Consider the following 53,756-nt stretch of genomic DNA (forward strand, 5'->3'; position numbering starts at 1 on the left):
TCTTCAAATGGGAAACAAGTGCAGATTGGAATGGGTGTAAAATACCATTCGGGGCATGATTCTTATTCAGCCCGCCGTGTCAACGCGCGTGCACCCATTCACGGATTCGCCCAATTACAAACTAACTGCCAACGGAAGTTTCCCAAAATGCGTCACTTGACACATCTTTGGGAATGACTTTCTTCTATTTTTTTCAAAATGACAGCATCCCAGAAGGAACAATTTTACAGGCTGTTTACTATCTTTAAACCAAGCATGCATTTTAACATTAATTTGATCGGTAACTTTTTGGATAGACTCAAATGATCTCTCTGTATGTTAAATAACTAATGAGTGGATGATACCACAGAAACCACGCCCTCAGTTTCCCCGCAGAAGTAGCACCAACAATGTAACAGTGACAGAAAAATAACTTATGGACAAAATCAAGCAAACAGAGGCGTCCAAAGTTTTCTCAATCATTGGTTCAAACGTATAGATACTTGCCTTTTTTTAAGTCGCAAGTTCATCTTAATATATTTATTTTTAACTTCAACGAAAAGAAATGAAGTCAGACATCAAGCCTCATTTGGCAATCTCTTACGTTTGATTTATTCACAAATAACACATCATTCGCCTCGGCTTAAAAGCCCCACTTGGTTTCATCTATAGAGGATATAACAACAATTCGCTTGGTGTATTTTGATGAATAAATAAAGCGGGAACGAAGTTTATATTTATCAATTTGCTGGACACAATAATTTGTCAATAAATAGCTTTACGTTTTGACGGTTCAATAATTTATGTGACAAATTAATGCCCTTTAGATGCACCAGACCGTACTAATGTTAGAAACATACACGTCTTCGAAATAAATTACAAACAAAATGTGAATGGTTCAGGTTCTTCCTCTTTTTAACAGTGTTATATACTGCGGGTGTGCACAGCATGGCTTATGTACAAAGCATAAAATAACTATGAAGAAACCGAGCTATCTATCAATTAACACACTGTGCTTAATATCATCTATGTCTACATTCTCTCGCTATGTTACAAATATAGGTGGATAGTAATCATTTTACTCTTCAGGTTTTTTTTTATTAATGCCATAGCTGTTTTTTTAATTATTATTATCGTGTTATAGCGTCATGATGAATCCACGTTAGTACTGGCAATGGTCCAACTATTCTATTAGAATATTTGATATCAAATTAAGACTATTATTTCGAACAGCTTGGTTTATTTTGATCATTCATAATAATTAATTGTTCAATTAATCGTGACTTTTTAATTTACCACTGCCACGTCGGGTTACCCATTTCTGTATCGCGCCTAAACAAACAGTTTAATACAAATTAATATACCATGGTTTGAGGGTGGATAGTTGGTATTAGCTCCCCTCGGTATTGGAAGTTGACAAACTAGTTCCTAGGGCGAAGCCAAGGGAACTAGTTTGTCAACTTCCAATTCCGAGTCCAGCAGTCGATCTTTCGCGTGTAGTCGCTCCTAATCGTTTCAAACGTCAATTTGTTGGCGGACTGAATTCAAATCTTTTGAATTATTTAGTTCGGCACGAGTGTAAAAGGTCCTTACAAAAATGACACTTTACATGCAGTTTTTGTGTGCATTTAATCCCAGAAAACTTATTCTTTCCTACAAAACTATACCTTTCAAAGAAGACTTTAAATTACAACAAATGCAAATATACAAGCAGAAAGAATGTGTGGACATAATTATTCCATTTCAGACGCAATTTGTGCCAGCGGAATAATGGTTAGCTTACGTTGAGCAGTAGTCCCGTCATAAACTACACGATAAGACTCTTACTTTGTTGTCCTTAAATGTCAAGTTAAACTCGTCTCAGTCCAGTTGGATGCAATTATATGCCAACAATTAAAACTGACATACTTTAACAATCTAAACGTTTAACCCGGTCGTGAATAAACAATTGTCTTTTTTTTCTTCTTAACACTTTTCATTTTGCAAGCTCAAACATTTCGATAAATTTAAAGGAAACCATACTGAATGTGTTCAAATGTGATTCTTAAACATTATCAAAATGACCGTCCATGCTTCAAAGTAATTCCTTTTTAGTCCAATACATGATGTTTATATTTTGCGCAAGAGCTGTAATGCTGTGTGAATTTTGAATTTGTTTTTATGCAAGACTTTGCAAACTGGATTGCCTGCAAATAATAAATCAAAGAAAGCCAGACATGGGATGCGAGTCCTGACAGTGCGGACATCGTGGTCTAGTACCAAGACCTCGAGCCAGACTTCGTGCCTTGCTCAAAAAATATTTGGTGAGGTGTATCATTATTGGGCTAAGCCACGTAAACGGCTTATTATGCAATGCACATGCGCCGTACTATCGGCAATGAAGAAAAAACAGTAACAGCTGTATTTTCACTTCTCTTATCTACACAAAGTTACACGTTGAACCGGTTTTAATTGAAGTGTCTCCATATCAGTTTAAAGAGCCAGAAAAAAAGGTTGAAAAGTATTGACATCATCATGTGTCTTTACGGAAAATCAAGATGGATGGTCGCCATAAGACAGGACACAAAGAAGTTATAGCATGAAACGCAGAACCAAAAACAAAATCTTGATATGCCCCCTCAATACTCGTGATTATTTCCATTGTTGACTCGGTATCCTAGCAACGTCCAAATCATTCCGTCTCGTTGTCAAGGGGTGAATTTCGTGACGTCATGCCGCCCGACAGGAGTCTCTCCACTAAGCGGAGCATATTGAGATTCCTTTGCCTTTGCTGTTGGTATTCCTTGGATGTTAGGTAATCCGTGGCTGGTTCAGCTGAAAGAGAAACAGAAAGAAAACATCTGGTAATGAGGCTATCAAAAAAGATTGGGCATTAGGAGACTCTTGGTGGCAGTATACTTAATGGCCTGTTGTTCTTGAAATTTTGACAATCACTCCGTCTTAGACTTCTCTATCTGGTTTCGAAGTAAAAAGCTCAGCGCAAAAACCAATTCCGACAAAACCCTCCAAAGGTCAAGAATTTTCATCGGGTCGAATTTTAGCCTGCGGTGCATGGAGTGAGGAGTAACGTCTTAAATCACGTGACATGTGAAGAACTTTCATTGAAAAGCACACGCAGTTTGGTTACCGAATACACATAAATAATTTGCATTACAGTTTTCATGCCTTTGTTTTGAGTGACGTGGTATTGTAAAATATGGAACAATAAAACTCCACAACGGTGACTGCTCTATGTTCCGACACCCCTATGTTCCGACAACCTAGATTGTGTTACTCCCGGTTAGGGTTCGGATTAGGGTTAGGGTTAGGGTTAGGGTTAGGGTTAGGGTTAGGAATAGGAATATATGCAGTCGGAACATAGAGGTGTAACCCTCCACAACAGTATTGGGTCTAACTACTTAAGGTTTTTACTGTGAGATTAATACTTGGGCGCGAGACGAAAGCGGCTCGGCAATTTTTTTCTAGTCGGCTATAGAGTGGATACAACAATTTTTTTGGAAAATGACTCTTTCTAGTCATGATTTAAACGCCATTTTCTTTACGGGTTTTATGTTCTCACAATGGAATATAACATGAAGTCAGTAAATGAATTTATCCCTTAAAATCTCCAAAACAGAAAGCCAAACTCCATCTATTAATTACTTAAGCATTAAGAGTTAATTTCCCAATGTTGGAGTTATTATCATCGATGCCAATGCGGGTTTAATTACCGTGCGACAAGCCAAGGCGGCGCCAATGATAATAAGACGGCAGCCGTATAGTCACATTAATAATTAAAAGATTTATATCATACTGTGTGCCTCACAATAGCAGCGCTCGGTAAACAGAAAGGAAGAAAGGTTAGCTGTACTCTCGCCGTACGTGTATTGCGACTTTTGAGAACACAGCCCTGTAATTAATCGCTTGACTGAATACGTACTATTAGCTCAACCATGATCAATGTCATAATCCTTCGGCTTCGCTACGCACGACGGAGCGCATTTAACACGTTGTCATCGGTACATTTTGTTTCGACGAATTCCAAACGGACCCTTTTTAGCAGTTTTTGTTCTTCACAAGCCATGATAAATAGTTAAATTTCGTTTGTATCCGCAACACAATTTTGAATAGAAAGGCCTTCATTTCAAATGGGAGGTGTTCATTTCGGTACATTAAAAATGTAAAAGCAAGTGAATAGTAAATCTTAATCTTTTTATATAAAAGAACTAATAGAAATGTATAAACAAAAACCCAGGAGTTCCACCAACGCATGTTCCCACCCACCCTTTCACAACCTTTACGGATGATATTTTGTTATTGCCCTTTTTTGCGAATTAAGGGTCCCCATGCAGTTTCGCAAGAACAAAAGACGGAAGTGGGCGTGCAGACAAGAATCCAATCTTACGACGGCATTAAATGCGCGTGCTGGCTTTTACACCTGCAATGTATCTTATGTATGTCGCTGATTTTTCACTTGACTGTTTTTTGGTAAAAGTATCGAATTGAGAGAGAAACAAAGCTCAGTTCCGGGACGAGCGTCGGCTGTCTGGGAGTCAGACGGAAACCTGGCATTTCATAGCAACGCGGACAATGGAAGCTGTCATTTTGACACAAAGGCCATTACTTTCCTTTTCAACTGCCCGGTCTATTTGAGTGACACACCAGAAAAGATCGATGCCACACTCGATAAAGAACCTAACAAACAGGTGGCGTAATTACCTTTGGTTATTGATATTGGCCTATGCCCGCAAGAAACACTGAGGAGTGGAGTTGTCGGTCATCAAATATCCCCCGAAAATAGTACCTTTCAACCCATGGGCATTTTTGGCGGGCGTGTAAAGACCAACCAGGCACCACCTGTATGGCGCCTTAGGACATATTTCTCTTTGGACAATACCCAAGGCGCCCACTTGAAACAAGCAGGTTCGTGGCGGCCCTGGATTGGCCTACTGTGTTTGTTGTTTCCGAACTACTGGTGAGACATTTCTACCGCGTCATATTGCCTTTAAGACGTCTGTGACTTTCAGAGTATATAATAGAACCGGATGATAAAAAGGACCACCTCCAGCTACCGCTAGCAATCTTCCTCTCCCTCCTTTGCATCCACTTTACGATCAGCTAAATTTCATCTTCGGCCTGCTTACTTCGCAATACAGTGTCTTAAAACTTAGTTGTAGATTTCAAGATGCAGTTTCAGTCTTTTCGGAATAGACTTCACTCAAATGTTAAGGCTATTGCGCATGTCCGAACAAATTAATTGGATTCATAGTGCAAAGCGCCATCATAAGCGTTAGACACGAAGAAGCCACTTTTCAACTTCACATACCTCTCCCAACATAATTATATCATCCGTTCTCTATCGTTGTATAAGTGCGGTACCGTACAGTCACAACGTATGCCACAAAATGTCCGGCGCGTCAGATGTAATGAACTAGGGGGGGGGGGTATCTTTTCTCAAGAACAGTTAAGTTAGTTTCCTTTCAATCAGACCTTGGAAAAAGGATAAATAAAAAATCTTTAAAAATGTCCACGATTTCAGGACGGTGCGTCCCTTCAAACAATGTGAGTCCAATTAAAAGAGTATCATGCAGCGAATATCAACAATAACACTCGTATTGAGGGCGCTATACACCACATGTCCCAAATCATTTTGGCGGTAGAATACATGCACAACCGGGTGCTACGCCAGAAGATGATCTTTCCCAATTACCGATTCTACGAAGCCGGTACTTCTTGTATCCCGCTCCTGTTTTCAAACGGAAATCCCCGCAGGAGTCTGTTCTCTTTACAGAAACATTCATTACTTGCTCTCGACTACCAAATCCACGAATACCATGCAGACCTATATCGGCTGTAGTTACACAGTTAAACCTCCACTGGAGTGCTCTCCAAATACATGGGAGGAGAGATTGTGTCGTTATCAAATCCGCTCCTTTCCGGTTGCAGTGTAAATGGTGTCAAACGTTAACGATCCGTCCAAATGTGTGCTGAGTTTTCCGTTACATAGTGCCTGATGCTCAACAGGCCTAAGCGTGAATTTAAATAGTCTGGTCTGGTTTTTCCTCATTTTTGTTTGGCGAATTGCGTATCTCGCAGTAATATTGGTCTTGATACTTTGAAAGCAGCTATTTTACTGACTTAGAATTGAAAACCAGGTTTACGTTCCATGATTTCAGTGCAGTTGATATTCGCCTTTCGCAAAAAATCGTAATATTGGGTCAAAAACGAAACTATACCCTTGCCAAGAAAATACTATAATTGGCGTCGTTGCCAAAAAGGATTTCATTAGCTATTTCATAAATGACCGAAACTTGCTAAGAGGCTTTCCCTTTTGACTAGACCGTGCATTGATCCCGCTTATCTCACGGCAAATTAAAAAAAATGTCTCTTTACCATCTTCCTCCAATAGCGGGGCTATTCTTTTGCCGAAGTGTATCATGCAGCCTTTGACTGAACATTTTCTGTTCGCGTGACACGGCTGTAGACACACTGCTGTAACCACCAGGAAAAGTAACAGCCACACCAACCCTGTGAAGAAAATAACCATTGGAATCGGTATTAAGAAGGGTACGGTTTCTGTGGTCATTTTGGACATTGTTTAACCACCACCCCGTCACTAACTTTTAGGCAGTGGCGTAACTAAGGTTAAACCTCTGAGGGGCAGGGGTGCATACATTTTTCAAGTGGGGGCAATGAAGGTATAAGTGATTGTTTGTTCCATTCAAGATTTTAAAAGTTGAAATGCTACGCCACTGCTTTTAGGTAGCTATTTCTTTTGTGTTTCCACGTTGTGACAAGAAGTTATATTTTGCTGGTCCCAGAGGGCCAGCCTAATCTCACAGACTGACTGACAGACTACTCCCCGACTGACTGACTGACTTGTTAGCCAGGCTACACAGGGTGATCCCGTAACGGCAATGAATGGGTTCAATACGGCACATTGTCACGATATAGAACAGATGCATATATTGTTCCTCATCATCGATCTTTTGTTCATACTTATATAACTTTTTGACAACAGGTCCCATTGTGTTTGTACACGTTTTTCTAATCGAGGACTTCCTCGATTTGACTCCTGTCCTCATTACACAAGGACGTTTCACATGTGTCCTCGGTTTACACCATAAACAAACCCACATGTACACTCACACAAGGCTATTAGTGTGGACATTTCTCCTTTTTCCTTTATCTTCGTGTATTTAAGAGACACCGGAGAATTTTTTTTAAATTTTACTCACACTGTGAATACTCTTTCAACCCCATTTTTATCAGATTTCATTAAGTGTTCCTCTTCATTTTGCGACGGATAACCCTAACCCCAAAATGCCTCTAAACCTGTTTTCTAGAGAGGGGGAAGCCTTGTGTGGACCTGGCTTAGTCCACAGAAGGTCCACACAAAGATGGCAAGGTTGGCACACACTCCCCGAACCACCGGTTTCATTAGCCAATCTAAACAAGAAGCAGAGTATCTAGTAAGACACTATAATTATAGAAAAACCACTTCAACACTCCTTCACCAGTGCGGCTTATTAGTATTTCACATCAGAAACAATGCATGAATATGTCGAGCCGGTTCTCTTTTGGTGTGGGGTTCTCAGAGTCTCCTTGACAGGTATTAAACGCAACTGTTATACGAATCTCGATGAGCTAGAAACCATAAGAATACGCCTAATAATATCGCGGAAGATGTAACAGACAAAGACCTTTTCGCTTGCCGTCATGCGCTCCTGACCTGGCCTAGTACTCATTATCACTTTTCACCGATCGATTTTGCGCACCAAAATAGCCGGCACGGTCGATTTGGGAATTCTTTCACCAGTGTAATTTCGTTTCATTTTTCTACCTTGACTATAATCTGCACGCTCGTCAAACGGCAGACACTTCTGGGTTGGCGCTACCGTTTTGAGTTGGGGTTTTGCAGTCGTTTTCGTTATAAAATTTGCAGTTTGTTACATTTTCAGGTGGGACCTATGCTGGACATAGGTGGTAAACGAACTTACTATTTGAAAAGACAGCGCCCATTATTTATATATATATTCATCCCAAAAAGAGAGAAATTTAGAATGTCTTGAATTGAAGGAAGGCCACACGAAAATTCGTCTTATGTTTCATAAAAAAATGTGATTTTAATATTGGTGTCAAAATATATATATAGTGGCAAATAACTTGTGGCTTTGACTTGCTCTTAAAAGAGCTGAAATTATCAAATATTAAAGTGCGTCAATAACAAGGCCATCACCATGGTTTCCCCACAACATCATTCAGGCTAAAGCAGTCGATCGTGGCCCGTTAATCATGTGAAATTAAATTTTTAACGGAAGCGTTGGCATTGAAAAGACATGCACACCTCAGTGATTATTGAATGCCAGCAAACGCCTCGAAATAGGTTAAAAGCGATGAAATATAGGCCTATCCAAAATATCATCCAGCATTCCATCATAGATATTGAAGTTGAAAATAAAGACTTAAAACAAGTTCACCCCAACCTTTTCACGACTTTTTCCAAATTTGAGAGCGAAATTAGAGGAATATTTATGCGCCGCTTCTCGTTTGTATTAAAACGAGTGTATTTCAGTATGCTTATACCGTCAAACATACAAGTAATTTAAATACGAGAATTCGATATGATCGAGCGTGAATACAATTTGTCAATTAAATAGATCAACATCTCCATAGCTATAGAATGTTAAGTCCGTTTTGCTTTTCCATTCAAAGTGGCCTACGTCTACACTCGGACGGAAGTATTCACAGGCGAAATGACAAACAACCTATAATGTAAAATCTTTTGTTAAAGATTTAATTTTGAATGGAATGTGCGAATACTTCCTTTTGTCCAGGCCATTTAAGTTTCAAGATACTGCATGAAAAAAAATAAACGCGATTTAAAATGCCAGTAGAAACACCGATCAAAATACTTGACTTGCCCTTTCTATCAAAAAGCTCCAAAAAGGAGAAATGGCAGTGACTAAGTGTAACACTCAGAACATTTGTGTTTGTCTGGATTCTGGAGCTAACTCGCTATAAAAAAAAAAAGGAAATTCAGATAAGATAAATGGCGACAAAAATGTGGCGAAAGTGAGGAACCATTGCGCAAGATTGTCACTATTCGCTAAATAAGCAGGTGCTTTTTCGATTCATCGACAAATCGCGGAGTTTGGAGAAACAGTAAATCAAACAAAGGCATGTAAACAACCCGGGACACTATGCAGTCAACACGTGGATGATTGACGTAGAGAGGACGAGGCATCGGTTTCATTTTGAACTTCTTTTAGACCTCATAATTGGCCCAGGGGAGCAGAGATCCGAGGAGTAAATTGACATGCCTAAAGCGGACTTGACGAATCAACAGAACCGTGATTACACAGTACCGCTTGCGCACCTGCACGGCTGGCAACCAACAAACTTGCCGGCCGGAACTCGGGCGTTGAGCCCCGTGTACTGGGCCGGCCTCTCCTGGTAGGATATGTCTCCCGGGTTGTGCCTAGTTCCTTCAAATACCTTTATGTATAGTCACTTTAGTTATCAAGGTGAGTTTTTTAACAGCACCGTTTTTGCAAAGACTTCCCTAAGAGACTGAGAGAGTCGTATACTTAACAGCATTGTTCCCTAAGCTTACCATTGGTATCCATTGATCAATTTACCATTGATGGTCCTAATTCTAAAGATTGTCAGAGCGATCGGGTTGTTAAAAAATAACATAAAATAAAATCTAAGAGTACCTTTCAAATCAGTCGACTTTGGGGTAATGACCACTTTGTTTTTAATTTTTTTAGTCATCTGTTTCTATTTCCACCATATTGTGTATTTTATTGTTCCCGAAGGTTCAGCCTAACTTCCAAAGTAAGTAAGTTTAACTGACCTATAACGATAAAACAATGTTACAAAGTTTATGCGTGAAAGTCGCGTAACTTCCTAGAGTTTTCATCAACGTTTAGATAAATTAATATTCACACTCAAAAAATCCAGTCCTATTTAATAACTATGAGGCTAAATGGTGCATTAAAAAAAATCCAGCTCCGAACTTTCAAGGGCTTGTTCCTCAAAACACCCTCTCGGAACCTCCAAAATCTAGACCCTCCAAGTTTATTCTGTCCCCTTTCTCCCCTCAAAGTACGAAGCCCTCGGGGCTTATGATCCAAGCGTGACTCGGTCAATATTTATACATTCTCGAAAATGTACGACTTGTAATTTAAGATCGCGATATTTGCGGTCGCTCCGATGCCAAATTTACAACATCATGAATCACCGTTACGACAAAAACCTCACCGGAATGGGCTCCCTTTACAGCCGTGGCCAATTTCTCTCACAAGTGTCCGATTCATCCTTTTTATGCAACTCTCTTCAGTTCGGTTGTTAGGGAAATGGGGACAAATACATTGTGCAATGGTGTTGCGGAACATTGCTCAGTTTTATCATATGAATCAACGACGGGATCTGTTACTGGAAACTCAATACACGTATAAACAGGCCATTTTTTGAGGATCCTTTGTCGTTTTTATTCAAGCGCGATTCAATGACTTCACAGAGACGGATCTGTTTCACTTCGATGTCGTCTAAGAGTAGAATTCTTACAGGTGACGTGGTGCTGTCGAAAATGAGCTAAAAAAGGAGTATTTCCCTCGAAACATTAGCATCGGATGTCCTAGGAAAACCGGATTGCAGAATTTGTATAGTCATGTTTTCTTCTGTTTCAATGATCGTCTATTTTTAAACAAGATCGCATTACGTTAACGATTTCCTGAAGAAACAGATTAAAGGGTGATGGCAGTATTGGCATCTTTTTTTTAACCAAAATTACCTTTTCATAATACAAAGGCAATCGACAATTTGGTAAGAATATCTCTCCCATTGTCATGGGTAAAACATTTGTGCCAAATCATGCCAGTGTCTGGCTAATTTCAAATTTTCAAAGGAGATCAATTTCCGTGAGTTTTCGTCCGATGTCGTTCTCAATGAAGACTTCTGATTTCTGCTTGGGTTGGCTCATACACAACGTCCAAGCAAAGGGTGCTGTTGACACTTGATCTCTTTCCGAAAAATATCGGGACGTAAACGATTCTTACCATCATCAATGCACAGACATTCCGTGCGTACGCGTGTTGCGCATGCGAGACATTTGACCCCAGGTCAAAATATTATAGGTATTCCACCTGCGCATGTTCACATCAAGATTTGAAGATGTTCCTTTCGGGATAAACAACTCGCCTTAAGCGTGCAAAATCATAGCGGGTACCAGCAAAATTAAAGAAACTGTCTTGCTCTGAAGTAAACACATAATTTCAAAAATAGTGCGCAGCAAAGTGTTTTTCGGTGTTTGTATGCCCCCTACTTTAGTGCTAACGAAACATCAAAGAGTGCAGACTCGGTTAGCACGTGTTCTGTGTATTTTTATCTGTCGTGTTTATCCTACAGTAAAATCCGTGGAATCTTGCAATGCACAAAGTTGGAATACCGATTGGGCTTATTTGGCAATGGCTATGCAAGGGGATTAACGGAGGAGGCGAGCCTATCGAACACCCCCTTGTAATCCTGGCGTAATGTGACGGTACGGCCGTCAGGTTTAATTTCGCTTTTATCGAATGAACGTTGGTCGTAGGAGGAAAATATGAATTTCAGGCAAAAAAGAATCGCAGTACAAAGCAAAGCTAAACGAATCGGTATCGATTTCTGCAGGCGTTTGAAGTTCGGGTACGTGACTCCTATTATTGGCTTTTGTACTGACGAAGAATCGATACCGATTCAGCCGGCCTTCAATACTCAGGAAGTCATTTGATCGCCACTTTTGCGTCACCACGCTGAACACTACAGTTAACATGGATAATGTCATTCTGCGCTGAATGAATCGTTATCCAATCTCTCATGTCTATGGCAGAGCAGGGTGCTTTATTATCACAATTCAGAGCTTAAACTTACTAGTTTAGCAAGAAATACTGTAAACTGGAAAGTGTGTGTGTTCAGGGGAGGAGTTCTAAGTTATAGAAGGAGGAAAAAACAAGTTCGATACCATACCACGGTATACAGAAGCTCCGTTGCACGGTCACACTAGTTACCAACTTATTCAAACGTTGTAAAAAACAAAATATTGAATGTTTCACATCATGCAACGGTGAGAATAATTTCATTTGGTGACAGCTGAAATGGCTTCGCCTCGTGCAAATATTCGATCTTTCACCACATGAAATTAATCATACCATTGCATCCATAAGCAATCATTAGTTGTACACTACCTAATGGGTATGATAATTATAGGCATGTTAGGAAATCTGTCTTTTTCATGAGAGACTTCCACACTCAAGTCCGTGTGTCTTATTACCAGAGAGATAATATTATGATCTTTATCACGATTTCATATAACCTTGATTTTTTGTTTCGGCGGTCGATGGCATTTGCCCCAAGGAGCAGTTCTGATTCATTGCTGGATAGCAGATGTCTCGGAGAAGTCCCCTAACCATATCCATTAAAGGAAAACCTTTGACTGTGACCTCTCACTTTGTTACATAGAGCCATAATAAAAGTGAGAGCCTTAATGAAGCAACATGGGGTGAAACTCTGAGAAGAATCCAAAAGCGATGTCACAGATTCAGCACAGTCTAGTTAGATACAAAACACATAAGGACAATTTACCCCCCAAAAAATGTATTCCCAAATGTAAATTTAAATATATGCAAATTCATGCATAATATTTATGGTTCTAAAACAAAACGCCTGTCCAGATAAATAATGTATGAACGCAACTCATGGCTATTGTCTTATTAGTTAAGGAATCCCAGAAAAAAATGCATACTCGTCTAATTAAGACTTTCCGCATTACCAGACTATTTTATTCATTCATTATGTTACGTCATATGCATAGATTTGCATAAATACATGTCATTAAGGCTCGGCACATTACTAACATGATTTGCTTTTGTTATAGAGACATCTTGTATTGTAAATAAAGAACAATACATCGCCACCCAAATCCTTCTCACATGTTGCAACATATTATAATCTTCTGTCCATAAAGCAATGCCCTTAATTACTTAAAGGTTTTTGTGCATTTTTGTTTTCGTTTAAAACAACACAATTGCTCAAATATTAAGAAGGGTGCATAACAACTAACTGGTTGAGTTTTAACTCAGTGGATGCTATACATTTTGAGAAAACTGAGAAACGTATGCACAGTCTTTGGGGTTTTGTAACTGGGGTTTACGTCGCTAACGCACGTAAAAAAAAACTGTGCCCGCGGTGACATTTTCTTAAACCACCTTAAATGATTGTTTTCTTCCGAATGGTACCATTTCATCCGGAATAATTTCACAGGGTATTTGGTACAAGTCCTATCTTCACTTTGAGCAAAGATATGTGCATTTCCAGGTATTGCAAATGTCCTGAAGTGCCTTTAAAAAACCTTCGAGAACGTCCAACCACAGAGAGGGAAATCAAGGGAATTGACGGATTCCAAACATCTATTTTCGCTCTTTCTGAAAGTGTATTATAAAAACACACTCACGAAAATATTAGAATCTCTAAATCAAAAAACAAACAAAAAACTGAGAAGCACAAGAATTCATAATCTTATCTGTTTATAAATTCTGCGAAAAAAGTGATTCCTAAACACGGATCAGTTTACAATAATGACGTATATATTTTTTTATTCGAATAATTGGACCCCTTATAATTTCATTTCAATTGCCCATTGCCGTCCAAATTAGGTTATGCCCCCTCGTTCGGTGCATTACTACTCAATGTCAATCTATAGGAATCCATCTTTGGTATATTTCTAAACTAAAATTGCATAGGCGTGTAGGGGCATGGTAATATTCCCGAGCGGTATCCCCTTGATTAATTGGAAAAGCCAGAATCCAATAATATACCTAAGCCCAAATTTACAATGCGGGTAAAACCACCGCTAATCCTGCTTGGTTGGTTGAGCCTGTGCCGGCTGTGATATGAGCGAGTTGGCAAGGTATAGATATCTTGCCATGACGCCAAAGTGAATGCCCTCGGGGCTCAAAGGTGCGGCAAAAAGCTTAGCACATTCGTGAAAAAAAAGAAACGCGCAAGTAAAAGGGTTGGACACGAACATGAATTTCGGCTCAGAGATCTCTGCACAGTCCTATAATGTATTGTTTGGAATGATAACTTTCAACCGTTTTGAATTCCCTGCATCAAAACGATTGATTGGAAATTTACTCATTTCAAAACTTCCGAGAATCTAAGACGGTTTTTTTGGCCTTGATAGCATGATTAGCTTTGATTTCAATAGGGCCTACTTAATTATTTTGACCAATATATTTTGAGGTATGTAATTTTGTTCACTCAACAACTTCACTGACAACATGTCTTGCAATACTCTTATTATTTGCTACAAATTCAAACAAAACTAATTACTGCTTCTGCTGAAACTTCTTATAAATACGATTTTAAGTAAAGTCCCTTTTCTTATTTTCCATTGACCTTAATTAATAAACTGACTGAAAAAAAGTACAGTGACGGATCATTTGAGAATCAATCAATTACTGTGCATTGCTTAGCACACAGCCACCCTCCACAATAACATTTTGGTGTGAGTGAAAATCTAAAACCAGACATAAAAACAGATACTTTGCAAACAAAAACAACCCTTCCATAGTCATTATATTTTGGGGTCCACTTTTTTCCTGTCTCTGTTACATCTGACATCTTTGATTTTATAATTCTGATACATTCCTTGAGGGAGTCGTCTTCCAAGATTGATTATGAATAGCAACTTACCCAACAAATAAAAATCGTTTGAAGTCATTCAAAAAGATACTTGAATGGCAAATGAGAAAGTACAGGGTGAGTCAAAAAAACAAACCCAAATGTTGGGACCATTGTTTTAGTGAAGTTCTGCATGTAGCACTTTCAAAATCAAGAATATGAAAGCCCAATTCCTAAGCTTTCTTTTAGTACAAGAATCATTCAATTCACTGATGTACTTTTTAAGTTACGGACTTTTAAACACAACCACTGTTTTAATGTTCTGTCCACGGATCACAAAAAAAGTTCAATGTTTTTTCAGCAAAATGAACACAAATCACAAAGATATGTGTGTTCAACAATATGAATTGTTTTCGTTTTGCTGAAAGAACACACATTTTTTTTGTGGTCCGTGGACAGAACTTTAAAACGGTGGTTGTGTTTAAAATTCCGTAACTTAAAAAATACATAGGTGATTTGAATGATTCTTGTACTAAGAAATAGCTTAGGAATTGGGCTTTTATATCCTAGATTTTGAAAGTGCTACATGCAGAACTTCAATAAAACATTAGTCCCGACATTCGGGTTTCTTTTTTTTTTACTCACCCTGTATAAAAAGGTAACAAGGACAAGAAAAATATCACACTTCGGACCCTTAATGTAAACCCATATCCGCCTAGAAATCATTTGATATTTCGGGGGCATTTCAGTTCTAGACATCTACATCTACCCAATTTAAGATAATTCAGGCAGCCCGTTCCTATTATTATTAATTCGTCCTGATCAGCTGATAACAAGCAAAATCGAAGACTCAACATTAAAATAAGAAAGAAAGGAGAAACTTCAAGTTGAGGTTATGCAACTAAATGCCTGATCGTAATTTAAAAACGAATGGCAATCGGGAAGGATACAAAATCTCGATAGTCAATCGACTTTCAACTTTGGAAATACCAATAAAATGATTCTTAAGGTAACTCACCACGACTCGTCTTTCCAGGCACCACAGCCATGTCTTCGAAGCCACCGACTAGTCTTGCACAAGCCGTTACAATATAGCCCCTTTGCGTTGCTCCGTTAGCAGTTTCGCCTGTCGTATCTTGTTCGCTTTTCACCGTGTTTGGTTACCTACTGTAGGCCAGTGATGAAGTTGCTGCAAACGCTAGATATCTGTGGCAACAAGAAGAAGAACAAAAGCCGTCTTTTACACCTGAACATACGTCACTGGGGGCGATCTAAGATGAATGTGGGCTGGCGGTAAACAAGGCTTCTGGGAAACAGTCGAGTTGCCAAGTGTCGTTAAGAATCCACATAGTGATGACAGCACACATAGGAAGGGGCGGGGGAATACACGGCCGTAATTAAGTATTGCGGGGAATTGGGATACAGCGTAAACACAGCAGTGATCTAGTATCGCGGGAAGACTCGGCGGTCGTTATGCAATCCTCAGGACTAGCTCTTATGCATTTAAATAGAGGGCGCCATTCCTCCTGGGTACTATCCTGTAGTTAAAGTCAGTTATTGGATATGCGGTCCTTTTTTAATACAGGCATTTTAATGTATCCCGTGCATTGCGTCATGTCGATAAAGGAAATCAGCATAATGCAACGGTCCATCAGATAGCACCATATCAGTCGAAGTATCAAAGTAAACATGACGTACAATGCCTAAGGGGAGTGTTTAACTGGTGTTCACGATCAAAGACATCAAAGGTATGAAATTAAATATAGTTTTTAAAGATAAAATCGTTTGCCAGAGAGAGTCCTCGGGAAATCTGATGTTAGTATCTGATTGGTTTTTTTTCTGGCTGATGCCTTTACAGATTCACAAGGATATGCAAGTTCTGTAACGACCTTTTCTTTTAAACAGAACTTGGTCATTTCTGATTTTTTTGGCAGGTTCGTTGATTTATAAATGACTCCGTTCTAGGCTAAGGATTAACCAAAATGACGATGAGAAGATTTGTAACGAAAAGACTAATTTCATTTATTTAAACTCAAAGATGACCAGAAGTGTATATTCGAATTCCTCTATGCAGCGATAATAAAATGTTGAGACAATGTTTACGCTCAATTTGCAATTTCAAAGCCAATATCGAAATGGATCTCGCAGTTTGTCTCAGCAAGACCTTTCAACGGGATCAAAATTTCGGTATCGGAGCTGACATGCATGCAGATTCGCTACCAACAACCACAGCGATCGAATATATATGGGCCCACCACTTTGTCGTTTTAAATTAATCTTAATTCGGCTGGACTATATCGCCATCATCATCTTCAAGGTTCAACTTCTTCCGCAGTTCTGACGGTTCGACCGGTGGAGTGGTAAGGCAAGTGATTATAGGCGGCGACCGGGCCGGCAGATGGTGCGGAGAGAAGTGGTGTTCAGGCGACAGATAAAGATCAAACCCTCTTACCAAGTTAATATCATTATGTTCCAAGACCATGGCCAGGGGAACACCAATTATTACGCCGTAATTATGGCCTCCTGAAATTGAATGTTTCCCGCTCCCAACATTCGAACATTGTCATCAAGATCTCTGAAAGGATTCTTTACATTTCGCGGTTTTTTTCAGTGCTCGTAGGACTGTTCACTGTAATGTCTGAATTCAATTACCGATGGTAACTCACTCGAGAACCTGCGTAATCAAATACAATCTAATTATCCAAGCAATGGTTCATTGGGCTATGGTATAAGGTGAACCTGCAGTCTTCGATTCAATTAGAAATATTTATTTCCAAAAATATCGGTATCGGTAATTAATAGCTGTATAAACTATGGAGGTAGAGCAGCATCCCAAAGGATGAAGCTTGTGGCGGAGGCGCCCAAACACAAATCAAACAAGCAGTTCTGAATGTGTTTCACTTCACATTCCTAAAATTTACCCAATCGGCTTTTAGCTTTGTAATGAACGGATTTCAATTAAGGTTACAATTTCCGCTGTTTGGGTCCTATATTTTCTTTTGCCTTTATGGCTTCGAATGCTTCCATCATATTGTCAAAACATGCAGAGAGACGCAATTAGCATAATAGTATAAATACATGAACGTCATTCTGAGGGGGTCTTGACTGACTAGGCACGTGCCAAGCTTCAACCAAAAGGCTATCGTTATTTTCTTTCAAAAGAGTCAAATGCTTCCTTCAGTTTGAGAAAAAAAACACAATTGTTCTCACGAGAAATGTTTGCACATTGTCTGGCTGACGCATTGTACGTACAGTCTGTGTGCTAATAAAGAACAATCAAGACTCGACGTCATTAATTTAACCAATTAGGATGGCAGGTACTAGACAAAAACATGTAATAGCTTTTCACGTCCCACTTATTTGCATTCAGTCGACAATTGCATTGACTTACACGTGTCATAGGCCTATTCATTGTCTTGTGGCGATTTATTGTTTCAAGAAAACGTTCTACCTCTACATTTAATTTTGGTGAAGTTGATTTATCAAAAATGTATAAAACCCATACTATTTAAATTAATTAAAATTATATGTTTAAACTGCCAAATAAATTTCCTTACGCGATACCTGTAGTCAGAAACAGACGTTTTGGGAACTTGAAGGATTATATACTGCTGCCAACCCATTTTTGGTTAATTGTGGTTATCACTGGAAGGTTGAATATTAAGTTCCCCTTGTGCCTCGAATATTGTAAGTTTGGGTACCATAGTGACCCTTTCTTTGCCCATTCTGGGTCTTGAGACTATACCAGGATGCGTTCGTAATAATTAGAATCTTGAGGTAACTTTAATCAACCACAATAATTACTTGTGGTTGACCTGTGACCTATCAGTGGTTGACCTGTGACCTATCAATTAGTTGACTCGTGACGTAACTCACGCAGGGCAAGCCAATAGTTCGAACCATTGATCTCCATATACACAGACTGGATAGGACATCGCGTACGAACGTGCGTCCGCGCGCGCGTATTTTGAAAAGGGTAAAGAACACAAATTCGCATTTCGAATTGTGTACACTTTCGAATGGAGGATTAAGAAATGAAGTTGGGTTTTCTTCGCTTTCTTTGTCATTTTTGAAAGAATAAAAGAAACAGAGATCTAAATTGATCAAAATCGACGAGGAGTATAGTCAAGGTGTGCTCAGCATTAGATTGCTGGAGTCGGGAAGTAAGGAGCGTTGAAGAATAGGACAATTATTCGCAAGTAAGTTTTTTTTTTTAACGAGGCCTATACAACATGGCATGGAGAAATATGAAAATGGGAATGACAAAGCAAATTATGTCGCTCTGAGTTTGAGGGGGACGGGCCTGTGTGGTAGCTAGCGAGATATTCTGTTCAAATTCCATGCGATCTAGGCCTGTCATGCTCAGTGGTCGGCATTATTTTTCTTTAAAAGACATACCTAGGCCTAAACGTGCATGATTGACCCGGCAATGGCAATGAACAAAAGTTGACTTGTTTAAGATAGTTTATTCGAATAACTTTTATATGCAAAATCTGATTGAATTATGTCTGCCTTGGCTTAACGCCTACCGGAATGTTTCTATTCTTTTCTTTATAAAGAGAAACCGAGGAGATGGTTTATGCTAACTTACTGCACAACTGGCCGATTGACCTTCATATCAAACAAAGAACTTCAGCAAAGCCATATAGCAAAAACCACCAGCTGCAGGACCGAGCCGGACGAAAATGGAGAACTTCACGGAGGGATGGAATCGACTGTATCATCCACTGAATGGAACATGCGATGTGATATGCATCTGCGCGTTTGACTTAATCAATTTTTACGATGTGGAACTGTTAACATTGATTGATTTTGGTTTTGGAAAGAAGTTGTGGAGTTCAACGCAAGTATTTTTATAAGCTCCCAAGATGACTGTCACATTATTGACAGTTTGTATGGTGAAGAAAGCAATGAGCACTTTAACGGTTTGAAATTATGTTGTGTACGTCGTTATATAAGATTACTAGCTATAGCCATAAACACCGTCATATTCGCTCACAAAAACGATTCCCATTACACTTACAAGTAATTATATTTATTTTCAGAAGTATAGCTAAACATTTAATTGCAAGACCGTGCGTAGCTTGAATGTATTCTTTGACAAAATTATATAGTACTATTTTGGTTTGTGATTCATCTCCTTTCACAAAATATCACAAAGAGGTAAACGATGTCATTCCCTGATCAATCTAGGGACGGGAAGAAATTTTTACTGATTACTTTGTAAAATTAAGGTTTTTTTACCTTTTAGATTGTAATTGGTTTATGTTCAGGTTTTTTAATAAATATATATCAATCATTTTGAATGAATCTCCATACAATTTCTCGTGTGAGTGTTCAGTTAAAAAAATATGATGTCATTTCGGCATATTATTAATACAATTATTCATTTCATTGATGGAGTAATTCAGTGTGCTCTAATGACCAATGTGCCAAAAATGAAATGGCAATTTACTTACAATCATTTTTGAGAGGCGAAGGGATTTTAAAAAAAATAAGGGAAAAGGAAATGGGGGGTTCTTGAATTTTGAAAATGCATAATAAGAAAGTGTATATCAAGAAAGTGTGGAAAAGCTGTTTGGAGGGTAACTCTTCATCGTTCAGGGTTTTTTTAAGATTGTTTTGGAGGAGCGCTTGAACTCCCTCCTGTAAGAAAAATTACACTAAACAATCCATTTTCCAAAGTAAACAAAGTGAAAGCACAATGCGCGTTTACCCGTCTGACAGTAAACGCGCCGCCATTGTTCGGCCGCGCATTCGTACACAAACACGGCGCGATGTCCTATCCAGTCTGTGTATATGGAGATCAATGGTTCGAACGAACTCCCGCAGGATCGTTCCTGGTTCCCTGCTCTATCTACACTACAACACATACGGCTGTTGATTACCAGCGATGCGCCCAATCATGACAGGTTCCTTCCAAACACTCGACTCAATCACAAATGTCTAATGGTATTTAGACTATGTCAATGAAAGCCAGCATTAATTAGTGTGGATTCAGTAGGGAAACATTCGGGATACCAAAGAGTTCACTGATGAATGTTAGCTCAGTATTACTACTCATGGGTTCTTGTTCCTTTGGTTTCCTGACACACGGCGACACCGTGGCTGCACTTTGAGCTCATCGTCAATAAAGGAGAATTTTCTATTAAATGCTGGAGATATGGCGCCCCTCTATCTCTAGAGGGCCGTTCAAACACACACACACATGCCAACCTCCGGAAATCGGTCTGCTCCTACATTGATTGCTGACACGCAATGAAGGTGGACATCATTTCAAAAAGAAGAAGTAGTTGATTTATTAAAGATTAACTGTCCGGCCGTAATAAGGAACGTCTTATAGAAGACGGAAGATAGGAACACATTCCCGAGAAGGAGGGAACCATATTTTTTTTAAATTTAATTATTTTGGTGAAGTAAGCAGACGAGAATTATTTTTTCATGGTGTAACTGTCAAATACGATCTGTTTGAAGGGGGTTTACCCGATGTTACCCAATTGGCCTACCTATGTTCCCCAAAATCCTTAGGGTTATAGGGTTAGGGTGAGGGTGAGGGTTAGGGTTGGGTAACATAGGTATTGGGGAACATAGGTATGCACCCGTTTGAAGTAAAGGTAGAGGGGATTCTGCTGGTCGTGAATTTGCTTGTGTTCTTGAGTCAGGCATTCTACCGCTGTTGATTATGGGTTAGAATATTGGTAAGCAACTCTTTAGTTTACGAATTTGAACGCACCGTGAACCGTTTAAAACTAATATTGGTGCTACCATTTGATGCCACCAGCGCGTAAAGTGTCAACCAAAACTCCTATCATCTTCAAACAATGACGCTTCTCCAAATGTCAATACCCGAAATTAAAATTGTGCTTTGACCAATAAAACGTCCAGTCATCAATGACACACGAAATGAAATTGGGACTTGACAAATACAAAAACTCAAAGGGAGCGCAAGGAAAGTACTTCACAAAATTCCCAGAGGGGCTCTTTTGGGAAAAGGACCGATTGTAATGAAAGGGCTCAATACAGCCAGAGGAGCGTAGTGTTTCAAGCATGCGCTGTGGCTTCGCTCTACCTTTCCAAGTAATAGCTGAAGGGCGGTAGCTTATAGCCTTGCTCGCCGATTGCCCAACGAGCTAGAAGAACGGGGTTTTTAAGATTCGTGACATGGTGTTATCATCACACTAAACCGTCCCGCAGCTAGCTTCGATGCTTGTTTAAAGGGAGAGTGTAGACTAACGATCTTCTCTGTCAGTCCGAGGATGAGGACTGGCACATTAGGGCAGCTCACACCAAATTCATACCAAAGAGAAAAGAGTATGATCTTATGCATGCCCAACAGAGGGCCTTACTTCGCTGACAGTTCGAGCTACACGTAACATGTTAACAACAAACTGAAGTCGCATACCAAAGCCGAAATCGACAACAACACATCAAAATCTTATGATTTTAACGTTCCAATCTATTTGCAGTTTGAATGCTATCCATTATATAAAGGACGAGTGAATTATCGATCTTGGAACCAAACTGAGAATCGACGACAATTTACTATCAAACCCAACGAGAGGCGTTGATTCTATAACCAGCGAGGCTACTTAAATTATCTTTCTTGCAATTATCCTCAAAGTCGTCGGACTCCAGCCTTGCAAATAATCGACTGATCGTTTAGACTTTATTAGACCGTAAACAGGAATTTGGGATACAAAACGCAGTCGAGCTTCTCTGATGTGGGCCTAATGTGTTTCGTGGAGGCGTGACTGATGGAGAAGAAAATTGAGAAGCCGTTGAAGCCGTAACCTAAAAAGAAATGCTGACGGATACTTAACTTATTAAAGGGGGAAACCACACGAGCCTTGGGCTTAAAGGGACCTGTAGCATAATGGATCGAAGTAGATTTGGAAAACCAAAGCGCCACACAGAATCAATTGTTTTTAGCATCGCCCGTTGTGCATTAATGATAGAGTCCTCCAAAAGCAACGCCTTTTCTTTTCATTTAGCTTCCTATTATCATTAGGTACTTGACTTTACTCTTCGCTTGCGGTCCTTTATCGCATCCCGACTGATGACAGTAAGACAAACCACAAAAAAAGATTCATTGTTGTCCTTTAAGGAAGTATCCTTCATCATAAAACGGTTTTCGGAAGTAAGAAAAAAAATGCCGGCCCTATTCCATAAGAAAATGTCACAAAGGAAGTATTGATATGAATCCTTCAAAACCATGATAATGTTTGTTGGGTTTTTGTTTGTTTGTCGTCGTCTTTTTTTAGGGGGGGAGGGGGCTATTTTACACAGCACTCCCTCCCTTACTCCCACTTGCATTTTTAACATTTACACTTTGATCTACGTTTACCACTCTTTAACAAAACAAAACGGTTGACATACAGAGTCAAGAGTCACACTCGGAATATGTGTTAATACTGGCTGAGAAAATACTGCCGGGTCAATTAGCAGACTGTTTTTCGAGACGTCGTTCGCGTTTCCGGCCCTCGTTCAGTGGGATGTTTGGACATGGTCCCAGTGCGCCTACCTAGCGCCGCGCGCTTACACCACGGGAAACTGCCCGTCACGGACCGGCACGGCCGGGCTTCCAGTTTGCCGGAGCTGGAGTTTATGGATTTCCTTACACCATACGAGGCAGGGAAAACACGTTTAATGATGGTGAAACCGAGTAGGGTACTTGAGCTGAAGATGGACCATAGAAGTTGGGACTTGGATAAATTGATAAATGAAGGAGTTTACAGTCCCCTGTGATGGGGTGTGATTTCCATCACTAACTTCATTCATTCTTTGGGCCTACGTGGAGATGTTAATCAAAACATAGGAACAGAGGATAATATTATGCAAGTGTTAAACAATGTTTTTATAGTTATGCTCTTCGCATCGGCAAATTATTTGTTTTCCATTTTTCAAACTTTCTACATTTCTCCAAGAAGACTTTATTCAAAGTGAAATTCGACTGCATCAACGAAGCATTACGATTTCCAGAGGCTTTCCTGGACCAGCCAATAGGAACTCCAATTTCAAGGTTATGTAACGAGGAAGGGGGCACGCCCACAAGGGGGAGGCTAGAACTGAATTACGCAAAGCAAAGTGAGGTCAGACACAATACAATATTTCTTCCATGATTTAACGTCATCAGCAAATCCAGAGGCAATCCCCTGGAAACCATCATCTTGACCATCTCCCACCCCCGTTTCCCCCCGGAGATTGAGGGTTAGCTTGGGGGCGGTTCGGAGGCTCACTTTTCATAGTCCGATTAAATTTATTAGGACAGAAACCCTATCCTTGGCTACGGTCTCAAACATCTAACTATTAAAGACAAGACATACGATGTAATGCAATACCCTGTATAAACGTGCAGCAGTGCCGTGCGCGTCTGCTGACATTGTGCCCAATACACCTCTAACAAGATTGCAAAGAGTCAATGCATGCTAGCCTATCTCGTTTTGCAAGTAATCGCGTTAGTCCATTCGAAAAACAAACTGGAACTCTTAAATGGATTTCATCATTTAATTGGTAACTTACACGGATGCGTCTTTCCCCCCAAATTCACCCCTTACTTGAAGCCATTAACCTGCTCCTGCGAGAGCCAACTTGCGATATTAAATTCAGACATTTATAACAGAAAAGGGGTCATTAGGTACTAAGTACTTATGTAGGACAGATGAGACTTACGCAAAGGAATGATTTATGTGTTTACAATGAGTGTCGTTTCATGATGTCGTCGCAGCTGTGTTTGGTATAGTTATTCCCTGTTTCAGAGATTTACGAACTTGTAAGTTTTGCCCATGCAGTTCCGCCTGATTTGGACTAACTGTAAGATAAAATGTAAATCCGCAACGTCAGATCAAGCATTGTAAGGGAGCTTGGCACTTTACTATGTTAAATCATTGTAAAAAAAAAAAAAATCTCCCGATCAAAAATTGATTTCTAAAACTGGTAAAAATTTTAAACGATAATAAACTGGGACGTTAAAAAAAAATAGAACTTCCTGACAAAAGTACACGTGTAGACTTCAGCTACGGGTAAACGCTCAGACCACGTGACGCACGTGGCAAGTCACGTGACGTCTTGAAGTTAAACAGTCGGTTGCGTTTTGGTGTAATTACCCAGTTTGGAATATTTACCTAACCCAGAGCTCCCATTTATTATGCACTGTCGGCGGCAACAATTATTGTGTCCAGAGCACGCAAGCCTATCGCTCCTTGTACATCCCCTCTCCATCAAACTCGCTTGGTCGAGAAGACTAATTAATCCTCGAGATCTATACACTTCTTTGTTTATAATGGAACCCAACCGCAAGTAGTCAAGTGCGTGTGTCCACATCAATTCAATTATATTAAAAAAAATGATGTTGAACAAAAAATATCAAGCTAACAGGGAGTTTTAATAACCGACGCGGCATTTACGCGCGGAAGGGATTACTGGGGTGCTCTCAGCGAAAGGAAACGCGTCTACGGTTTTGAGTGACTTGAGAGGAAGCTTTCAAAAATGTCCAGGCCTCGGTTTTAATAACTTAAAACAGATGAAGTCCCATAAAGAGGACAGGGACCGGAAAAGACGTCTAGTTGCATAATAAAAAGGTTTACCTTGCAGCAACTTCATAGTGCCCAAAGCTGTACTTTTATAATCTCAAAAGTACAACAAAAAAAATCCCAGGTTGTGACGTTTTGTTTGTCATTATTAATACCAGTAAAGGTCCATGCCTTTTTTTTCGTGTGATGCATTGTCACTTCTAATTTAATCGCTGTGTAAAAGAATGAACCTTTCATAAAAGATCCTTTCAATATTTTGATATCTTATCTTGAATTTGGTACAGTATCTTAATTATGCATGTTGCCTTTTTAAAAACATTTGTTCGACTGAATTTGAGACAAGTTATTAAAAAAAAAATGAATGTTTTCAAAAACACTCATGGCATTTCATTGTCACAGTGACAAAATTGCATGCACCACGGTTATTTTCAACTATTTACTTTACGTTTATCCCTCATTTATTTCGATGTTTGTCTCGTCATTTTGTCTTGATTCGTCAAGATGTTATACCGCGTTAATCAGCAACTTCGAATTTAGAGCTAAAATAGTTATTAATGGATATTTGTTTTTGCTTTTCACTTAGTCAGGGGCCTTCCTGATCGTTTTGACCGGTGTCCTACATTAATTTATTTAGCAAAAACCCAAACGGAATTTACTCCTAAACTTGAGAACCTTTTGTTGAAAACACTAAACTCCAAATCTGGAAGTTGCTTCCGAGCATTTTCCGATCCCATCACCAATAAAACTCTTTTCACGATTCCTTCTTCCTTGAAAACCGCCAAGAACAAAAAAAACACGAATGTCAGCAGGAGAATTTACAGTCAGCAATGTTTAGAGTCTCAAAATATCTATTTCGTCTGTTTGTTCACGCTGAGACTAATGAAGCAGCATTGATAGACACACCAATCCGAACATCACGCTCCAACACACATATATATGTATATATATATATCCATAAATATCTAACGATATCCAATTAATGCCAATCGCTTATATAGTCTGGTTGTGGATTACATTACAAGGACGTCTGAGAGTTTTATTTTAAAGGCGTTTGGCTTGCATTTTGTTCGTTTCCAATAAAAACACCACTCAAAATCCAAAGAAGAATGTTCGAAACCAAACTTGTTCGAGTTAAGGCTCAGTGGATATAATTACACTTTGCGAGAAAACAGTGAAAAGTCATGCACAATGCACAACCTTTTGACAACGAAACACGATTTTGTCAACAGCAGTCTCTGTTTCCAAAAATCAGTCAACTGACTTATCGTTGGAAATGTATGTTGGAACATACAGTTCTTGATTTCCTCTAATGACAGCAAGCCAGACGGAATAATTTCACAGGCTGTTTAGTACCAGTACCATCTTTAATCCAAAGTAAGATTTTTGATAACAATTCGGTGGGTTATTTTTGGTATAGGCCTAAATGCAAAATGACCCTGATGCCTTTAAAATATCAGCGTGCCAGAACTTCCGCTCCGATAAACGACAGTCTTAATTAAGGAGGGTAACGGGCACTTTTATTAGTACTGTACACCTAGGTGACCCAATCGATGTTAAAGAGACGGGATCCGCTCATAAGTCCGACGCCTCATAGGTCCGACACCTCATAGCTCCGACACCTCATAGCTCCGACGCCTCATAGCTCCGACGCCTCGTAGGTCCGACAATTAAACGCCTCGTTTTTCCGACGTCGGACTTATGAGGCGTCGGACTTATGAGGCGTCGGACCTATGAGGCGGGATAAATAAATGTTATGATAAGTCCGACGCCTTATAAGTCCGAAATTTCGGACTTATGAGGCGTCGGACCTATGAGGCGTCGGACTTATGATACGGCCCCAAAGAGACACTTGAAAAAGTAAGCACCTAGCATAAGTTCGTTGCTCACAGTGCCAATATAATGATCATCAGTTCGATGAAATTTGAAACAATATCAACCACAGATTGCTTGACAGATATTTTAACAACCAAATTCACTCGAAAATATACTGCAGTCAGATCATCTGACTGGAAAAAAATCTAGTGGTCAATTCTTTTTTCCTGGGTGAAACTGAAACTACTCAAGATACTACATTTCTAGCCACGATTCTTTATTGTGTACGCTGTTTTGATGGAAATCTATTTGAAATCTAACACTAGTAGCCCCTGGATTTCTACTCGGTTCTCAAGAACTGAGGACGTCGGCGTGAATGTTTTCTTTCACACGGCGATAAGAAACATTGCCAGTAATCTTTCCGATTCAAGTCAATAAAATACTTTTTTTAATTCTTCGATAAAATTTTATTTCAACAGTGTACTGGGATGAAGGCAAATGAAGTCATATCGATTGGTTATTTTTTTGTAGGACATCTTGACATCAATATTCTAATTCGAAACGAAAGAGATGACGCAATCTTCATCAACTAGCCTTAAACCTTGAGAAAATCAATACATCAGTTTCTCTTCAAACATTTTGCACGCCGCGTAATTTAACAACGAAAACAGAAGCGAACGAAGCAATGACCGGTACAAAATTAAGAAAACGGATTTTAAAGAGCAACCTGTTTCAACTAATTCAATTGTGTAATGGAATATCAGGATTATAATTTAGGCTATCGTTTTAATTTGATACAAAACCCAAAATCTTCATACTGCAGCAATTATTATGCGAAAGTCCAGCGTCTTTTTTGATGGAATAAAACATCGGAAAAAAATAATACAATTGCGGGAAAACAATATTCGTCGTCAAAAGTTTCTTGTCCCTTAATAGCCCCGTAGGAAAAACACATGTCAAAGAATCCTGTGTACCAACTATACTGAGCTTGATTGGTGACACACATTAAATTTTGAAGACAAAAATTATGAAATGAAATCCTAATGCCGCATGTCTAAGAAATTAATCAGGCAGAAATGAGTTCTTACCGTGGTACGTACACGCAAGCATGCGGTTCACACTGACAGCATCAATTCTGTGTTTGCTCGTCTCTAGTTCCGTCCGATTCTTTACTCTACACTGTTCAGACGCACGCCTCGCGCCTGGCTTTATATCAAGCCGGTAGCTAAAGAATGTGTCGTCACGCCGCCCGCCAATCGCTTCATTATGTCGCAATGGCTTCAGCCGATGATGACATTAAATGGCCTTAAAGCGACCGGAACGACAGCAACACGATACGAGAAAGTAACTATCGGATTAATTTATGTTTAGTTTTGAGCTTACTTTGCGCCTACCACTTAGATGAGTAGGCTATACCTCAGCTTTTAGTTTCTCGGCACGAGTTCACACAAATGTTACCAATTGTCATTACTTTAATCTCACCTTTAGTGATTGTCCCAATGAAATGTTACGGTCCGCAGTGCTCCGATTCGTCGACTGAGTATAGGATTAACACGCATTTATTATACCACTGGCAACTCTTTCTGAGAACATCGGCAAAGCGCTTGCACCCCCGCAGATAAACTACTGTTATTATGCCACTCAGAGCTATCGGTTTTTTCTTTAAAGACCGATTTGCCAGAGCCCGGAGATGACGTAAGGAGCGGAGCTCTAGAGCCCAGAACCCCAGGTTGATATTGGCGCGGGCCAGGTATGTGACGTATGCCTTGTTCCGGTGACACGAGGTGTCCCACCACCAATGGCCGTGTGACGCCAGAGAGTCACACTTATCCCTCCGGCAACCCATCGATTGGGTTATATTGTCAGTTCATTAGTGTCAATAACACTGTTTCCCGCAAGCCACTGCGCCATATATCGTTAGTTTTTGTAAAACTCTTTGCGGCTTAATTACTATGAGGCGGTCTCTCACAGTGGAGTACCAGGGGCTGTGGATTGACATGTCACTTCTTATCAACGGTTACCAGTAGCCAGGCAATTAAGATTGATCTGCGTGCACGAAGCCTACTTGTTCAATTTTAAAATATACCTGCAAAAGGTTCTCACTGCTAATTGTTGCCCCTTGAAGACAAGTGCCAAGACCGTGATGATTTGTTTAGTGGGTATTATAAAATCTGAATTGTGAAAGCCTTTTTTTCTCTCATGATGAAAAAACAAAAAGCACATCGCATAAAATTGCTACTATCTCATATGTTAGGGGGAAATTAGTTTTACTTTTTCCAAAGTTAAACCCGAGAAGAATTTCACATTGTGTTTTGTTTGGTGCCGTAATAGTTACTTATAGATACAGGATGATCAAGTTGATCGTATTGAGAGAGCATTGTTTGTTTTAAACTTTCCTGAAAAAAAGACCCACATGCTTCTTGTCAAGTAACCTAAATGCCGTCTTTGAAAAATAAAGATAAAAGGTCTGACATCTTGGAAGTATTATTTGAAAATTATTTTAAAACAAGCATCTTTGTATTCTTCCCTGCTGTATCATCCACACTGGCATCCGGAGGAATAATTGAGGAACTCAGGCACAAAAATTACAAATTGTCCAAATTGTTGCTACAGAGCTGCTTCCAATCTGGCATTGGATATCGCCACAATAGTGTGTACATCCACAGGAACATTTTCTTGGTCATCCATGAAAACCCTCTCTCGTGCAACACTATGTTTAAGCAATACGATCAATTTTACAAACATTCTCAAACTATCTGTCATATGGAAGAAAAAGGTATTGAGAGTCCACTTCTTTTTTTTTTCCAGATCACATGACATCAAAAAGAGACTTGCACAATTGAGCACTCCACCCCAAATGAGATGCTCTCTCAGCAGGAAATAATCCCCCAACTACCGGTCCATATATTCCAGAAGAGATGCCATCAACCTGCCCGGATGGTCTCCAATGGGACAGCAAGTCAATAATATTTCATTTCCCAGATAATATGACCGGGTTTTTTTCCCTCTCCCGGCAGTCGTGTTATTACTACTCGGCGTTCGTGATCGCACGTCGTGTTCCCAACTCCCTAGGCGCAGCCTGGCAAATTTAATAATAAAGGGACAATGTTCCGGCCGCGTTGATATTAAAAACACTCCATCAATACCACAAATCTATTTGCCGACCCATTAGAAGTACTTACAGAGAGACCCGGTGTGCAGGACAGTCCGCTAATTGTTGATCCACTCTTCGAGGAAACAGGTGTGGCCGGAGAGTTATGGAGCAAAATCATAAAAGTATAAAGTTGCCATGAAAGGTACTCACGCATGACGCAATAGAAACTTGTCGATGCTTCCGTAAGATGAAAGCGAGGGGTCAGATACATCTTTGGTACTAAAATTGTCTCAAAAAGAACTCTTTTAAGGGACAGTGTTTAAGAGTACTAGATGGTTTCTTGGTAATGTTCCTTTAGTGGTGCCGTGCTTATGTTTATCTACTAACACCACGAGTCGAGTCCACAATGATGCTGGAGTGCTTTGCACGGTTGGTTCAAAGAGAGGCAGCTCATAATTTTCTGTCACACAACAGCGTAGCAACTTACGACGAAACGAAGCATATCGAAGAGTTTGCCGGTACAGCCTCGTTATGGTTTAAATATGGCGATTAAATGCAGTGAACAACAAGGGAAAGGTCAGTGCAGCAAGACAAAGACACCCTAGAGGGCGCATTCTCCAGTGGGCCGTATTTAGGTTGTGTTGCGTCACTATTATGCAGGGGACAGGTCTGAGGCGCCATTTTTTTGGTCCAAGAACGGGAAACATTCTCTTATGAAATGCTACGGGTTTTTTTTCAATCGTATTGTCGACGAAAGAAGCCACAAATTAGAGAACCTGCGCGAAAGTCCCATACGTTAGGTGCTGACGTGACTGTAAATGATGCAAAAAGGATGTTGTTGGAACTCTCTGTAGTGCTTTGGTACTGCAATATAGGGTGTATTGTGGCACTACATAATATAATGCATAATATAGGGTACATGTATATAGTGGTACTGCACACAGCTGTGGTACATGTACTACAATATAGATTCCTGAAATAAGAACATTACACAGTCAGACAGGCTCTTTTAATTGAAACGCGCCTTGAGATACCAACACCCATACACACCTTCCCCCCCCCCCCCAACAGCCAACATAAAAAGCCGTAGATCGGTGGTTTTTGCTGGAAAACGTGTAACGACAAACTCCATTTAATTGCAACATTATCCGCACTTGATCGACCCCTGGCATCATATGAGCTGTCTTCTTTGATTGGGCAATTAATGCGATGGGAGATGGATCGGTCTTAAATCGACCTATCAACGACCGTGTCCGTTCAACAAGTTCGAGTGCACTATTTTGTTGTTTTGCATGAGGCGAATGTAAAGGTGATTTCATGTACAATCAGTAGGTGATTATAATTATACGGTGACTGATAATAGGAAGCGTGAAACCTACGGTACCACCATAATCAGGCATTAATCATTGCGACAGATCTACGCAAAGAACTGGAAAGCAACAGTAAAGATAAATCACAATCTCCCAACGCTAAAAGGTCGTCTTAAAATGAGGTTTTGATAATTTCACTATAACTTTACTTATTAGCCTTTTTTTTAGATAAAGTATCATTAGGCCTACCTTATTTGGAATGGTTTCATTGGTTGCAGTCACCATGAGTATTTGCAATGCTAGTTCGCAGAGTTTGCTGTAATGTTTTAACCAAGAGACATATGACTGCATGAGAAATCATGTGAGATTAAATAAATGAAACATCCATTGTTACCCTATCGTGTCCCAGTGTAAATAGGCCTACACAATTAACCTTGTGGTATACATGTTCGCTGCAAAGGTATCGTCGGCATGTTTTTACACCTAACTTGCAACAAAACGTGAGAACATGCACACCACGTCCATCGAGATGATAAACTATTCATGAATTCCCTTCACCGCCTCGGCCAATACTATGATTTAATTATGCGATGACGACATCAATTTCTGTTTTGCGTGAACACTCACGGAAGTTGAACACTTGCCGAAGAGTGGGGCTTTTTGTTTTACCAGTGATGTGAACACAGGTGCCTTTTGGTTGAAGATTAACCAACAATACTGAGTAACAGTAGAGTTCTTAGTTCATAAAGTAAGACAAGAAATCGAAATTCTGTGCTTTCCCAGTACTTGTTAGTCCAAATCCCCACTTTTTCGATTCTGGATACTCGCGCAACCTAGGCCACTCCAGTACGAGAGGATATCCACTATAATAAATGAAAATCAATTACAGAATTGCAGGATTAAAGACTGCGGGTTGACATTTATTTTGTATTTCATGTGTTAATTTTAGGATTCAGTGGGTTTTGGGGTTGTTTGGGTTTTTTGGGGGGTGGTATTTGAACTAAGGTTTTGCTGTTTTAGTTTTAATTTGATATTTGGCCCTTTTGTTTTAAGTTTAAGTTAGCATTTTGGTTTGGTCTATAATAGCTATAGTTCAATCCTTGTTTGTTTGTTTTTTCGCTTTTAATTAGTTAAGCCTCCTAAGTAGTTTTGTAAGACTTGAACTTGTATTGCAAATGATTTGTTGGGTTTTTAAAATATTTTTTGTTTAAACCAAAGCATTTGGTGTCTACTTTCTCTCTTATTTTAGTTCCTTGCGACTTCTCCCTCCAAAGAGCCTGAGTTTAGTTAAGTTTAATCCCCACATAGTGTTTAATTGGTGCGAGTGTCCCCCTGTAGTGTGCTATTGTCCAGGTTACACATACACCTTAAAAAGTGGTCAGTGGTTGCTTATTCCCTCTCCTATTATTTCGTCAAAATATCAACTGCCTCAATAATTTGCCGAATTCTCCCCAACATTTAGTAGTATTTGTATTCTTCTCGAAATAGCCAAGCTCTGGGGTAACGTCATGCCAAATGCCGTGTATACCAATCAATAGCTTTTTGTTTACATTGTGTGTCTTTGAGAAATAGAAAGGTACGTTCCGACTGTTAATAATATATGATTCACGTATCAGCCTTATTACTCTGCAGACAGTCATGTACTGATGAGCTACACGTAATATGCCTTGCCCTTTCTGCCAGAAGAGCAATATAGAAACACGTACAAAGAGAAATGACCTTGGCAAGCCCATTCATGCCCGCAGTCAATATGTCTTTTCTCCAATGAGGCTAATTCATCAGCTTTTTAGAGTAAAGGTGAATTATAATGCAACAGTTCTACCGTTCTCTCTCAATTGTTCACAAAAGCACAAGCTCTGCTCTGAGTCACAGACTGAGTGTCCTGATATAATATTAATTGCATGTCCAAATCTTTAATTCAACCATACTTCTCCTACATCTGACGGCAAATCTTTTACTTCATTGGAGTCAAATGTACAAATTGATATGGGACTATGATAACCACTACGTTTTTTAACCAATACTCGTCCCGTAAAACAAAGGCCAGTCTTACTTAATAATGAGCATTTTTTTAAGCAGGTGTATTTAGCTTCGATTGATTCGATTGTTGGAATGCGCAATTGAACGCAAAATTCAAATTAACACTGTCGCTAAAGCAGCAGAACAAGTCAGAGCCGACAAGAATCAACGTCGACCAAGATGACTTCACACAGGGGACACAGAAAGTCATCCAGCAGTCGCCGGCGGATTTTCACCTGGCTCTGGCCAGAGTTTGACAGGCACAAACACAGCCACATTGATCGCTGCAGGTTCCTCTGGCTCCACGCAGCCCCAAGCAGACCACATTCCCTTCCCTCAACGAAAGGTACACAAGAACCCGTTGCCCACACGACTGCCTATATTGCTTCGCTGAAGGTGGAACCAAAAATCACCTGTCGCGGTGCGGTATCGGAAGTTGACTCTGTTTTAACTTCCCCCGTGGGGGTGGAGGGGGGGGGGGGCTGGCAAGCAACACGAGTGACTATCAAGCACTGCCAGCTCCCAGATATAAATCGTGACGTGAACAAGTGTCTTAATATCTCGAAGGGCAGCTTGTGACATTTTGATACAATTTGCTGAGAATGCATTTGAAAGGTTGCCAGCTCGACATTCAACTTTTTGGGGCGGAAAATACCTGATCCGCACATCATGCACCAACACACATGAGCGTCGGTGGTCGAGGAACAGCCATCACATTTTGAAACAAAGAAGGACATTTATCCTCTACCTTTTCCTTTAGAAACCCCTTTTCGACCTGACACATACTATAAAGGGAAACAGTCTCATAGAGACATAGTGATACGCTGGGACATTTCCATCCGGGAGTCTGGTGAAATACCACTCGTCTTGTGAAAGTGCTTCCCAGCCGGCCAAAAATAGATAGATCGAATCATTAAAACCCGTCCATGGACGTGACTGGTACTATATAGGTTAAACAGAAAATCTCTTCGCCTGATTTTCGAGCCAGTTAAAAAAAAAGGGGGGTTCTTGAAACTTTTCATAATTATGCTGAGTGCGTAGCAGCCAAAGGCTATACTCACAAGAAATGCTCATCAGATGATATCAAGGCTATTATTAAAGTCCTTACCTCAGCAAACTATGTCTTTATTTATAAATGCTCAAAACGAAACAAAAGCACACAAAAAGGCCAACCGCAAGATCAAACCTTTTTTTCATAGAAACTAAACATTGTTTTAAGTATCAGAAGTTTGTGCCATCTGAACCCCAATCGCGAATTTGTTTTCATGTAAAATGTATGTTACTTGTCAATTTTTAATCGTGACGAATTATGGTGTTAAGAAAACCAAGTATTATGTTTATTTCAAAGAAATCAGTTTCATATTTCCTCGATAATATGACGTGCGTAAAATCGTCTGGTCTTCTTTTTCAAATTCCTGTTCACCGATATAACTCATGGGGGAAAACAGCGTTTATCAATAAATTCGCTATCGCTCATAACTCAACGACGCCACAAAACTGAAATATCAAGGATACAAAAAGTATTGGCAATTCTGTTTTAAAAGCCGATTTCTCTACACATTCCAGTTCCAGTGTAAAGAAACAAACACTATTCACTTTTAACAAAGGATTAATTGGGTCCTTCCTCGAAAATGATATCAATGTGTCGCTTTAAGCATTCACTAAAGAAACAAAAACAAGTAATGTAGAAATTACCGACTGCTCATTTCTGACACTATGAGAAAACTAAATATTTCAAATATTTAAGGTATATCGAATCGTTCAAAGTAATCATCATACAAGCCGGCGTAAAAAAAGTATTTTCGTCTGCATGCGTCCACACGTCGCGCTTCCGTTAAGGAGTGAAACATGTTATATTTCAATTAAGCGTCGGTAGCTAAAGGTGTGAACCAGTCGTGAGATTCCCATGGTGGTTCGGATCAATCGGTCCACGGAAAGACCTCTTTGGTTTGAATAATTAAACGCATCTATACATTAAGCCCTAAAACCCCGGCAGCGGTATTGAGGTTTTCTATGAGTATAACTGTATTAAGGATCAGCAGTTCAGGGGGTTGATGAAAATGCCCTGAAAGTCGGCGAATCGAAGTCACGTCATCTGCTGTGGTATAAAATGCAAATACTTGACATTACAGTCCGAAAATGACACTTAAAATCATTACCAAACATTCCCATAGGAAAATGTGGAATGTGCATAAAACATGATCTCAGTTATATATGAAAAGTTATTATTGGGCTATTTCTTTTTTTCGGCGACCGTTAGGGAATTGAAACAAAGGACTATCCCTAAAGGTAAATTTAAAAGCTTAAAGCCTCCTTTTTCAGTCTTTTCGATTGTTTAAGCAAATAACGAGGAGAGTGTGTGTGGTTTTTATTGTTTTATTGTGAATAGGTGGATGAAAACACCTTTTAATAAAAGATTATAATACAATTTATAAATGCGCATTATTTTAAAGGTACGATTCATGGTAAAAGGAATTATTTGGGGACACAAGTCATCATTGTTTAATTTGAACACCAAGGATTAAATTTCACACCAAAACAACTCAGAGGGCAAAGCTCTTTTTGTCTTTCGACTGTAAGAAAGGTTTCTGTAGATTCGTTCATTATTTGTATATTATGCCTAGTTATCCTTATTAATTTTGTTTGTCTTCAGTGCTAAAGGTTGCAACTTCGTTTTTCTTGTCTTGAGCGAGACATCAAAGGAACTCTGATCAAGCCCGGATTCGGAACACAATTTGGGGGGGGGGGCAAAAATGGGTCCAAACATTTTCCGCCCCAAATTTAATATGAAAAGTAACGGGAGAGGTGCAAATGTAATTCGTTTGTTGAGTTTTGTGGGTGGCGTACGTTATGGCTGCCTTTTACTAAAAAAAAATTGGGTTCGTGGTGGGTTTTTTTTTGGGGGGGGGGCATGGCCCCCGTTGGCCCCCTGGATCCGCCGTTGACTCTGGTGGTAGATTAATACACGTACGGACAAACTTCCAACCGATCTGAATCAGTATTCCGTTTGATCCTCCCGTAAATATGCAATGCCGGCTCTAGTCAGCGACCCGCAGAATATCGATGTGGTGGTTGAGGATACTTTGGTGCATCCCATGAACACCTGCCCGAGGGCCACGTGACTCGCAATCGTGATCGCAGCCGGCCCAGCTGCGCGTACGCTATTCATTATTTAAATCGCAGCCACGAGGCTGGCCACGGTAGATTTTTTGGGCCCCGATCGTGATTTTCTGATAATGGCTGGTCGTGTGACACGGCCATCGAACAGGCTTTTGAGCTGGTGCCAGAGGGCCGGGCTGGTGCCAGAGGGCCGGTCTGGTGCCCTCTTCGCACCTATCTCAGTCACTCACTGACTGTCACTATCAAGGCAGTGCTATTGTATAGGATTACCCCGTAATCACATTGTGTAGACCAGTGGGATGAACAGACTTTCGGTGAACGGTCACTCTGAATCATTTGATAAGATTTTTGCACTCTAGGGCCAGCTTTAGCAGGTTTGCCTCGTTTTGGTACTATATTTCGTCAAATATGTGAAAATGTCACCAATGAATATCAAAAGTAGCATTGGCATAGTTGCCATAGCGAAATTACATAACGTAAAAAAAAGGTCGAGCTTTTGATATTTGTGTTTAAATGTTTAGAAATTCCTGTTATAATAGGCGGATGTAATAGTGACGACCATAATCGTCATGCCCTGTAGCTATCGTATACTTTCGAATGAAAGTTAATTTGTCGGGGAACAATATTTCAGTAGATGTTTACAATAGGCTGTCATAAACATCTCTCAGATTGACTTCCCAACACATCTTTCAAATTGTCAAATTCTGAACCTTTTTCCAGAAGCTGTTTTTTTTAATTTTGCCGTTAAGTTATCCCTTTTCACACGACATACAATGAAATAACCACATACTTCAAGAAAATAGTTGAGCCACATTTTTTCGATGAAGTGACGTATTAACCTAGTGTGCAAATAGCCACGTTAGCTATTGCTTCGTGCAGTTCAATATCACAAGCCAGTAAAGACACCCCACAAAAAGAGCCGACTCCGACAACAAACCCAATTCAAACTGTGTCCATGTCGCAAACCACACCCAATTCCGAATACAAATGTTATCCATTAACCCAAATTTTTCGTTTCAGCCCAAACTACTCAGGTCGTTAACGAAGAATCGGGAAAAAAATTAGGCTTTCAGAAATGAACTTACCTTAATTTGATATTGGAAATAAATTGTTTGATTTTTTTTTATAGGAACAATAGATTACAACCCACTGTTTCCTGCCATGGCGTAGGAGGCGGGCGGGCGGTGCACTTTTATCGGTACGGGACGGGGTAATGATATTTCTGAATCGTGTTGATTTGACTGGAAAGGCTTTGTTGAACGAAATAATAACTGAAAGAATACGCAAACTGTTGAAATCATAATAGGCAGGCCCCTGAGATACATTGTGATTGATTTGGCAGCCATAAAAGCATACTTGATTTTTTTGAAATCGTATAATGGTGTGGTTTTTTTTTAAGTATCGATCCATTCAAGTATGCGTATGTCTGGGTTAAAGATGCATTTTCCCATGCTTTTTCGACTTTGGCCCGAAAAATTGATTTTTGTTTTGTTTTGTTTTTTCAAGTTATTTACTTTGAATGAGACACTCGAACGAAATTCAAAAAATCCACCGGCATTTAGTTATGGAATTGTTTCTTTATGAAATTCGAATTATTGACTATATCAAGCAATAATTCGGCTCTCGCGGGGCGGGTTCATTTGTGCGCAAAATGAAAGCCTTTTTTTTCAACGGGGTTGCAGCCGTCTAAAACCGGGAACAGAGTAGTTTTTTTTTATAAAATCAAAACATACAAATTGAAAAGTCGTAAGGATAATTTTTGAAAGAACGCGGGGCACGCATCTCTTACAATCAATTCATCATCAGATCACGTGTTTCCTGTTCAACAGTAGTACGTTTATATCAATAACATATTTTTTTTCATAAGAGACTCCGGTAAACTCGACGATTTTAACCACCGAATCCAAAAATGAGCAACTACTTGAATTTCTTTCAAATGGAGTGTAAAGTCTGCCCCCCCCCCCCCCCCCCGGCGGGCATTGAACGATACGCGTTCTCAACAGCTTGGCTGACTCGATCTTCCCGCCAAAATTGGTTAATGTCGACTATCAGGTCACTGAATCGGGCGGTCACGACTCGCGCTATAGTCGAAATTGTTCTCACTTGCTTTTAAGTGAAGACTGAGAGTTTTAAAGGGGATTTTTCTGTACCAGGAAATCACACCGTAAGCAGTCTCGTCGAAGTAAACAACGATTGAAGTGATAAAACAACAATTCAGGGGCTTCTTCTAAAGCTACTGCAATGAGAAGTAGATGATGAACACATTCGAATGTAACATTTCTGACTTTTTTTGACTTTTTGAAAATGGCATACCACCGCATTAAAGAGGAAAGCGATGAGGACATTTTCGGCTTTCACCTTGGTGATAATGCCAAAGAAGTAGTCTCGATTCGAGTCCCCGTTCACTCATAGAATAACAGTCGTCAATGTATTGGCTTGGCTCCCTGTCAGACGGCTAGACAAAATTACGCCTGAAACACGTCCATTAGAGCAGACAGCGACCCATCATCCAATTATATCCTTCAACGGTTTGTTGAGCCACAGTCGAACTGATGCTGTTTGGTAACCCGGCAGTGTCTTGGCGGTGAAATGCAGAACGTGCGAAGCTAAATCTGTCTGGCTGGGACGATGCTCTTATAGAGTTCATTGCATGATAACAGATTGCAACACTGAGCTTCATTTTCCTCCTTAGTTGGAATCAAAATTACGAAACCTCTGTCGAGTTTGAAGTGGGTGCAGGAGGGGTCATATCATTGTCTTTTGGATAAACTTTGATATTTGAGGGTTTGATTTTAAGAAAACTTGGAATGAATTTAGAATATCTTTGAAAAATCTGAAAATTGTGAGAAAAATCTTGAAAAACACTGAGGCCCCTTTGGGAGAGGTGCCATCTATCCCCGCCCCTTTGAGACGCGGTATCTACAAGCGACTTGACTTCGGTCTCACCCTCTGAGTGAATACAGGCGAAGCATCACTGTCGTTATATCCTTTGGATCACACTTGAATTATAAAAAAAAATCGATGCTAGATTTTCAAACTTCCGTCCAGTGTTAAACCGGAACCCTCTCGGCTTACTCAACGAACTCTGCCATTTCTGAGAAAGTTTCAAATTTCCTCCACAAATGCAGTGATGAGCAACGGGCAGATTTTCAACTTCCACTAATAGCTTTCGTGGCTTCCTTGGGAATAGTTGGCAATATGTATGCGCATGCCACTTCAAAAACAGCAAGTGCAGAACAAATGCCGTCTTCAAACCATTTTGTCCGGGATGCAATTGCTGTTTTTCTGCCGTTTGCTTAACGCTTAGTCTTGCCCGGGGTTAAAGGAGTACAGTTACCGGGTACATCTTCTTGATGATGACCTGGCTGAGTCCCGTGCCTGAAGACACACCTTGCATCACAGGTACTTAATGCCCCATGCAAGCCAATAAGGTCAGTCTGTGACACCCCGGGGCTACTATGACGGTGTGTGACAGAAAGGTGGGAGTCTCACACCTATATGAGTCGCCATAATAGTTACGGATGATCGTGCTTACAGATAATGGCCATAAATTGATATTTGTAATGAGTCAGGGGAACATCAGTAGCACGGGGACGTAGAAGCGGTGCTCAGGGGCAGGGATGTTATGGAATTGAATCTCGGCTAAATTAATGGGAGATTGTGCATAGTTAACTATACGGAATGTACATTATGATCAGATAAAATAGAATCGGTTGCAGTAATTTGTTTTTATTGAAATTACAGATACAACAGGAATCAAGAACGACATTATGTATGTGTCTGTGCTAGTAATTGACTTTCGACTACTGCATGTGAAGGGACAATTAAATAGCTAACTTTGAAATTATGAAATGAACGGTTTTCACAATAGAGGTATACCTCATACCACCGTAGACCCTATATCAATGATATAATACACGCCCTATCCAATCTTCCTAGAAGACCAACACAGTCAGTGGGCCCTGGTAGGGGTGCATGTAGGTAGGGGTGCATGTTCCCCAATATATATGTTCCTTTATACCTATGTTCCCCAACCCTAACCCTAACCCTAAGGATTTGGGGGAACATCGACATTGGGGAACACAGGCATTTGGGAACATCTGGTATAGACCCCCCCCCCCCTGTAGATATGCAGATCCTTTGTAACGTCTCAGCACATCTTTCTTGAAATAACAGGCAATGTGGAATCCATGAGCATGGAAGAGGAATGTTTCTCTTCGGGCAACTGTCGGTATCTCTGTGCCAACCAGTGGCGCGCCCAATTTTTTGAAAAAAAGTTAAACTTCTACAAAATTTGAAGAAAAAAAATTGTGAGCCCCCCCCCCAGCCAAATCCTTGGTGCGCCACTGATGTCAACCCCCATAATGACGGTCAACAATTGGTTTGTTATATCGTACAAATGACTCACAAAGATAAAGGTTTTAGGTCACCACTCAAGAGATATATCAAATCACTGCAGTGTAACATTTTGATTCATGTGAACTTTACTGCTGGACATGAGATTCATAGGTTGCAGTTCTCTTTTGCGAGACGCGCAGGCTCTACACACAGTACATGCACCCTTCACGCGCGTAATATATGCGACGCGGTGCGTATTATGAGGAAAACAGTCATTATTATAGACTGGACACGTGGCCAATCTGGACCAATACAATCGCAGTATCCATGAGACGATTATCGTACAGCAAGTGGGCACCATTTATCACTCTGGTACGAGACCACTGGCTATTAGGCTATTATTATGGACCCAATACGACAGCATAAAGTGCTACTTGATTCTGTTTTCTTGCTTCGAAGGTTATCTCGAACAGAATGAGCTTACAAGAAGACATAAGAAGCCTGGAGCTTAGAATCAATATCTCATCAGCCATTATCACAAGTCGGAATTTTTCACTGGGCGTTACGTTTTACTAACAAGGTACATACCAAAGCAAACACATTTTCAGCAGTATGCGATCCCAGCTCCCATGGTTACGTCTGACCTTTTGGTTATGAACTGCCAACTTGGTTAACAACATTTAATACGAAATCAGACTCCCCCTTTACCTGATACGGAATTCGTTTACAAGAATACGTCTCGTTAAAGATTGTCATCGAGACTGCCACATTGTTGACACAGTTCGCGCGAGACAAGACTATAGCGTGTTCCGAGTTGTATTTTCTCCGCAGGAAGATGCGAAAGTGTTAGGTGTATGGTTACCCTAATGTGACATCACTGTTATCTTCCTCGAGGGATGCTGTAGGTAGTTGTCGTATTGCCAATTGCCTGGAACATGGCGGGCTCGAATGTCACAGTATTTCAATACCATGTTCGCTACTGGAAGTGCTGCTGTCGAATAATTCATTTCTTGATTTGTCACGTCAGCATGAATATCGAATATCTGTGATCTCCCGACAGTCACGGAAAAAAACCAAAGAAAGAATCAAACAAGCAAGCAAACCTACTCAAGCTGAATAAGCGTTGTGCCAAAGTTACAGACAAGGTATGAGTCTTTCACGTCCAAAATCTGGTGTCGGAACCCGCGTAAAAACACGGAGATTTAAATAGCAAGAATCATAAAATTCAACCATGGTCAGGACAGGGTTGAGAGGTTCTATACCCGGGTAGAAAATCCTAAATCTTCAGCCGACCTTTGTTCACCCAGTGTAACGGTATTCCTTGCCTACCCGTGTTCGGTGGGCCCCGGTTCCGCTTACGGTAGGCCCGTGTTGATTTTAGCATGGGTAATGGATCGAGACTAGTGTGAAAGGCCTACAGGGGTGTCCCCAAAAAAGGTTGTGCAAGCAGATATCTCTAATTTCTCAAAAACTACTTAACATGAGTATTTGATCTTGATGGAGCATATTAATTCGTCGGGTGCCCGGCAGAAGGGCATATGAGCGTTCTGACGCAAAAATCATTTTCAAGAAAATTGCATTGAAAGGTCCCATTGTTCCCCCCGCGCGCATTTTGTATCCAATGCTCTCCCCCACGTAATATAAATCGTACGAATGTGAAATTTGTCACACGTATGAATCATAAGTTTTGGAACAACTATACACGTTAATTTGTGACGAAAATGTTTAAATCTCATTAAAATGGAGGCAGTTTTCTGCATATGCCCTTTTGCTGGGAACATTTTGGTCATCACGAGCTATTGCATAAGGGCATATGCACATATGCCCTTCTGCCGGGCACACGACGAATTATACCCTTGTATATAATCAGTGAGAATGCCATGGAAATCCGTTCATGCAAACCAGAGATCTAACAGATTGTAAAGGCTATGGGTTTTTTTCACCTATTCCAATGGGATTTACAGTTAGTGATATCAGTGCATGGCCTTTTCACTCTGATGTAAATTAAGTTAACTGTGTAAATCCCATCCCATTGGAATGGGTGAAAACCCATAGCCGTTTATAATCTGTTAGATCTCAAGTTTGCAAGAACGGATTTCTATGGCATTTTTGCTGAATATACACAAGAGTATGCTCCATTAAGATGAAATACTCTTGTTAAGTAGTTTTTTGAGAAATTAAAACGAAAAATGAAAACAATGAGGCAGCCGCAATCGAAGGTCCGTTTATAGGCGTCATTGCCTCGCGCACGCTGGTGTGCGATGTGTCATCAAAACGGCAAACTGCACGTGTGGAGAAGCAAAGTGTCATTCATGCGCTTTCCTTGTCAGGTGGCACATCGAGCCCTCTTTGTTCATACACGGAGCCCATTGGATTGTCAACTGTCATAGTCATATAGACAACAGTTTTGATGATGATAATAGTCCCTATGTAAGAAGTATACCAAGTGGGACTATCGACGACTAAACCAATAATTATGATCTTACCTTTATTATCTTACCTTTAACGATAAACTCAGTCAAAGTTCGGTCTCGCTCGATAAACTGCAACAGTTGAATCTACTTCAACGCTAATTCAAACACGCAAGTGTATCGTCGACAGAAGCCTCCTGTTATGACGACTACACCGTCTGAACTATCAAACTTAAAAGTCTACTGTGTAATCGGCTCACTGTTGCAACCAAGGCTCGTTGAGATTTTTTCTTAGTAGAAATACTTTTAAAGTAAAGATACTCTGCAAAAAAAGCAGCGGTATACCTTAGAGCAATACCAACTCTCCTGTACGATCAGCGCGCGATTGATAATGAAGTCGGAGTCCAGGGTGGGGTGCCGACGGCAAGAAGGCCTACTTGTCTAAGATGTTCGCACACGCCAGCTCCTGGTTATATACACCGGTTTAGGTTGCCGGGTCTCCCAGGCTAGTGCTCATCTCAGGAAGTGCGCCAACGGAAGGAGTCAAAGGCACCACTTGAGACCGAGCACGGCCACATGTTTTTTTGCTCTTCTCCCTGTCATTATATGCTCTTGGTTTGAGTCCGGGGGGAAAGAAGGAGCAGATCCATCACCTTGATAGGTTGGCGATGAGTGAGGGCTTCATCACACAGCGCATTTCAACCGGTGAAACCAAGGTTTCCTCGAACTCACGCTCCTTATTTTTTTTCGGCTGTCGTTGAGCCTTCGTTTCAACTATCGAGAGGGCCTTATCGACGGCGCAATAACCCGCTCCGTAACCGCCAAATTATTTCTGGAGTGTTTGATTTGTATTGATGTCCATTCGGCCCCCTTGCGAGAGTGGGTAAACCGTGAATTACATCTGTTATAATATCATCAAGCGAAACAAAATTGTGGAATTGAGTTAAGGGTCTGTAAGTGAATATCTTTCCAGTTGGAGTGTACTCATCGTCGACAAAGAGGCTCCATCGAATTACGTGGCAAATATTGGAGGCTTCTTTGATATTTTCCTACCAATTGGAATGTCCAGTGCAGGTCATTGTGATTAAACACTTCAGATGTGAACAACATTTGCGCTTAACTGCAGAGTAAAATAGTATTTTTGTTCATGAAATGGCAAAAACGTCATAAGGTTGCAGTCGGCGTGAGAGTTATGAAGGGTTTCTGAAGGCACTTTTATCACGTGCGAATAAACTGTATTGATGTCGCAAGTAAAGATAATGGTGACTTTTTTTGTTTAGAGAAACTTTTGCATGAAATTTGATTTGTTTTTTTACCTGGGAGAGGAGAAAGCTTAAACATTTCGACTGGTATAGATTTCCAGCATACCATAATAGATTTTTAGCGCTCTCGATATTGTAATTTTGGAGGAAAAACACGCATTTGATATTGTCCTTTTGACTGCATATATTAGGTTCTGTCGAAAAATTGAACCTCCGAAGCTAGTATTGATCGATTCTTAAGTCAAATATAGGCGAGTAAGCGTACACGGTTATCATATCTGCTCCGAGCCTGAGGCGCCTATGGCCCTCGGTGACCGGGAACACGAAGGGAGAACTCGAGTGGCTTTAGTTTTTTTCAGTGCGTGGCACTTGATGTACCGAGTGAAAGACGTAAGAAGTCGTCAGTCATTGAGCTATTTCACGTTGATTGATTGGAACGTGGGCTTAAAACCAAAGTGAAGGGTTACTTGATCTTGCAGGATCTACACTCCCGGGACAGATTTGACGGGAATCATACTCATGCTTGACCTGATGCATTTCAGGGTCAAAATGACACTTGTCCGGGTCAAAATGACACTTGTCCGGGTCAAAATGACACTTGTCCGGGTCAAAATGAAACTCCTATGGGTCATTTTCCGGGGTCATTTTCACCCGGACAGCTGGGCCAAAGTGTCATTTATATTTCGGAAAAGTGTCATTTTGACCCGAAAAAAAAACATATCAGGTCAATTAATAGCCCGGATTCCGGGACAAATCTGACCCATGACTCTAAGTGTATTGCATATGATAATTACAAAAGACAGTTAACAAGAGAGTGTACTCCAAAAAAGAACGAGCACAAAATTGCTAAAAATGTATATACCGGTACAATGATTATGCTCTTCTAATGGTATACATGTTCCTAGGTTGAATGTATACATCGTAGCCTTAGTTGCAGTCAAGAATTTCACTTCTTGTCATTCCCCCCCCCCCCAAAAAAAAACCACAACGATGCAGTGCGCAATATTTTAATTAATAAAATACTCCATTGTATCTTTTACACATACATCACGAACATTGCAAATAAGGAAACCTGACAGTAAATTAATGGATGATCGAATGTCGGCTCATTTAGGATTTTACGTTTCAAGCGTCATGATATTTTTGGATTCGAGTAGAAACAGGCCAGTTTAATTAACGTTTTACACATTGGAGATTCAGCTTAATGTGAAGCAACTTGATGCAGAGTTTTCGGTCTTTGTGGGTGGTGCGTCTGTTAAATAAAGTGGGAGCCACAAGACGAAAGGGAGAGTAAAATTATGACCTTTCCTTTCGCAGTGAATGAAAATATTCATTTTGGCATAACGTTGTTGCGACACAATTTTGACGTCCTTCTCTTAGGGGCAAGGATACATTAATTTTTATAATGGTACAAATAACCGCGAAGTCTTTATCAAAATGACTCTTTTTATCAAAATGACGGTTTTCATAATCGTACCTCACAGTTTTTGCCTTCCATCACAGCTTTGATCTTGACGGCTTGTTATGCGCGCCGTTTGAGAAGCTGACTTTCTGGTACCAGTCCCCGGATGCACTATAGGGGTATGGATACAAACCATTAATTAGGCCCAAAATTGCCTACGCCGGCCAAATCACGATTTGCATGCCTCAAGTTCTCCAGTATTCAAGCATTTTGAGGGCCGTGAACTTGAGGATTTGTAAAAATGCGAGCTCGTATTGGTGTGAAATGTGGATAAAATTAATCCCTTAAATGGCGTTATAGTTGCAATGGAGCGTAGTAGGCGTCCGTTTTCGATAATGGCGATGGCCTTCAGGACTGCTTTTAGGGATGATCATCTTTGGATGGAATTTTCTCCCAAAGGTCATTGGATAACCCCCCAAAATTAAACGAGAAATGAAAGATGATGAAATAATTTTTAATTTGATGTGTGTCTCAAACACGTTGGAAAGTTGAGGGTATTTTCATAATTTTTGGAAGTGGGCGTAATTATCACTGATGTCCGAAGGACAATGGAGGGATCGGGAACAAGTTTAGGTCAGTGACAGCTATAGGGACCGGTTATTCGAAGTGAAAGCCAACATGAAGGCCCTATCAGTATTTTCCTTCAGCAGATGACAAAAATTATGTCAATTGGATTAAACAAATTGAACTGTATCAAATGAAGTTCTGGTCTGAATTTGAGCAAATAGCTGTTGGAATAAGGTACCACTACTGTCAATTCACAGTGGTGTATGGGGGGGCAGGGGTGCCCCTCCCCCCCCCCCCCCCCCGCACCCCCGGACGATTTTTTTTATTTTATTTTTTCAGTCACTATTTACATAAAATGGTTAGAGAGTTCTGATATAAATGGTTAGAGAATTCTTTGGGACTTGCACACGACCCGACCAATGTATGCGACAACCAGAAGATTGTGTGTGTGCGTGGACAAACAGATACGGAAACATGAACCAAAACAAATGAAAACCAAGCTCCAAAACCATTACAATGCGCCATGAATATCGGCATATCTTTAAATGTTCAGTATGCACTATATCGTACTATGCATAATGGTCAGTTTTACAAGAGGGGTACCAGCCCCCCCCCCCCCCCCCCCCCTCAATTTGTTATTTTACGGAAGCCAAGTGTCCGGAAAAAAAGTGTCTACAATTACGCGCAGATGTACTGTGCGGTTGCCCCTCCTAAAATCAAAAACTGGATACAACAACACAAAATCGGACAGGAAACTGAAAGCGCCCCCTGGTGACGCTCAAGAGCAAGGCGGCGAGGTTTTTTCGCTTGAAATTAAAGATTATGACCCCAGGACATTTTTCTTTTCAATTTTACCAGAGGTAGCCACGTCAATTTTGTTTTTATATTCCCCTCCCCAAATTGCCCCTAAAATGCATTATGGTTGCCAATATCTAGGCCCAGATGTAAATGTAGTCACCGCCTCCGATGCCAAATAGGCCCACAAGCTGAGGCTTGCGGCGAACTTAATCCTCCAAGTTGGATGCCACGAGTCACAAATGCTTGATCTCCAGAAAATGTTTTACAATATATCCCAAGTATAGACCGCAAGGACCTCTTAATCAAAATTAATTATGTAAAATCATTCCTTACCAGTGGCGTAGCACGGTCATTTTTATTGGGGAGTAAACATTTCTTAAAAAGGGCACTTGCACATCTGTGGTGAAATGTGAACACGGGGAACACGGGGAGGGGGGGGGGGAGCTGGTACCATCTGTCGATGGGGGCGCTGTTCAAAACCGACGATTATGCACACTAACGGACAATATATGGTGCTTTTCAGGGCGATACATGCGTCAAATAAAAAAAAAAGATAGGCACCAGAAGCGGCCGATGGCACAAAAAAGGGTACAACTTTTTAAGTTTAAAAGGGAAGTTCGAAGGGGATATAAATATATCGATATCCTACTTGCGCTTACATCAGAACGGAGCATTTTAAAAGCTTTTGTATTTTGTTTCTCCCCTTTTCACTTTTTGCTATTGAATACATTCTTCTTGTTGGGATGTTCGAAAAATACCTCGAAATCCGCATTTTTTTTTCTCATCACGAAAAAGTGGGGGGATGATTCAATGGCCCATCTCACCTTGTCAAAAAGTGGGGGGAATATATACCCCCACCCCCACCCCGCATGATTTACGCCCCTGCCCCCGGGATGCTTTGCCCGACTATACGATACAGATACAGATACAGCAGGCCTACAGATAGAAACAGCCAGCCGGTAAAAGTATCCGCGATATTGAAAGAGCGCCCCCAAGAGGCGGTACGATTAACACAAGCAAGATGGCGGCCTCCACGATTTGTATTCCAGGTGAGGCACGTGATGGTTCTGTAGTTAATTATCTGCAACAGGCACATGTCACTTTGTGAACGGAATGAGTCTTTCTTTTTATATGATATTGATGAGCAGTTTCCAAGGAATACCCAAATTTTAGCTGGAGCTTTCAAGGAAATTAAGCCGTTTTTATAAAGACAAAACTTGCAATTGATTATCATGGATTCATGGAACATTTGGAAGCCTGCTTGTTTCCAATACAAATACGCACGACAGTAACACAGACGGGTTTTCTTAACCATGTTTACAAGTGTTTGAATTTTATAACTGCTTACCAGTGTATCTGTTGTGTTGAGGCTAAGTACTACCTTTGCCTTTTTGCCTTTGGAGTTGGACTGCTTCTCAATCATGACATTTCGTAGTGGCTATCGTTACGGCAGCCGTAATGCGATTTTCAACTTCTAGTATCATCACTATGGCATGTATGGCATTGCAAAAACACCATTGCGAATCCATATCACATCAATAATAGCTGCCCCTCCAACCAGAACACTTTTGTAGCTCGATCGGTTAAACGTTCGACTACCATGCCGAAAGTCACGGAATTTAATTCAGGTTGTGCAATAAATATCCTACTCTTTATTGAAGTAGATTTCATTGAACCATGCTTTTATTAACCATGCTGTTAATATAATTAATAGTCTGTACCAAGAGGCAATTCTCCTGACATTGAATATTATCAGGTCGGGGAACCAGACAGTCGACTACCGTAACAATAGCAAATGAGTTCTCATTAACATGATTACAAGTTTGTTGAGCTGAAGTCTGAGTAAATCGGAATAACAAACAAGTAGTATGTTCTGCTATAATTTCATTAAGTCATTTTACGGTAATAATGAGGTACAAATGCTTCAATATCTGATTGTAGGTCAACGCCTTGGCAGTACAGAAGAGTTCCAGGCAGGAAAAGGTACTTACACGAGGCAAGGGTATGTCTACTCCAGTCTGGCTGGCTTCCGACATGAGTCCAAACAGGGGGAAGATGTGAGTCCACAGAATTTGTTCTTTCATCTGTTAGGTCTTTATCTGCAATAGTTGTGAATAGTAGTATTATCTTTCCCACTGGTATCATTGAATATTTCTATCACTGTTGTTGCTGTGTTTGTCTTTAGGCTTGGGCGACTCCTGACTTTATCGATTCTAATTCCTGTCAGGATGCACGATTTAATTCAACATTCTGACACACAACTTGTGATTCCTGCTTCCCCCCCCCCCAAAAAAAAAAAGAAGTGATAAGTAGAGACACAAAGTTTGAACATCTGACAGCAAAAATAAAAGACATTTTACTCTGTCTCTGGAATGTCCCTTTGGTTTTTTTTAGCATGTGCTTTGCTGTTTTCTCCTTTTTTATTAGTTACCTGAATTGCAAGTTTTACTTGAAGATCAGCAGACTGTCGTACCAGAGGTCGGCTCGGTCGTCACAGTAAAGGTAATATAAATCTTCCCTGGCAGGGGTGAGATTTCAGGATTTATTAAAAAAATAACTTGAGACGCTTTACCACTAAGACATTTTTTACCTGTAAAAGTTTATCTAGAACAAAAGACAGGGGTGTTTAAGAGGGTGCCTTTAGGGAAATTCAAAAACGTATCACCTATGTTGCTCCGTGTTCCAGGCATCCCCAAAACTCTCTGTTGATTGGTTTATGGATTTTTCATTTTCGCCCAATCTCACTCCTGCCCTGGGCATTTGTTTGGGATCTTCCTGTTTGGACTCTGAACAAAAACCCTTTTTTTGTGCAGGAACCCAATGTCTCAGTCTAAGAAATTAGAAGGGAGCATCAAAAGTACTGTAAAGAAAGGCAAATTCTTCTCGATCTCCTGGTGGATTGAATGATGTGAGGATTAATTTATCAAATACATTCCATCAACATTAAAAGAATGTAAAGAGATTTGTCTATGAAATAGGGACAGTCTTTATATCCTGTGGATAGGCTCTGTTAGCTTCAGGGTGCAGGCCAGTAAATAGGCCCAAAGTTGCCTACGTTGGCCAAATCACGATTTGCATGCCCATAATTCTTCGGTATTAGAGCATTTTGAGGGCCATGAACTTGAGGATTTGTAAAAAAAAAAAAAAAGAAGGGTGGAAGCCGTGCAGAGGACTGCGAGCTCATTTTTCTGTGAAATTCAGATGAAATTATGCCCTAAAGTGGCTCTACATGTATTTTGCAGTGGAGAGTAGGCATTCTTTTCAAAATGGTGCTTTTAGGACTACTTTTAGGGCTGATCATATTTAGATGGAATTTTCTCCCAAAAGTCATTGGTTAAAGGGAATATACAACATTTGCAAACATCAAAAAATAAAACTACCAAGTTTTTACGAAATACCTTACTAGAATGTTGGTAAATGACAGTCTAAAGCATCCTGTAAAATTATGGCACCTGGTGTGAAGTCATTTTCAAGAAAATGGTATTTTTGTATACATTTCCAACGGTGGTTGGCCTACCACCGTTGGAAAAACCTAATTATTTTTCAACTACTGCTCCAACTTTACACTTTTTTCAGTCCAAATTTTGTTTGCTATTGGTTACATGTTCATGAACGGGTGCAGGCCAGCTAGACTGGTTCCCTTACCTTACAATTTTCCGGCATCTATAAATTGATCCATTTTATCTTTAGTGGAGTCAAGGAACCAGACTTCTTGAACATTTTTGTTTTTCTTGGTTTTTCCAGCATTTTCGAACACAAAACTTCAAACATATTTGATCTATTATACTAACCCCACAAATAGTTCATTTCTGAAAATTACAGCAAAAGCCAATGATGTACATTCCCTTTAACACCCAAAACATTGAACAGAAAATGAAAGATGATAAAATAAGCTTTAATTTTATGTGTGTCTCAAATACCTTGGAGAGTTGTGAGTATTTTTAAATACCTTGGAGAGTTGTGAGTATTTTAAAATAATTTTTGGACGTGCGCGTAATTAGCACTGAGGTCTATTTACTGGTCTGCACCCTTCAGTCTATCGTGTAGAAAAGAAAGCGCCCTCTGTTGAAAGTTTCATTCACTTGGAAATCTTCTGTTTGAACCACAGTTCATGAATGCTGCCCTCTACTGATGACAATTGCTTTTTTTTGTCCTTTTGGGCTCATCATAGTAGCTTTGCTCATACCCACAGCCCTGTTTAAGAGTGATGGGTGCGAGCCATCACAGTAGCTTAATGAATGCTGCCCTTTGTTCCAAAAATGTTAACCGTATTATTGTGCCACACATGGTCCTTTCAAAAATCTGGACAATAGTGGCTTTTGAGTCGGAAGGAATTATGTGTCGGGAAGATGCCAGTAAATTAGGTTTGGACTTCACCGACCTAATTTCGTCAGTGCTCTCTGAGTGCCCCTGGAAAATATGTAATCTAAAAGTTAAAATGAATAATTGAATGATTGCAGTACCTGCTTTGTCATATTTCAACTGCAAGCTGAATGGTTGAATGGATGAAACGTCTGCGCTTGTAAGGCAGAGGTCGAGACCATCCAGGCAAGATTATGAATTATTCTCGCCAAGGTTTCTGTCAGCAATGAACATAAAATGCTTGGGGAAAATGATGAAAGTGAAGGGCAGCATCCAAGCTGGCAAACATTTTGGCTTAATGCCCACAGGCATTGACAGACCAATTTCAATAGGGGGGGGGGGGGGGGGGGGGGGGGTGGCGAGTTGGACACTATCTGACTAATGGGAGCCACCGTTTAAAGTCGGTGACATTTGACACTGACAATGGATGCTGCTGTTTGTTGCGGTATTTTAAAAAAGAAATTGCCAAAAGATTTTGCTTGCATGTCAGTAGTTTTGCTAACAAAAATAATAGTGGGCGGTGCCCCCCCCCCAGCAATGCCCCTATAAATACCGACAGAAGGGTTATCAAGGATCTGAAACGCTATCCCTTGTTTCAGATGACCAGTGTCAATCCACGATTTTGCCGTTGTGCCATCCTGAGCGTTGAAGGCACGCCACTGACCCAGAGTTTCCGCGGAATGATCAGAAGGGAAGACATCCGAGCCACAGAGAAAGATAAGGTGGAGGTCTACAAATCCTACCGGCCTGGCGACGTGGTGCTCGCTAGAATTGTATCCTTTTCTGTTTTGCCAGTTAACCAAATTTCTACAAGCCTTGCTCTAGAACGTCTTCCTCACTACCCCTTTCGGAGTGCTTGATATGACTGTGAATAAATACTGGGCCCTAAATTCATGAGTTTACGAAGGAAAAACATCGCAGGCATTCAGATTTTAGAGCTGTTAACTTTTCGGCTGAGCTGATCTGCTAGCTCCCTGAAATTGCCAAACTTTTATTCAAGTCAATCACAAGTCAATCACACAACAAATTACAAATGAGGACGCAGTAAGAGGGAATGAACAACAATCAGGAATACCTCTGTCACAGTTTATTTTGACTAGCTGGTAACTTGAGACTGGTTGACTTGTGATCGACGTGTGATGATGCAACTACAATTCCAGATACGAGTCTCTAGTCCTTGTCAAAGTTACTTGTTCAGTTGAATAGCACCAGTACAAAGTAGTTTCTCGTTAAAGCACAGTTTTCATATGAGGGATTACAGATTTAATATGATCTTTTTTGTCACTTGCTGTTTTCAAATTATATGTAGTCAGTGACCGATTTGGGGTGGGGGGGGGGGTTGGCAATCCCCTGTTCAGCTGCTGACTAATGTTATCATACTAGTCAAATGGGACCAAGAATAATAAATGGTATGTTGAAAGTTGCAAAATCTATTCTGAAATTGCCTTAGAATGCAGGAGAAAGTATCGTAGATTTCAATATTGTCCAGGGGGTTTGCCTTTGGCATGCCCTCACTCAAATATCAATCTCCCTCCCCTTTCCTGAAAGCTAGATCCGCCCCTGGTACTGTATAAAAACTTTGAAAATGTTTAAATAATAGTGGAGGATATTCAGAGTTCTATACATTGTATTCTGTTTCTTTGCCTATATTGATCTCAAAGTCCCAAATTGTTGAACAGAAATATTAATTGTATCAAGTGCTTAGACAGAGAAATGGTTTCCATGACAACTTGACAAACTCACCTGACCTGAGCCTCGTTTGTTGATGATAAATCCTTAACGCACTTGATGAAGCTGTCACTAGGAGACGCCCAGTGGTATCTCTTGTCAACCGCAGAGAACGAGTTAGGGGTGGTGCTCGCACAGAGCGAAGCAGGTAACTTACGTGGGTGGTTTTTTTTTGGGGGGGGGTCTAGCTTTATGTTTCAGATGAAAAATATACCACCAACAGTTTGTTTATTGTCAGCAACAAAAAAGTGAATTCCATGTGCAAAGTTTCAAGAGGCAAATAATTATGGTATTCCAAGGATTCATGTATTTAAAAAAATTTCATCTTTATATTTGTTGTTTGACTGGACATTTGATTGAAAAAAGAAGGCACCATTAAATA

At 40.3% G+C, this 53,756-nt stretch overlaps 2 protein-coding genes across 3 annotated transcripts in view; one reads left to right on the top strand and one right to left on the bottom strand.

The window, feature by feature from the left end:
- Window positions 1–564: 564 nt before the first annotated feature.
- Window positions 565–28,596, bottom strand: LOC119729796. 2 transcript variants are annotated; one of them, XM_038202541.1, is made up of 4 exons: window positions 28,446–28,596; window positions 15,641–15,828; window positions 6,352–6,486; window positions 565–2,793 (listed from the first exon to the last, which is right to left on the bottom strand). In XM_038202541.1, exons 2-4 carry the CDS (start codon window positions 15,669–15,671, stop codon window positions 2,651–2,653), a joined length of 309 nt encoding a protein of 102 aa, XP_038058469.1. In that variant the 5' UTR covers window positions 15,672–15,828; window positions 28,446–28,596; the 3' UTR covers window positions 565–2,650. The 2 variants fall into 2 exon arrangements, with proteins under 2 accessions (XP_038058469.1, XP_038058468.1); XM_038202540.1 differs by lacking the exon at window positions 28,446–28,596 and adding an exon at window positions 28,052–28,156.
- Window positions 28,597–48,245: 19,649 nt separating this feature from the next.
- The window catches only part of LOC119729719 (exosome complex component CSL4-like), an 8,219-nt gene continuing 2,708 nt past the window's right edge, over window positions 48,246–53,756 (top strand). The window contains exons 1-5 of the mRNA XM_038202418.1: window positions 48,246–48,333; window positions 49,226–49,341; window positions 49,712–49,786; window positions 52,246–52,419; window positions 53,441–53,522. Coding sequence (XP_038058346.1) covers window positions 48,306–48,333; window positions 49,226–49,341; window positions 49,712–49,786; window positions 52,246–52,419; window positions 53,441–53,522 — 475 coding nt within the window. The 5' untranslated portion in view covers window positions 48,246–48,305. The remainder of the gene's footprint in view (window positions 48,334–49,225; window positions 49,342–49,711; window positions 49,787–52,245; window positions 52,420–53,440; window positions 53,523–53,756) is intronic.

Source organism: Patiria miniata, unplaced genomic scaffold, assembly GCF_015706575.1.
Source record: "Patiria miniata isolate m_02_andy unplaced genomic scaffold, ASM1570657v1 HiC_scaffold_21, whole genome shotgun sequence".
In the NCBI taxonomy this organism is placed as follows: domain Eukaryota; kingdom Metazoa; phylum Echinodermata; class Asteroidea; order Valvatida; family Asterinidae; genus Patiria; species Patiria miniata.

Bases quoted from the DNA above. Each gene is read 5' to 3' on its own strand.
- LOC119729796 (XM_038202541.1), bottom strand. From the start codon at position 15,671: ATGGCTGTGGTGCCTGGAAAGACGAGTCGTG. The intron at 6,487-15,640 runs GTGAGTTACCTT...TTTTCTTCACAG, and splicing joins GCCTGGAAAGACGAGTCGTG to GGTTGGTGTGGCTGTTACTT. The intron at 2,794-6,351 runs GTAAAGAGACAT...TTTCTCTTTCAG, and splicing joins CCCGCTATTGGAGGAAGATG to CTGAACCAGCCACGGATTAC.